Here is a 72,089-nt window from a genome sequence, read left to right on the forward strand (position 1 = left end):
AACCCTTCATACCCTTCACTGCATTAAACGTGCAAGACAATTGGCGTCATCACTTGATAGATGAAACTTAACGATATCCACTTCCTTCACACGGCGTAGGTGTCTCAACCGACACTTCTCATCAAAGCGCGATTCCTTACCAATTAGTAAGTGTAGCCTCAATTGATCACAAAGCCTCACATCCATCCCTTCAAGTGTTTCTATTAGAATCTGTATCTCCTCGTTCCCGCGTTCACCCATGGTATACCAGACCTGCATTGACCAGTCTGAAACGTGTCCATCAGCTGGAAGAATCTTACCACTCAGCAGTAATTCCATCAACGCCGTCAAGTCTTCACAGGAATTGCAGTATACTTGAAACCCTTTGTTTCCCAACTGCAGAGGAGGCACAAACTGTAAATAATATTGCAGTGTTATCAGATCCTCTTGATTCCGGCATTGTAGCGGTTGTTCCTGGCAAACTGCCGGTCTCTGTAGCTCATCAGCCCATTTACCAGACCCAGATTCATACAAAAACAACCGCGTCAAACGCTGAGAGTCTCTTGGTCCGCCCATCTTGTACCATTTACGCTCCAGCTCTTGGACGTGCTTCAGGATGAGTCCAGTAGCATCAGACTCCGATGCTATGCCGCATGTAAACCGAAGCAGATAAACCATTGAATCAACATGACCAATTGCATTAATCTGCTTCAACTTCTCTAGGAAACCAGCTACATTGTTGCGATACAAACTGGCGAAGTAGCACGCTGCACTGTATTCTTGGAAGGTCCTGTGGAGGAAAGTGACAATGACCTCCTCGCCAAAAATACTATCGAAACTTTCTTGTTGTATGAAACCACTTCCTTCACATTCATCATCCAAGATAGATGCACATTTTTTAAAATCATCTTTCATCAATTTGACCTGATGCCCTCGCAGTAACCCGTCCAATGCGACCTCCCCAAGCGTTTCGAGTGCCGTCTCCAAACGCTGCTTCCAATCTGAATCGTCTCCACAGCGGCGCCGGGCAAGAACCTCCGTAAAATCCTTGTACAGCCCCGTCATTCGATCAGACAATTTAGACTGACTCATTTTTGAAATTCTGCAAATCATCTGACAAATCACTGGAATTTCCGCCAAGTTCTGGAGCAATGGGTTTCCCTTCAAGAATGAAATTAACTCTTTACCTTTACCCTCGTCACCAGAGAAGCACTTCATGATAAATTTGTCTACGTTTGCTGATGTGAAGCCTAATGTTTCAATGCGTGAACACAATGGGTTGTCTTCAAGAATGTACTTGACCATATGTTGCCGTGTTGATACAAATACGCGGCTGTCTTCGAAGACCTTGTTATGCAACACATTATCGACACAATATACATCATCAACAGGTTTACAAAACTCGGAGCTAAGTTCGTCTAAACCATCCAGTAAAAACACAGTGTGTTTTTGGTTTTCTTTAATCATTGTTATCAAATCATCGCGCAATGGTTTTTCGTCTTGTGGAAAACATTGGTTCAAGATAGCATCAATGACGCTCGATGTTTTCATTTCTTTCAATTTGATCAAAAACAAAAGCTTCACCTCGGCAAGTTGATCAACTTTTGTCCAAGAATTCGCAATTATCTTGAAAAGAGTTGACTTGCCAAATCCAGCCCCACCTGAGAGAATAATCAACGAATTCTTTACAATTTTGGTATCAAAAAAATCTGTCCATGCGTGTAAAGGTATGGTTGTATGTTTTTCCAATACAGTTTCCCTCTTTGGTAACGTTTCAGAGAAAGTCTCTTCGGTCTCCAGACAGAGTTTTATCTCTGTAAAAAGCTCGTCAACATCTGCTACATTTGTTGAAGTATTACTCGTATCAGTACGGATGTAAAGTTTCTCGTAAAGACGATGTAGCTGTTCCTGCCAATATTTCAGATCTGTAAATCAAAGAACATGGTTATGATTAGTGCTAGGACGGATGGCCGGGTACCCGATACTCGACCAAAAATGATGGTAACCTATTTCCACTTTTGCGATTTTATTACCCTGAACCATCCTCGCATATACAACCATAGCCTTTCCGAACGGAAGACAAGTTGTTTTTGTCAATAAGGTGCCAAAATAATTAGAGGAGTTATGTGTCTCTTCGTGAAAACGGTGACGGTTTGTTCAGGCATATTATGTCTGATTGATACCATTATGTCCGACAACTGATTTTGACGGACGATGGCCGATTATGCCTTAGCCATAATGTCCGCAGCCGATTATGTCCAACGACCGATTATCAATCGACGGCCGATTATGTCCGACCCACTATGTCCGACGACCAATTATGTCCGACCCATTTATGTCCAACCCATTTTATGTCCGACCCATTATGTCCGACGGCCGTTTTATGTCCGACCCATTATATCCGACGGCCGGTTTATGTCCGACCCATTATGTCCGACCCATTATGGATTGCTATTGTGCCTTGATTCAGGCATTCTTGCATAATAGCAAGACTTTGAGCGGAGGGAACTCCCCTTTTATGTTTTTGTTATTATTCCCGGAATCTCGAGAATAAGATATCTAGAAGGACGCAATATTTAGGTAACAATAGTCTAGAGACATGGATACAGGGGGAGGGGGGGGGTACCCACTGCCCCAAATCATGCGTGGTATACCGACCTACCGGTATCCTCTGGTTCGGCACTGATGCGCTTTAAACCAGGCTAGGGCCCTGTCACACTTCTGCGTATCCTAATTCCTTATGAGTTGCGCATTGACATTTTTTCCATACGCAGTCGTACGCACAATACGCACCTCATATGCATCTCTATCGTTTTGCGTAGGTTTTATGTACGCAGATATACGCATGGTACGGCCCAGTACGCAGAATAGTTTTGGGCATGCACAAAACTACGCTGCGTACGCTGTTGCGCAGGTCATAAGTTATAAATACGCAGCGCATCGGTCCCGCATCGGTCAAGTGCGTTACGAGTACGCTATGTGTTCGTGACGTACCCCGTCAGCATATGAGCCGCCTGTATTGGACGTATACATAGCGTACTTGCAGCGCAGATGCAACGCACGCTGAACGGCGAGCGGCGGAAATGCGGCGGGAATATGCTCAGAAGTGCGTCAAGTATGCAGTCAGCATAAGTCGGGTGCGTCCGGAATACGCTCGGCATGCGCACTGCATTGACCTATTCACAGCCCGAAAAATAATATTGTGCACTGCATACGCAACTCATACGCATCTCATGATGCGCAATTGATGCGCTGAATTCGTTACTTGTACGCTAGATGTGCGTCGCACATAAGTCAAAGTGATCAAAACATTTCGACGTTAATTGAGCGTACGGCTGCGTATTGAAAACTTTTGATAAGGAACTCATAAGGAATTAGGATACGCAAAGGTGTGACAGGGGCTTTATATAGCCATGTGGTTCCCGATTTCTAAAGGTTACGTATGAAACAACATGCACACAGACATGTTCACGTTCGCGGGCGACATTTTTGAAAATTAACGTCGCCCGTTTGGAAGAACGTATCTTCATGCAACTTTCAGGGTTTGTTTCCCTTATACTATAATGATCAAACTCATTCTAAAAATCGTTTTGATATGTTTAGTATACTTTTCGTTGAAATTGGAAAAATAGGCCTGACTTCGTGCATGGTTCCTATTCATTATGGTGTGCAGTAAAACTTAGCAGATTAGCCTCCTCCACGATTTTGCCGGCTTCCATTGGTCGATACTGAGACCCACGCAAAGTCACGCCGAGTCACGTTAATGAATATGCTAATATGTGCTTGTAATTGTTGCCCCAAAATCGGCCAACCTGAAAACCATGCACGTGATTTATTTTGGTCGGAAAAAAATCCTCGTCGAAATTTACCATGGAGAAAGTTCAAGGTGTAAGACAATCGTTGCAAAAACATATTAAGCTGAAATTCGGGCTATCCTTAAATGATATCAGTGTTCAACTGCTCCTGAAAAAGGGATTCCTAGCAATCGAGATAAATACATAGATTTGGGGACATTTTCGAACGTTTTCGGACGTTTTCGAATTTCTTCCCGACTTTAAAGTCAGCTTTACCAGTAACCAGTATTGACGTTTCGGCATCGATGACGGCGATTTGTTTTCACTGACATGAAGTTTAGAATTTGTTCGTCCGTTATATTTTAACATTTCAATCATACTGAGAACATTTTTTGAGAAACACAACGTTTAAAGAGCCATATTTTTTGGGGTGCATGAATTTCACTGCTCTGTTATTGCGTCTAAGTACGTAATTGGATTAACTTACTTTGTTTAACGACAACGACGTTTAGGCCTTTGCAACCACATGGCCATGTCTAAGGCTCTATGATGTCATGCCACCATATTTGCCTCACTAAGGTTGCAGTCCAGTAAATAGGCCCCGAATTGCCTACGCGGGCCAAATCCGTTATTTTTCCGCTATGTTGTTGGCCATGAACTTGAGGGTTTGTCGCTGTGAACGTCGGACATAATGGGTCGGATAAAATCGGCAACCGATGATATATACATGATATATACATACATATGTATACATATACACACTATCAAACAACCGCATCTTTAAACCTACTAAATGGGCGGAACTTACCTTTGATCACGAAGGGAGGATCGGTTACCGTATCACCTGGATCCTGTCCGTCATGTCCTGCATACAGAGATAAAACAAGACACATAATCACCCCACAATACTACATGACTCATTATATGGATAAAGTATAGTTCAGTTGAAAAGTTTGATGCAGAAGACTCGAGCTTCTCGTCTTTAAAAAGATACAAATTGAAAGGTCATCTCATCATCAGCATAACTCTTTCCTGATAAGACAGAACATTACGTTTTTGTCTTCACAAACTTTCTAGGATGCTAAAGTGAACATGGAGGTTCTGACAATCTGTTTCTCAAAAGAAGAGCTTACGTTAAAAAACAATAGTTTTCTTTCTGTGTATGTTGGATGGACGTAAAGTGGTTCTAAGTATGTGCTTATATCTAAGAGAATGCTTCCTCTTGGTGGGCGCCACATAATCGGAATGTCGAGTTGATTATTAAACGCAAACCTATTAAACAGTGGGGCATGCAGGATTCTGCTGAATGCAAAAATGTCCTTCTTCGGTTGTACATTTCATAATTGTAATTGTCTTTCCGTTTGTTCTTACCCTTGTGCTTACATAGGCCGTGAGTGCAGCAAAAGCCCACTGTAATAAAACCACAAAACAATCTTTTAGTTTTACTTTTCACTTTTCAGTACATTTTAACAGGCTTCTTTAATCTTTGACTTTAAAGAAATAAAACCGTACAGTGAAGAATGGAGACCAATTCAGTCGACTACTTGATTCGTGACGTAACGTACGCCTGCGCACTAATATCAACGTTTGAATGCATCTAGTCATAAGCTAATCAAAACGTCATATCGACATAAATAACTTCTTGGTTCTGGCTCCCCTTTGTGCTTATGGTGATAACGCACGGCTATTGGTTACCAGCGATGGAACCGTTCCCGTGTACAGGTTCCAAATAGGCGACTAGAGTAGTCCAACTATCCTTCATTCGAGCAAAGTGTTTCGATCTATATGGTTAACTACCAGCATAGATCACGTGCAAACATGCTCTGACATGGAATGACAAGGTGAAATGGCAATTATGTCCACTCCTGAAAATATGCTTAAAGCTATAGTCCATCATTTGCAGCCATCCGAAAAGTAACTGGCGTAATTATTGTTGAAAAACAAACTTGGTTGAAAGATAGTAAGGGAACTAAACTCCCTGTGAAATTATTCTTTCTGGGAAGCTGTCATTTTGAAGTAATCAACGAAGGAAGGCATTTCCAACGGTGATTCTTAAGAAGCACCGTAGGAAAATTTAAATTAGTAGTTCGTTTGTTATTCAGTGCAGCGCGCACAAGTATTGGAACGACGCGTTTGTTATAATTCGTCGGATCAGTGCGCTACGTCGCGTATAGCTGCAATTCAAAACAATTCAAAACATGATTCAGTAACTTTTGATTTGAAATTGAGATCTTAGAATGCTGTTTTTTTCGGAATGTACAGCTGAAACTTAGCTGAAACTTCATCAGGTTAGTTGTTCAGTATCCTTCATTAGATTTTGAACTCATTTGTTGCTTCAAACGAACAAAATGCACAAATTACAAATGATGGACTATAGCTTTAATAGGAACACCAAACACCAGCCCTTACATATTGTAAAGCATACGCTAACTGCTGATACAAGTCCGGCGACGAGTGCAATGATTTCTCTGGCACTCAAGCCAGATCCCTCAGTTGCAGTTGTAGGCTGAGCTACTGTAAGAGTGAGGTTCACTTCGCCAAACTCTGCCATTGCTGTGAATAGTAACTCCCCTAAAGTATATAGCAAATAAAGAAAGGAAATACAGTCAACCAAAACAGGAAGTTCCCCCCTTCCAGTAATTTTTTTTGTCTAACTCAAAAACTACTGAGCACCTCTCGCTCAAATAACGATTAATCAGTACAGAAATTCCTTAGCAATCCAGCCATACTCTTTATTTGGCCAAAAACAGTGATAATGTGTACGAAAGTATGCAATTTAGGACAAATGATACCGAAAAAGGGTGCACGTTTGTATAAGTGCAAGTTGTGGGTCACACTCAACTTGCACGTAAACAAAATTAAACGGAAAATGAAAAACGACATGTTGATCATCATTTTTCTGTGCAGCCCGAACACCTGCAGTATGGTCCTCCTGCTAAAATTCACAGGAAGATGTATTATGGGGGAAACCCCAACAAGGAACAAGGAATGTGAGAGTTTTATAGTATTTTTTAAAAGAATGTACAACATTTGCTTTTGCTGCAATATTTAGAAATAAATGGATTTGGAGGATGAGTATGTATGGCAAATGTTGATAAAACTGAGTTGTTTCACTTTTTGGGCTTGAAGATGCAGGAAAAACCAAGAAAACCAATCGTGTTCTTGTAGTCTGGTTCCCTGACCCCACTTATGATGAAACGGAACAATTTATAGTCTTTGGAGAATTGTAAGATCAGAGAATCAGTTAAGCAGGCTTGTTATCCTTTACAGGTGTGTAATCAATCGCAACAAAATGTGCAATAACAAAATATGAAAAATTAGGAGCAGCTTTTGAAAAAAAAGCCAGTTTTCTCCAACGCTGGTCGGCCGACCAGTGTTGGAAAAACACACGTTTTCTTGAAAATGTCAGTACACCAGGAGCCCCGATTTTACAGGATGCTTTAGAATGTCATTTCCTAGCAATCCAGCAAGATTTCTCGTGGTAATTTGATAATTTCTTTTTTTGATGTTTGCAAATGTTGTATATTCCCTTTAAAAGAATGTGGAAGTATGGGGATTCATCACTGGTCTCTATGGGAATTTATTTATTTGGTTGCACCCCTATAGTCTGACATTGTCCATATTAGTCTGCTTTGAACGGCGCCCCAATGCTCATGATGATGTACAGCTCCCCCCCCCCATCCCCCATTCCCCCGCCCCTCCCCCTCCTCCTGAAGCGGTTGGGCGACCGTAAAATAAAACATATGGCAACATTCTCCTGGTGAGGATTGTCTTTGGGCAATTTGGTCAATTGTGTCCCTTTACCAACCCAAACCTTTGATACGCTACTGCAAGTGCAACTTAGGTCCCTTGTTGAAACCAAACAGCCCCTCTTATTAGGTCTCGAACCAAGACTACACATCGCTTTGAACAGCTGGACATCGCCACGCAGACCTAGCTGTACATAGGTGTGGTACTTTTGGAATGATTTGTATACTAAGTTGTTTACTCTATGCAAAGTTACTTCCTTTTGATCGGTTGTCTATACCTCTAATGGCCAAAGAAGTCATGGGCGTTGCCATTTCATCATAGTGCAAGTTCACACACTATCACTAAAAATTGGGCTCAATAGAAAGTCAAGTTACGCAATTTGAAGATGATCGTAACTTGTTCCCCATCTAGTGGATGTCAAAGAATCAGGGTGGCATCGCCATGGGTTTCAACATAGGTCAATTCGCAAGCAAAGTCTCCACTTGTGTTTCACGTGGGCGCTAATGCGCATAAGACTGTTCCCGATCGACGTGCATTTTGAATGTGGTGCTGGAGTTCCTCGACGTGTTGTGGAAAAATTACACGTAAAAAACTTGATGAGATTTACACAGGATTTTTAACAGATTCTCTCCTTTAGTTTTACACAAGTTCAGGGTGGCATCGCAATCGGTTTAAAAATAAGTGGCATTTTCCTGGCATTACCCCGCCCACAACATCGACGAAGTCCATTGTTTTCACAAGTAACTTTAATCATTGTCTGTTTATTCACCGTCTGTTTATTAGTTATCATTCTCTGCCCTACAAATTCAACAATAAGAAACAACAGTTTTATTCATGAATTACTTTTGGGCCTACCTCTCATTTAGAGCTTAATTTTCCTTACAAAGAATTCCAAATCAAATATCAATGTGAACAAATATTTTTTTCAAAATTGATAGGTTCATCTAGGCCTATGTATCGAAGTGCATTTAGTCGGTGCTATTCTATTTTCCAGCATAGTTTGCATTTCGTTATTGACTTTACTGAGTAGAAAAGCTTGGGATTTTTTGATTGGGCCAGGGAGCACCATCGGGACAACTGCATGGGGCAGTAAACAGTGTTCATATTCAACATTATGTTGACTACTCTGATATTGTTACTGTTGTTTCTGCGCCTTTTATACATGAAAAATACACCACCACTTGAATTAGTGTTGCAACATATTGGGGGCAAAAATCTCTACATTTGCAGAGAGATTATTCCATAAATTCTCTTCTTTAGTTTTACAAAAGTTCAGGGTGGCATCGCAATCGGTTTAAAATGAGAGGCATTTTCCCCGGCATACTCCGTCCAGCTGGTATTTGCAAGTTCAGAGTGGCATCGCAATTTTCTCGGCATTACCCTGTCCCACTTGGTGAAGCATTATCTGCAGTTATCATTTAGCCTATATACAAAGACCGATTTGATTTGACGTTATGAGTTAGCGTGAATAGAATTAGAAGGGTTCTTGTTTTACAACTGTACAATAATTGTCCTCACCTTTCGATCTTTAATATGGTCCCGGTTGCAGTCAGATCTAGCGCTGATATACCATGTGATGATGTGGGCTCACTTGTGAGACAAAGCTTTGGTATGTATCGCAGCCTCTCCACAAACTTGGCGTTGGAAGGGATTCCTAAAGAGGGTTCAGATGTACAAATGGCGTCTACACGTACATTACTGTGTAGCTGTAGCTATAGAGCATAGGTCGATCGAAACATCGCATAGCTCAGGTAGTGGGACTGGGAGTGTCGAACAAAAGTGAACTTGTTTTGACAGTGGTCTCTTCTTTATAGTTTTGACTTCTAATGTGTAGCACTACCAACTAGGGAGGTCGGAAACCAGTCCACTTCGGTAAACGGACACGGAGGCCATGTAGAACGACGTGCGTCTCACATCATAATAAACATAATGCAAATCATGTACACAATGCAAAATGTACTTTGTTTTACCGGGCGAATCAAGTGTCGCAATCGCGCGCACTTTGCATAAATTATGGCAGCAACTACGTGCTTGTGTGCACCGTTGTATTAGGTTTGGTAGACCAGAGATATATGCACATCATTTCAAAAAATGTGTGAAGTCATTATGAAGTCATCAAAAACGTGATTTTCTGAAACACATATAAGGGAATGTTTGATCGTTATGAAACTTGGTGGGTCGATCGGTAGGTATTAATTGAATAGTATTTAAAATCTGAAGTGACGTCATGATGACGTCATGAACTGATTTGTTTATTATTTTGTTTAATTTTAATATTTTTTTCTAAATGCAAAAATTTACACGAAATGCAATTAGATAAGCTTCAAACAAGGCAAAGACCAAGAACCTAAGCTAATGTTGTTCCAAAACAAGTGACGTCGTAATTACGTCATCATTTGTCATGTGACGTCATCTTAAGGGTGCATTATTTAAATTTCTATTTTCAGAGTTCTAGAAAGCCCATTGGGTTGAAACTGTGTAAATACATAGTCAGGTATGTGTCTTACATAAAAAATGAAACTGACGTCATGATAACGTCATCATTTCAGTTTTTATTCTAATTTTTCTTAATTTATAACACCAAATTCGCTTACCATACACATGTACATGTAGATCCGACTTGGATGAAGGTCCTACATGACAGATGTCACTAAAACAGTCGTCAAAACAGCTATGTGATTGCCCACAAACACAATTCTAGTATTTTTTAAAATATTTTTTCCTTACTCGTTCACTTTTTTTATTCACTGTGTTCTATAGCCATGTTTTCATTTATACAATTTCTCGTAATGTTTCTTAGCATTATTCTAATACCGTTGCAAAGAAACAGCCAACACTTATAACCGATTTTAAGACTGGTGTCGTGTCCAATTCGTGTGAAGGAGGCAGGAATGGTCCTAAGTTCTTAGAAAGTTCTCCAATGTGAATGAGTATTTTATTTCTCGAAATCAATTAACCAAAGAATGCGGATAAAAGGTGTGATAACTGGAAAGAAATTTTATTTTCTAGAGAAGAAAAAAAAAACTGCCACATCACTCTTTGCTCGTAAGCAAATACCCATCTGTACTAGCATGTAACAGGAACTATGTACATGTACATGTAGACCAACAGGGAAATCCGTGCGCAAGAACAAACAACCTACTTTTTTTCACCAAACATTAAGAGTGTCAGTTTACATTCAACGTAATGATGCAGTCAAGTTCAAATGCGGACACAGACTCCCCTCATCAAAAAAATGACAGCCTTTGAGGGAACTTCAATAATTTGTACCCTTTTTTAATGTCAACAAAAAAAAGAAGCAAATGGAGCGGACTTTTGTTCGCTTGTGACTGTAAACGGGATCACGACAAAATCTGCAAACTTGCAAGAATGGCTTCGAGAATCAATCAGATTAATGAAACCTATCAACATTAGCAAATTTTGTAAACCTATTTAAGAGGGGGGGGGGGAGACACCAATTTAACTTGGGAAATCCGAAAAGTGGAAAAGTAAAATGGGCGCTTGAACATCAGTGTCTTAGCAGTATTTTATTTTGGAAACATTGAAGAATAAGGCAATTTTGGAGAAAATCTATATGCACTAATTTCTTTGTGCAACTTCTAGCGGAAGACAAGTTTCCAATGATGGGAGACGCTCATGGCGTCGTTTTTCCAATAAGACAAATCCTGGTGCTTAATGATTTTCTAACATTATATTAATCTTAAAACTATCCACAATGCAATACTGCTCAGGCATTGATCTTCGAACACCCATTGTCCGTACTGCGATTCGGATCGTCCAAGTAGTTGCTGTCCCCTTCCCATTCAAACAAGTTGAGACAGCTGCCGCTGATATGTTTCTTTAATAATCTGATTGATCCTCGAAGTGTACAGGCGAGCAAAGTCCGTTCCCAGTTGCTGCTTATTATTTTGTTCACCAAAAAAGGAGGAGGTATGTGAATGCAATTTAACCTGACCGCACGATTTCGTTGAATGTAAACGGACTCTATACGGTTCGGTCAATGAAAGTAGATCATAGGTTGTTTTTTCCTGCTAACAGATTTACATGTAGGCCTATACAGGTACATATTTCCTGTGTCACAGGCTAGTACGGAAAAAGGGCTAAGAGACAAAACATTTTTAATAAATTGATTGTACTTACAAGTTATCACACCTTTCATTCGCATTCTAAAATACCATTTTAAATAGCCACACAGCGCTCTGATTATATAGGGTTGTATAGTAAGACAAGCCAAGCGCGGATCCGGGGGGGGGGGTCAAACCCCCACCCCCAGCTCTGTCCCCCCCCCCCCTCCCAAAAAAAATTTCATACAAATTCCTGACAAATAAGTCGAACCCCCCCCCCCCCCTGCAGTGTCACCCAAAGAAAATTATTCTGGTATAATGTGTGCCTGTTCAAAATACGGTACACCGTTCTGTAATCTAGTGTTAATAATTGTTGGATTTGAACAGCGCTCCCTATTGAAATATAGTACCAGAGGTGCCCCCCCCCCCCAAGTTAAGTGTCCGGAGAAAAAAAAACCTGTGTACAGTTTCAGATTTTTTTGCTGATGAAACCCCCCCCCCCCTGCGAAAATTCCTGGGTCCGCCCCTGCAACCTCTATGTAATCAAACCCCCCCCCCATGCCCTAGATAACCCCAATGTTTGACTGTCTTATAACACCCCCCCCCCCCCCCCTTTAAGAGAACCCTATGCAATCAGTGTAGTGTGGGCTGAGCTGCTCTAAACTGTACCCCCGGGATGCTCCAAGAGAACCCCAATGATTCAACATTTCGTTGACTGTAAACTGACACTACACTGTATAAAGTTGGGTCCAGGAAAGTAGATCATATGTAGTTTATTTTCCTGCCTACGGAAATCCATGTAGGCCTACCTGTTATTGGCTTGTACAGCCGGAAATCCGCTAACGAGAAAGAAATAGGTTTTTTTAACAAATGGTTATTTCTTACAAGTTATCATATCTTTCATCCGCATTCTTAAATACCACTTTAAATAGCCACATAAAGTGCTCTGTTTGCATAGGTTTCCTCTAAGAGAACTTCTATGAAATAAATGCAGTGTGGACTGGGATTCTCTAAGAACCCACCCACCCCCTTCCCAATGCTCTAAGAGAGTCCTGTGCAATCAGTGTATGATGGGCTGGGATGCTGTAAAAGTATCCCTGGGGTGCTCCACGAGAACCCCTGTGATGCTCTATAAGAGCGCCCTATGCAACAAGTGAAGTGTCAGCCGGGGTGCTCTAGATTAACCACTGAGATGCTCTTAGAGAACTCCATGTATGCTCCAAGAGAACCCCTGTGATGCTCTATAAGAGCGCCCTACGCAACAAGTGAAGTGTCAGCCGGGGTGCTCTAAACGAACCACTGGGATGCTCTAAGAGAACCCCAGGGATGGTCTGAGAGAACCCATGAGATGCTCTATAAGAGCATCCTATGCAACAAGTGTAGTGTCAGCCGGGGTGCTCTAGACGAAGCACCGAGATGCTCTTAGAGAACTCCATGTATGCTCCAAGAGAACCCCTGTGATGCTCTATAAGAGCAATCTATGCAACCAGTGTTATTTTCTTAGGAATAAACATCGATGTGTGTTGCAAAAATAAAAACACCGCAGCCGGCGTGCTCTAAACGAATCACTGGGATGCTCCGAGAGAACTACTGAGATGCTCTATTGAGAACAAAAAGGCTGTTACTACCTTTTTTCGTTACGATTTTTTGTTTCATGAATTTTTGACACTGGAAATATGCTTTTGTTTGTTTGTAGGCCCTATATATAGTTTGGTTTTATTTGTATTGTTTAATGTTTGATTTTATTGTTTTCGAGGAGTGGGTGGTGTTGTTTGGTTCTATATCCGTTCAACCATGTACCGTGCGGTCCTTCACCCAATGCACCCTGTAGGTGGGGGGCATGGCCCCCGTTGCCCCCCCCCTCCCCCCCCCCCCCCCGGATCCGCAGTTGGGGGAGGTCAGTTTTCGGGAGCTAACGTTTTGTCATCCGTTATTCTAAACCAACAGAAATGTTATATTTCTAATTCATTGGTTTATTTATTTTGCTTTTTTGGTGTGAAAGCAGTTTCAAAAGGTTTCTGTATTTTTCAGACTTCGTTAATTTAGACCTATATTACCAACATGCCCGGGTTGCACTAAAACGTGTACTTAAATGAAATACATGTAAAAACAAATCAATTTCTCAATGGACACGATCGGGAATAGCCTTGGTCAAGGCGCTAGTTGTTATTCATCCGGCCGTAATAACGCCGTAAACGATATCTTCGCTAGCGCTATGCGTGCAGTCATTATGTCTATGCATGCTGTGCATTAAAAATACAGCGCGAACAGCGACCTCACGCGGCCACTATTTTTATGCAAATCAGTTGGACCCAATCTAGCGCCTTGGTTCAATCGTCCATGTGAGGTTTTGGGGGTGGTGCTCATTATGTTAATAGCCTTAGCTGACCTTAAATGTCGTTTTCTTATTGGTCGATCGTTGCGTGGAAACTTGCAGAGTGAAACGTGGCACCGTACATAATCCATACACGTACACGGTGTGTGTCTCTGCACACGGCACCAATGCACAAAAACAGTGGTTCCTGTCACGTCCGCAAAAGGCGAATGGCTGCAAATAATTTGATGACGTCCGGATTTACCAAGGTGTGATTGGACACTCCACATATTAGCCCCGCCTACACGTATCTGTATTCGCATACGAGGTCGTGCGCTAGAATTCCAGCACAAAATAAAGAAAAACATAAGCTTTTGCCGACGGTTGAACCAAGGCGCTAGATTGGGTCCAACTGATTTGCATAGAAATGGTGGCCGCGTGAGGTCGCTGTTCGCGCTGTACTTAGCACCGCATGCATAGCGCTAGCGAGGATATCGTTTACCGCGCTACGGCCGGGATTAATAACAACTAGCGCCTTGACCAAGGCTAGATCGGGAACGGGGGTCTTGTGGGGCATGGGGGAGGGAGAATCATGGGGGAAAGGGGGAAGGGTCAAGTTTCGCCCCCCCCCCCCCCCCCAAAAAAAAAAAAACACACACACATACACACACAAAACAAATAAATAAATAAATAAATTTCCCAGTGCGTAGGCTTTTAGCAAATGTATCTAAATGTGCTCTGTATTTTCCCATAACATACTTCCACCCATGTGTACATAATATACATCAATGTGTATGTATATTAGGAATGTGCAATGAATAGCCCCCCAACCCCCACCCCCTCCAACTGTTAACCAGCTCGTCCCTCGGCAAGCCATGTTAACAAGAAATCACCATCGATGCATTTTGCACGGTGGCTGCTCTACAGCGTATCCCAATAAACATTGTGCATGAAGAAGTCGCTGATTTGCTCAAACGGTGGTCATACTAGCTAATCAAATATTAAATTATTTTAAAGCCTATGGTCTTGGTTATAATTGGTGAAAGTACCAAGAAAATCCATCAATGCAAACCAGAGATATCGTTGATTTACGGAGGCCAAGTGTCCGGAGAAAAAACCCACCGTGTCTACATTTCACCACGGATGTGCAAGAGCCATTTTCAATAAATATGGCCGTGCTACGCCACTGGTATCGGTCTCCAAGGTCCAGTTGCACGAGGTTAAAGAAGAATGCCCCTTCCCTTAAGATTTTTTTTAAGGGATTCCATTATTTTGTGTCACGACACCCGACAAAGACATAATAACCTCTTTCCCCTGATTTGTTTGTAGACGAGGACAATTATTGTAACTCACCGTATCAATAATTCTCCACCTCTTAAAGATGTAGGCCTACACCCGGCTCTTCAAACAATTGACTTTCTTCTCTTATAACGAAGTTTCAATTTTTTTCAACAACAAGTAGGCTACCCTCTATTCCGATTTATGGCAACTACGAACCTCTGAAAAGGGGCTTTCATTTTGTGCATAAATAACCCAAGCAGCGACAGCCAAATCATTGTCTGGCAGCCAATAATTCGATGTTTGTGGCGAACTAATTCAATTACCAAACGTTGGTGTGTGAGTTTTTTTTAATGTCATATGCAAAAGTGACTACATATTTTGTATTTTATAGGAAAATAGCAATAAGGCCTAAAATAATAATATCTAGGGTTTTTTAAGTAAAACTCGAAAATTGTGCAGGGAGTGCATCTTCAAATTTTGGGGGAAAAGGGTGCATAGGACGTACCAGTGAGGATATGTCAGGATATACTTTTCTCAAGTAACCTGCGGTAATGGAGATATGGTTTTTCAACAGTCACTGATATCGTGCGTCCTAAAGTGCGCCCCCATCCTTCCACCGCAGTGCCGTATAAATGATGGCTGTGTCCCTAATTATTTCGAATTTCACCCGAAAAAATTCTATGAAATTGCCGGTTTTTCCATATCAAATCAACGTTATTCAGTTGCGATTGCGACACTGAGCGACAAAATCTGCCCACTTTTACTAGTTATATATGGCCTATTGAACTTTGGAATTATACTTCAGTTCTCGCAGGGTCACAATCGACAATGTTTGGACCGGGAATCGGTCTACTCACAGGGCAGATCAGTGTTTGTGTGCTAAAACAAAACGAAAACCCTTGCTCAGAGGGTGAAAGAAGACTTAATCCCTATCCCCTTCCCCCGTCCTCCTAACCCCGCCCTCGTTTGCAGAAAAAATACCATCGGATTTGTTTTACAATTTACACGGACTAGATAGGCGTGTGATCGTTCGATTAGCTTGGCTCTCTGGCTAACCCGCATGCCTCACAAATGTCTTATTATTTTCCGCCCCAGAATAATTGATTAGCCAGAATCACGCGTTATGCGTTGAAGGCTCAAAAACAACCCAAAAAAATTGTAAAGCTGACGCATCTGTTGTCATTAGCATTTCAATTTGATTTTCGATTTTATTCAGATGAAATACAAAATATACATTCAGATATGCTGCACTTAACATTACAAAGACAACGAAACAAAGGGACAAAATGGTCCCATTAATTGGTTTGTTTGCTTTTGTGTCTGTGCATATTTTTGAAGCAACATAATTGCTCAAAATAACAGGTAACTTGTTCAAGCTTCAGCTCAGCAGATTATACCATTAATTTTGAGAAGACAGAGAAAACGTATTATTTACAAATTATTAATGACAACAATCAGCAAAATATTAATGTCTCAGTCGCTGACATTCAGTACAAAATTTTTGAAAAGAATATTCCTTTTTTTAAATATGTCCTTCTTACGAAGAAGCCACACAATGCGGATGTGTGTTTACTTTTCCTGTACACTTAAAGCAACGAAATATTGTTTTTCAAACACTGAAGTTTTTTTCGTCAGCAGTTTCATTAACACTTACAAAACTTAAAGACACCTAATTTGCTTTAGGATTCCCAATTTTTTTTTAGACAAAGTCGTCAGATTTGGGAAATTATGACCTTGTAAGAATCATGAAAATCATAGTTACATATTGTTTATTTTATATTTTTTTAACGGATTGGCAAAAATCTCAACTTTCAGATGTTAATCTGATAAAATATACGGTGGTGGTTTTATTCCCTTAAGCCCAGGTAGAAAAACAAATTTAAGAAGGTTATCCCACTGACATAATCCACTGAAGGGATTTAATTTGATTCATTTGAACGTAAATGCGGCCACACATATTGACGGCTCCTCGTTAGATTTACTTCTCACTAATGCCTCAAAACAACTCCTGTAAGAGGGCCTTTAGGAATGCCTGATGACCAAAAGTGGAGGTTTTGTTTACATACCAGCTGTTATATACAATGTTTAACATACGCATTTATCATATTTACATTAATCGGCCACACGAGATACAAAACTAGTTGGTCTTTTGTTTTCTCTGTGGATGCTTTGTCAATTATTAGTACACAGATATTTCTTTCTTTCTATATACATCGATTCTTTCCCTTTTGTTTTCTTTTCGTTAACGCAACACAGTGTCATTATACACGGTTGCTTTTTGACAAAAACTGATTTGTTTTAAACGCATTTGCATCAGCTGTTAAATTAGAATTACAACCATTAGTAGTACAAAAGAATACGTAAAAAGTCGTGCGCCAAAACACGTGGTATTTCGTTTTCTGTTTAAATAAAACAAAGATTGGTTCCAGCCTACTATCTTATTTTACTATGCAATGCCGCGTCCAATAAGATGACGACCATAACATGACGTCCTTTTTTTCGTGAATGAGGAACCATTCCAAGGAGTGTAAAAACTAAAGGTTTTTGTTTTGCACTCCAGGCTGAAATGACCGTAGAATGTTCTTCATATCACGAAATGTTTCAAGCCTATTTTTATGCAGAAAACTAAATATTCTTAGGACCTATTGCTTATTTTTACACACTTTACAGAGTATAATGGGTCATGATGATTGCATTAAAATCTTATCAAAACAGACCCTGATTTTGTTTATATACATGTAGAATAGACCTTATACGCGTGTAGCGGCCATCTTAGAGGGCAATGCCTTTGTTTTGCTGGGATATGCATGAGTTAATCTTATGTGCATTCATTGTTACTGAATAAAACAACAAAAGATGCCCTCTATGATATGAACCATGTCCCAAAGGACAGGGGAAATTGAAAAAAAAAACACGCTTTGCCAGTCTCATATCGTCGAAATAATATGCACTCATTTGTTTATTAGTTCAATATTTTCAATGTCAAAGCTTGAAATTCTGTATAACACCTGTCTGGGGAAATTTCGGTTTTTTCTACTTAACTCGTATCAACTTCATCTAGGAGCTTGTGGCAAAAAGCTTTAGATTTTAGATATATATGTTTGTGTTTATGATTGGATGGATTAGTTTGAATAAAGAGCATTTAAGTGTACTGAGCCAGCTACCGGCAATGTGTTATGAGCTTAATTTACATTTGGAAGGTTTTCCTTGATTACCTGATAGACAACATATCTATCGAGACCTTTATCAGAAATAAACACCCGGCGTAGATCAGGGAGACACTGGAGACCGGCAGTAAGATTCTTCACTCCATCCAAACTGAATGCACAGTCACGAATTACAAGGTGCTCCAAACCATGCTCGGAAGAGAAGATGCTGAGTAGGTCTGCGACGTCTTTATCATTCAGTCCACACATGCCTGCCTTCAAAGAACCCAGGGAAGGGGGAATAAGAGGAGCCAAACAGCTCACACGGCCATGCAAATTGGTTGCAAAAAGCTTTACATCAGACCACCATAACCTACACCCTTTCACTGCATTTGCAAGACAGTTGATGTCATCAAATGATAGAAGAGACAGAGTGACCTCCACTCTCCGCACACGAGGTAGGTGTCCCAACCGACACTTCTCATCAAATCGCGCTCCCTCCTTAATAAACAAATTTAGACACAATTGATAACGAAGCTCTTCATCAATCCCGTCAAGTGCTTTCATTAGAATCTCAGTCTCCTCGTTCCCGCCGAAGACACCCCCGACCTTCATTGACCAGTCTGAAACGTGTCCCCTAGCTGGACGAATTTTACCGCTCAGTAGTAATTCCTTCAACGCCGTAAAGTCTTCACAGGTATAGCAACCGACTTCAAGCCCTTTGTTTCCTAACTCCAGAGGAGGCACAAACTGTAAATAATATTGCAGTGTTCTCAGATCCTCTTGATTCTGGCAATGTAGCGGTTGTTTCTCGCAAACTGCCGGTCGCTTTAGCTCATCAGCCCATTTACGAGACCGAGACTCGAACAACAGCGCCCGCGCCAAAAAATGAGTGTCTTTTGATCTGCTCCCGCTGTACCATCTACACTCCAGCTCGTCGACGTGTTTGAGGATGAGTCTAGTAGCCTCAGACTCCGATGCTATGCCGCATGTAAACCGAAGCAGATATTCTATCGATTCAACATTACTTGCATTAATCTGCTTCAACTTCTCACGGAAATCAGCTACATTGTTGCGATACAAACTGGCGAAGTAGCACGCTGCACTGTATTCTTGGAAGGTCTTGTGGAGGAAAGTGACAATAACCTCCTCGGAAAAAATACTATCAACACTTTCTTTTTGTATGAAACCACTTCCTTCACATTCGTCATCCAAGATACATGCACAATCCTGAAAATCATCTTTCGTCAGTTGGACCGTCGTCTGCCCTCCAAGTAACCTGTCCAATGCGACCCTCCCAAGCGTTTTGAGTGCATACTCCAAATGCTGCTTCCAATCTGAATCGTCTCCACAGCGGCGCCGGGCAAGAACCTCCGTAAAATCCTTGTACAGCCCCGTCATTCGGTCAGACAGTTTAGACTGACTCATTTTTGAAATTCTGCAAATCATCTGACAAATAACTGGAATTTGCGCCAAATTCTGGAGCAATGGGTTTGCCTTCAAGAATAAAATTAACTTTTGACCTTTACATTCGTCATTGGAGAAGTATTTCATGATGAATGTTTCTACGTTTCCTGAGGTGAAACCTAAACTTTGAATGCGTGAACACCTTGGGTTGTCTTCAAGAATGTATTTAACCATATGTTGCCGTGTTGCTACTAACACGCGGCTGTCTTCGAAGACCTTGTTATGCAACACATTATCGATACAGTATACATCGTCACAAGGTTTTAAAAAATCGGGGCTGAGTTCGTCTAAACCATCCAGTAAAAACACGGTTTGTTTTTGATTTTCAGTGATCATCTTAATCAAATCATTGCGAAGTGGTTGTCTGTCTGGTGGAAAACATTGTTTCAAAATAGCATCAATGATGCTCGGGGTTTTCACTTTTTTCAATTCGATCAAGAACAAAAGCTTGAAGTCGGCAAGTTGATTACTTTTAGGCCAAGTATTCGCAATTATCTTGAAAAGAGTTGTCTTGCCAAATCCAGCCCCACCTGAGAGAATAATCAATGAATTCTTCACTATTTCCGTATCAAAAAAATCTGCCCATGAGTGTAAAGGTATGGTTGTATGTTTTTCCAATACAGTTTCCCTGTCTGGTAACGTTTCAGAGAAAGTCTCTTCGGTCTCCAGACAGAGTTTTAACTCTGTAGAAAGCTCGTCAACATCTGCTACGTTTGTTGAAGTATTACTTGTACCAGTACGGATATAAAGTTTCTCGTAAAGACGATGTAGCTGTTCCTGCCAATATTTCAGATCTGTAACAACAAGAACATGGTTATGATAAGTGCTAGGACGGATGGCCGGCACCTGATACTCGACCAAAAAAAAACTGGTAACCAATTTCCACTTTTGCGGCTTTACTACCCAAACCCCTCCTTGTAGATACAAACAGAGCCTTTCCTAACGGGAAGACAAAAGGTTTTTATGTCAATATGGTGCCAAAAATTATTAGAGAAAGGGGCCACTGAATCCAAGGAATACATTTTTATTCGCTGATAATTTCTGACGGTAAACTATATAACTTGCGGCGGTCAGACGTTTGTTTGGGCACATTAATGATGTCCGATTGTTCCATTTTGTCCGACAACTGATTTTGATGGACGATTATGTCCGACCCAAAGGCGAATCCAAGGGGCAACGGGGCCACCCCCCCCCCCCCCCCCCCATCGCAATAAAGGGAGGCACTGCGTACACCACCATCTATTCCTTCAAAAAAATGGTTAAAGTGGTCAGAAATTGCCTCAGATCGTACCATAGAGCATCTACAATCCAAAGAGATTTCGGGGACCTTAAGCAGGCTCCAAACCCCATGCCGTAATATTTTTAACGCACTTTTGGGGGGACCAATTTTTTTTTGCCCTCTCCAACAGTGTTCTGGATCCACCCTTGGCCCGATCCATAATGTCTGACGGCCGAATATGTCTAACGACCGATTATGTCCGAACCATTATTTCCGACGCCCGATTATGTCAGACGCAGTATGGCCGACGGCCGATTGCAGCATTGTCCATTATTTCAGGACTCGACTACTTTTCGGGTTGATTATCATTGGATGGAGTTTTCTTCCCCACAACATTGGTTTTGTTTCGCCGACATAGACATGAATTTTTGCACTGCCTGGAGTCAGGATCTGTGGTTCCACAGAGGTCTAGCATCGACGAGGACAATTTCGGCAATACTTCACTGTCTAATGTGTTATAATTGGTCTATTTAAATGAAATGGCAGTTTTAGAACGTTCTAGTGCTCACATGTCGGCCATTCGACATAATGGGTAGGACAATGGGTCGGATATAATCACCGGAACGTCGGACATAATGGTCGGACATAGGTCTTAGTGGCATATGGTGAAATTGGCAATGACAATAAAGGCTCAATTAAGAAATCACCTTCATTTACAGAGAAACTGTCAAAAACCAGTTTGTCCACATGCAACTCTAGAAACTTGGTCAAATGAACAACAGCACTGCGTGCACAAAGAACTGCCATAAGGACGACCACATGTATAATATACACGCGTGTGGACAAACTGGTTTTTGAAAATGGCCGTCATTTCTTAATGTAGGCCATATTTTCAATGCCATTTTCATCATATGCCACTAAGAAATCTGCGTCTGGAAAAGTGTACACTTAGGTGGCTATACCTTGAACATGTATAACAGACACCAAGTAAAGATGTGAAACACCGTTTTTAAGCTCTGGTTAGAGCTTCTACAAGTCACTTTGGTGTCGGGCGGTCGGTCGGTATGTTGGTCCCAAAAAATTGACCAAAAACGAACCCCCCTAAGTTTCCCATCAAATACCAAATTTTAATTTTCAAAACAAAATCAAACAAAATCAAATGAAATACTTCACAAACATCGTGTGTAACAATTCGTGAAGCCCTTTATGAAAATTTTGTCAATGGAGGAAAGATATATGTGCAGTAATGTTATAGTCACGTGGTATGTCACGTGGTATATAGCGCGCTATATTTTATGGGAAACTTAGGGGTCTATTTTGGTCATTTACAGGTGCGGAAAGGAGGTCGGTGCCCAATTCGACATTCAACGTTGAATAAGTAGCCAGTTACTTATTCACATACATGTAGCCTTGGTCAATGCTCTCGTCGTTATTCCTCCCGCACGCGGTCAATCGTCGGCATATATCCTCACGCGCTATGCACATGCATGTAAAAATGCAGCGCGAACAGCGACCTAACGCGGCCACTATTTTTTTATGCAAATCAGTTGGTGACGATCCACAGCCTTGGTTCAATCGTCCATGTGAGGTTTCGGGGGTTGTGCTCATGTTAATGGCCTTAGCTGACCTTAAATGTCGTTTTCTTATTGGTCGATCGTTGCGTGGAAACTTGCATAGTGAAACGTGGCCCCGTACATAATCCATACACGTACACAGTGCGTCTCTGCACACGGCACCAATGCACAAAAACTGAGGTTCCTGTCACGTCCGCAAAAGGCGAATAGCTGCAAATAATTTGATGATGTCCGGATTTACCAAGGTGTGATTGGACACTCCACATATTAGCCCCGCCTACACTAATCTGCATTCGCATACGAGGTCGTGCGCTAGAAATCCAGCGCAAAATAAAGAAAAACATAAGCTTTTGCCGACGATTGAACGAAGGCTCTCGATCGTCCCCAACTGATTTGCATATAGAAATAGTGGCAGCGTGAGGTCGCTGTTCACGCTGTATTTTTACATGCATGTGCATTGCGCGTGAGGATATATGCCGACGATTGACCGCGTACGGGACGAATCATGGACGAATAACGACGACAGCCTTGACCAAGGCTATTATTCACACTACTTGTACATGTACATATTAGACCGCGTTAGGCAAGGATAGATTTCAGGCAAGACTTTCATGGCAGACGGTCAGAGCTTATTGTGCACTTCCAATTTTTTTTTAATTATTTGGCAAAATGACCCAATCACCTAAATACGCCAATCACTTTAGGCGATTTCACAAATGCCATCAGACTATACATGTATATCGAGCAATTGTGTGTAACTTACCTCTGATTCCGGAGGGAGGATTGGTAGCACCGTGATCCTGTCCGTCAATTTCTGTATGCAGAGATACAATACATAGTATTTACTCGAAAAGACTATGTCACTCATAATTATAGGAAACCAAATAATGAGAAAACCAAATGGTCTCATTTTTAAAATGAAGAAAATTGAAGTCATTTTATCAGCAAAGTTCATTCATGATAGGACAGAACATTAAGTCGATGCATCTATCTTGTATGATGCGTAATCACATCATGTTAGTTTTGACAGACACAGAAGAAACAACAGAAGAAAGGCTTACCTACAGGCTCCGAGGGTATAGGCTGATAGCCTTGAGGTGATGACTGAGAACCTTGAGCATTTCCTATAGAAACAGATGTGAACATTTATGTGAACATTCAGAGGGGTGATATTTCATCCATCAATATTGCTTTGATTCATTCATTCAATATTGTACATCGGCTATATCAATGTTAACAGTACGGTTGAAGCAATACACTTGCTAAACAAAAATATTTTAGGTTGGGTGCAAAACCTCCCAGTACTAGATAAGCTTGTTAAAATCAGTCAAGTGACTGATTTACAATTGGAGAAAAGAGGGAAACATAATATACATAATTATGTTTGGGTCTTGCAACTGCGCTCTCTTGATACGGCCCAGTGTTGTCGTCAAGACTGTTTACATGGGGGTAGTTCCCCTTGAAAAAATCATGAGCTTTAAGGCCTTTTCACACTATGAACGTTCGATCCGTGTCGAAATCTACACGGTTCTAACCCGGCTCGTGTTTACTTTTTAAAATTTCAACACAGTTCAATTCCGCTCCGTTTTCACACTACTCAACACAGCGCCGGCATTTTTGCAACACGTCTGGGTGTTTGGACCCGTGTATTGCGCGATCGTTTCACACACTACACACGGCTGCGATTCCAGACACATCAACATGTCTCCGCACATCGCTCCTAAGATTTTGATATTTTTAACGCTTCTTTCATAAAAAATGAAGTTTCAGCTAGTTACAATCGCTTATTCTCACTACAAGGTCTTAACTGGTTGGATTTTCCTGGCGTTTTGATCCCTGTACTTCGTATTTTCTGCCACTGGAATTTCTACAATGTGACTGTGAGTGACGCACTTGGGTGAGTTGGACTCCCGCTGCAGCTGGCGTGTACTGACAAACATGAGATTGAACATTCTAAACGTCAGCAAGTTATGATCGCTTATTCACTGCAAGGGTTTCATAGTTTTGGATTTTGCAGGAGTTTTGTCTGTGTTAGAGTTTTGTCTGTGCTTCATATCTTTTTGATGGAATTTTTCTACAATTTTTCTACAATGTAACTGTGACGCACTTAACTTGGGACCTGTGTTGGGTGAGTTTGATCCAAGATGGCGGACTCGCACTCCCGCCGCAGCAAGTTTTGGGTACTGACAAACATGAGAATTCTAAACATCTCCCACATGATTTTTGCTACATGTATGATATTGCTGATGCACATTCTCCTCGTGCTTAGCGGAGATATCCATGATAACCCCGGCCCAGTGAAATATCCTTGTGGCTTATGTGAAAAACCGGTTGCTACAAAAACAACAGAGGCCTAGAGTGTGATAGCTGTGTACAGTGGTACCACATTAAATGTGGAGGTATTTCTGGTAAGCAGTATAGTGAGTTCCTGGGTAAAGAGCAAGGATTTACTTGGATTTGTCCACAATGTGCAATGCCGAAGTTCAGTAGCAGCTTCTTTGAAGATCTGTTAGTGCATTCATCAGATAACTCATTTAGCATTATCTCTGACTCTGGCTGCGATAGTCTGCCAGATAATGATGATGCTCCAAAAACTTTCCACCCAGAAGGTCTGCCTGCTGTATGACGGAAACAAAAATAGATCTCATGCTACACGTAAACAGCCAAGACGCAAACTTAAATTGATGACAGTGAACTGTAATGGTTTGAAAAGTAAGAGGAGCAGACAGAACTGGCTGCTTTGATTGATCTGGAACAACCAGACATAGTGATGGGCACTGAATCTCATCTTGATGCCACCATCAAAAATGCTGAAGTGTTCCCCGATACATTTAAAGCCCAGCCTAGAGATAGGAACATGCACGGAGGCGGTGTCTTCATCGCCTATAAAGATGACATTGTCACCAGTGAAGTGAACGTGGGGACAAATTGTGAGCTGACAATGATCAAAGTCAAAACCAGTAGGGCACTACCAGTTTACATTGGTAGCTACTACAGGCCTCCCGGAAATGACCCTAGTGATACCAAAATTTGCAAAGGAATCTTGAGATGCTGTTTGATGGCAAGACTGTTCCCAGAGTTATCCTTATGGGTGACTTCAATCTCCCATCATCACCACAAGTAATCTATGGCAAGTAAGTAAATGAGAGTATGGTCAACCTTGTCAGCAATTTCTACCTACATCAACTCGTCCTTGAAGCCACAAGGAAGGGAAATGTGTTCGACCTGATCCTAACCAACGCTCCTGACAGCCTACAAAATGTAAATGTCGTTCCCGGTATGAGTGACCATGAGGCCGTGACTGCCGACTACAACATAACTATACAAATAAACAGGAAGAAACCCAGAACTGTTTATTTAGACAACAAGGCAGACAACGAAGGGCTCGAAGAAGATCTTGCATCTTTTGCCACTGACTTTAGTACAACATGGGAATCACGTACTGCATCTTCAAATTGGACCCATTTCAAGCTGCAGATAACAAGCATCATGGACAAGAATGTGCCAACTAATGTCTGAAAGGTGGATGGGATCTACCATGGATGACACCAGAAATAAAACGCCTAATGAGACGCAGAAAACGGAGATACGCAACATACAAGAAATTCAAGACACAGAAGAACTGGACCAAGTACACAACACTTCATACACAAATCAAGCAGAAGCTCAATGAGTCACACACCAACTACATCAATGGCATGTTTGAGAATGAGGAGAGTGCTCCCAAAATACTGTGGAAGTATGTCAAATCACTGAAGAGGGATGTAATGGGTATCTCTTCCTTGGTTTCAGGAAACTGAGTTGTGACCTCACCTAAAGACAAACCTGAAGTATTGTCCAAACAATACAGCTCAGTCTTTACAAAGGAAGATGTTGACACCATGCCATCCAAGGGTTCCAGCCCCTTTCCGGTCATGCCTGACATTACAATCACTACTACGGGAGTTGAGAAGCTGCTTACCTCGCTTAATCCTAGGAAAGCTGCCGGTCCAGATCAAATACCGACTAAGATATTGAAAGACCATGCTTCTATCTTAGCACCTAGGTGTCCTACGGATTGTATACCAGCAGTCACTTGATACAGGTGACATACCAGATGACTGGAAAAAGGCCAATGTAACAGCAGTCTTCAAGAAGGGTGATAGAAGCCAGCCGTCAAATTACAGACCTGTCTCCTTAACCAGTATTGCATGTAAAGTACTGGAGCATATCATCGCTAGTAACATCAGAGCTCATCTTGACCACCATCACATATTAAATGACTTCAAACATGGATTTCGTAAACATCACAGTTGTGAAACCCAACTACTAGCGACCTTGGACGACCTAACTGGTGCCATTGATCAGAAACAACAGACGACTGCCTTATCCTAAACTTCTCCAAAGCATTTGATGTTCTGGCCCCCGGGAGACTTCTATATAAGTTGGGATGGTATATGGCATCAATGGTCCTACCAATAAATGGATTGGAAGCTGGCTGACAAATCGTACTCAAGCTGTAGTTGTGGACGGTGAGAGATCTTGCCAAGTGCTCCTTGCTCCGCATCACCAAGCGACGCAGCAGAATCAACTCAACCTATGACATGTTAGGAGCTGATCTGCACCAGGTTGAAAACCACCCTTATCTTGGTGTGGAATTCACCTCAAACTTAGATTGGGGCCTACATGTAAACAACATCACTGGTAAAGCTCAGAAATCCCTCAACTTCCTGCAACGAAACCTGTCAAAGTGCCCAGAAAAAGAAAAAAAACAACAAGCATACCGGTACTTCTCCATAGTCAGACCAATCTTGGAATATTCAAACACAACTTGGGATCCCCATCATCAGAAGCACATTTCAACCCTCGAAGCAGTCCAGAGAAAGGCAGCCCGTTTTTTAACAGGGAACCATCAGCGTACGGCTAGCATTACTCAAATGCTTCATGCATGTCATGAGTTGAATTGGCCATCACTCCAAGATAGAAGGACTGCAGCTCGTCTCACAATGCTCTACAAGATTAACACAGGAAAAACCCCACTGACAGTCCCAGATAACTTCTTCCCAGTCAATCCCATGCACAATTCCAACAGACAAGTAACCAGAAGCCATCGACCACATCAATTCATCAACTTCCCAGCCAGAACAGAGATCTTCAAAAACAGTTTTTACCCCCGGACCATCAGTCAATGGAATCTTCTAACATCCACCATCATCACTAAATCTACTTCGGCTATTGTCATTCAACACCAATCTATGGAGCTACATGAATGACCACAAGGCACAGCTGTACATGGGCAGGCCAGCTTGACGTTCCATCGTCTCAAGCAACTAGACCCCAAGTTGTTCCAGTCACTGTATATATGCAGACTTCTTTTTGTTGTTAAATTTTGCACTCTTAGTTGTGATGTGCAAGGAGATGTTGACATGTCCTTGGAGGTCTGGACGAAGATACCAGCTGGTCCTGTCCAGTATCCACTTAGATGTAGATGTAGACGGCCACCGTCCGACACGCAATCAGCATTGTCCGCGTATTCCTAACAGTCTTGTCAGTCTTTTATTCTATATCTATGCACGCAATCAGCGTTGTGCGTATTTGCGCAGCCAAAGCATGGTGCCGGTGAGGAATAGATGGTGTTGCATACATAGATATAGAACTTAAAAGTTTTTAAAGTTCTATATCTATGGTTGCATACGCATCGGTGAATACAGGTGCGTGCACGCGAGGGGGGGTGCCGATGGCAGATAGATCAAGTCGGAATTGCTAACTTTTGCACCACATATGCACATGTTCTGCAATACATGCACACACATGTACGTGAAATGCGCGTGTTGTACAATGTACGTACATTGTGTGCGCATTGTGTGGCACTGAAGCAGAACGCGCGCGCTGAAGTGTACCTTGTCGGGCATCTGGAAAGAAGTAAACTAAGTGATTTTTGCTACATTTTTTAAGATACCGACAGCCAGGAGGGGCGGGATTCTAAAAAGTAACAAAATGGCGTTTATTGCGTTTTGGAAATAAACTCTTCATGTGCTTTGCGCCCTGTAAGTCCACTTGACACCTCAGTAACAGACCAGCGGTAGAGAAGAGAGAACTGCATTTTGAGTTTCCTTTCCAATAGTTCTTGGGTGTGCGCTGCCCTGTGCATACTTTCTGCAAGTATTTATAGTGAGTAGAGTCTTTTATTTTGTTCCTCTATGTACCCACGCCAAATAATGAAAACAAACTGAAAACAAAGGCTGAGTCGCACATTAATTTGGCATCTGCATGAATAAATTGAATAATGGGCTGATGAGGGAAAAAAATCGAATATTCATAGATTATACGTGAGCTTTCGGGCAAGGTTGATTTTTTTTTGGGGGGGGGGTAGACATTGTGATTAACTTAAGCTAATCCTGACCTAATCCTAAGTCAGAATTTAAGGAACGATACAGATTTGACTTATTTGGCATAAAGTGATTAACACAAGAACATAATTACTATTATCGTAGTCAGTCTTAGAGTAATGATGTCCAATACATTTGTGTTCACCTGCAGGCTATTTATTCCGTTTTAGAAACAGTGAATGCAACCTGCAAAAAAAAACACGACACACTATGGGGAAAATCCAATAACCTCGGGATAGTTGAAGGGAAAGACGCTAAGAATTGAAATAAAAGAGAAAATAGACACCAAGTTCTCAGCTTCAAACAAAAAAGGACCACCCCAATCTATTCACGAAAACTTCACGGCTAAAAAGAATATGGCCAAGACCAGGATTGAACCAAGAACAATGCAAACCAAAATCAAAGTTCAAACTTCAACTTAAAATAATTATGAAGAAATCTAAACCCAGGACAAAACCTAAAACCAAGTTAACCAACAATAAAAAAATAATTCTAAATCCAGCACAGTGTGTAAAATGAATCTTCCAAAATACTTTGGCAGAAAATCAATGACTTAGCGGCTACCATAGTGTCCACCATTATATCAAACTAGCTTATAGTTGTACTAACGAAAATTAGTGACACTAGCTCGCGGAACTGACAATCCATCTTTTGTGTCCATGTTTATGTAGTATACCATTAATAGTACAGGCATTATGTGAAAAATTAAGGGGTAACCTCAAACAAATTGCAACAGAAACCATTTAAAAAGGTTATTAATCAGCAAAATCTCCTCTATAACATATTAAAAGTCTTAAGAGTGGTGGAAAGTAGTTTTCTAATGTGTTTCTTAACCACACCCAATACCACTTTTTTGCTACTTTATAATGGAATATTTAGTGATGCTGCAACAATATATTTAATACTAAACACAGAGAGTTGATCTTGTTTTATTATTGAGATGCCCATTGACTTCAGAAAAGATCTGTAGATGATTTATATTCATTTATTATGCTGTAATATCTGCAATCAATCACTAATTTTTTACGGCCGTAAAGTGTTATGTTACTTCGGAGGTGGGTGCAAGGTGAATTATGCAAATCGTAATTCCTTTTTCCTTTGTTGCATACCAATTCCGTTACTTTGAAGGACCACAAGGAGAACTTCGATAACAAACCATCATGTCGACTAATCAGCACAACCAAATCATAGATAGGACATATAAGTAAAGTGATCCTCGACAGAATCGTCTGTAAAGTCATAAGCGCGACGGGATTCAACCTGTGGAAAAGCACGGACGCCGTACTGGACTGGTAAAAGGAAATCCCAAACAAGCAAGAGTCGAGCTTCATAAATTTCGACATTGTGGAGTTCTACCCTTCAATAACGGAAAAGCTTCTCCTGAAGGCCCTAGGGTTCGCGGAAAACTACGAGAACATTAGCAGCAAGGAGACAGATATCATCATCCACACGAAACAGACAGTGGTATTCAACGACCAGGTACCGTGGAAAAAGCGTAATGCAGACAGCAAATTCGATGTCACGATGGGCAGTATCGACGGCGCGGAGTCATGCGAGCTGGTCGTAGCATATATGCTGTCGATCCTGAAACCAAAGTACGGAAATAGAGTGGGACTATACAGGGACGACGGTCTGGCAGTATTCAAAGAGACCCCCAAGAAAATAGAAAACATCAAGAAGGAAATATGGCAAGTATTCCGGGAAAATGACTTAAAGGTAACGATCGAAGCCAACAAGGCAACAGTAAACTTCCTTGACATCACATTAGACCTGCGAACGGGAGGCTACAAGCCATACATGAAACCAGGTAATGTACCTCTCTATGTACATGTCCAGTCAAACCATCCACCCGCCGTCATCAAACAGATACCAGAGGGAATCAACAAGCGACTCTCCAAAATCTCATCGACCAAAGAGGCATTCGAGAAAGCTGCCCCGGCCTACCAAGAGGCTCTGCAAAAAAGCGGGCACAAGTATCGGTTGACATACACACCGAGCAATAACACAAGGAAAAGGACTAGAAAAAGGGAGGTGACATGGTACAACCCGCCATACAACAAGAACGTACGTACCAACATTGGAAAGAAATTCCTTCAGATAATAGACAAATGCTTCCCCAGGGAACATAAGCTTCACAAAGTGCTCAACCGGAACACAGTAAAGTTATCGTACAGCTGCATGCCGAACATGAAGGCAACGATCCAGTCAATCAACAAACAGAAGGTAAAACAAGACGACGACGTCGGTGGTAGAACATGCAGTTGCCCCCGCAATGCCGAATGCCCGCTGAACGGGGAGTGCCTCAGCAAGAACATCGTGTACCAGGCCACCGTCACGAGCGAAGACAGGAAGGAGGCATACGTCGGGCTGACATCCATAACCTTCAAGGCGAGACTGGCGAACCACAGGCAGTCATTCAGATCCGAGAGCAAGAGGGCGCAAACAGAGCTAAGTAAACATATATGGGACTTAAAGGACGAGGGGAAAGACTATGAAATCAAATGGGACATTGTTCTGAAAGCACTGCCATACTCTAACGTAAACAAGAGATGCAATGTGTGTATAGCAGAGAAGTACATAATCATATGTAGGCCAGCCAGATCTAGGTACACTGAATAAGAGAAGCGAAATCGTCTCCAAGTGCAGGCATCGAGACAGGTGTGTTCTTACTTCAGCGACGTAAACGCGTACTAACTTCAATGACGTAACGCGCGTAACGCGTGCGCGCGCTTGATTCGAAATAAGGTAAGATGCTACTTGTCTTCTATTTTTCGTCATTCTGCTGATAAGTGCCTTATGGTACGAAACAGTCTGTCCAGAAGAGAGATATGCCAAAGTTTGTTTAACTCATATTCTGATTTTATTGCATGTTTATAGCTCTACAGAGATGTATCGAGCACTGTGAATTGTGAAAGAAGACGATTTCATTGGATATGAATCTATATATATATATATGTATACAATTAAATGTCAAAATAGCGCGTTTACATCACTTTTAAAATTACATGGCAAGTTGTGTGACTATCTAATTAGACTAATCGATGTTAGCACTGATGAACATCAACTTAAACATAATCAAATTACTTAACATATATATGTCACTTCCAATTATTACAAGTGAAATGTTACTTTAACAGTGACGAAGACACAGTAAAGCCCGTAATTGGTATGCAACAAAGGAAAAAGGAATTACGATTTGCATAATTCATCTAGCACCCACCTCCGAAGTTACATAACACTTTACGGCCGTAAAAAAATTAGTGATTGATAAATCAATTCAGAAAATAAAAGGAATAATTTTAACAGTCTTGTGACACCCTGTACATAAACACATTTCAGGGACAAAAAATCACTAGTACACTGCATAGGGATATCACATTTTGCAACACATACGTGTATGCCAACTTTGAGATGAGCCAAAAACCGAACAAAAAAATATTGTTCCCAATTGTTTGATATTTTGAAGCGAACATCTTGGGGTTTAATTTTCATCCAAGTTTGTCTCAATGTCGGATGATCCACTAGGTCAAATTCAAGGTCAAATTAAAGGTCAAAATGTCATTATACTTCAAATAACCCCGACATGAAAAAACAATGGTAAATTTGTATTTCTCATGATGTAACCTTTCAAAAGAAATTAAGATTAACAAATTTGGCTCAAAGATTATAGAAATATGGTCATTTAAAAATGGCAGCAATGTCCATTTTAACCAAAATTGCCTGGGCGGTAGCACGAAAACTGTTTGTCCGATGGTGCTAAAACTTAAAATTTCGGCTTTTCAGCCGAAATTACCCCATAAACTAAATATGATCCAATATGAAGAGGTTAGGGTTTCAAATTTAAAAGTTTTGGGGGTGATTTGACACTGAGTGACCCCAATGTCAAATGACAACATGTTGTTTGAAGTACCCCGAAAAGCAACTTAGGACGAGAGTTATTACTAGATAGCATATTATGTCGTATTTTTGGCCACTGCATTTTTCTTTGCTAGACTTTACCTTCCTAAGCTGGAAATCCATTGGTAACATTTTTTCTATCTACCATGTGGCAGTCATTTTGGAATTCAAATTGGCCGCCATTTCGGGCCTAATTTGTATCTAACTTCGGACCTGATTGTCATATGAAGTTCACTTTGGTGGCAAACCCCATGTTTTTGATACCAAGGAACCCAAGAAAATCATTGTTGATGGGGTATACTCCCAGTGGAGTACCCCATCAACAATGATTAACTTGGGTTCCTTGGTATCAAGAACGTATGCAGTTTGCCACCAAAATGGACTTCATACGACATTCAGGTGCCACCTTATTATTTAAATGAAATCCAAGACGGCCGCTATTTTTGAATATCCAATATGGCTGCCATCCATTTGGGATGCCTAAATGTGCTACTTGCATTCCTTGGTATCAAATTTATGGGGTTTGCCACCAAAAGTGACTTCATACGACATTCAAGTCCAAATTTAATATACAAATAGTTCAGAATGGCGGCAATTATGAAATATCCAAGATGGCTGCCATCAACTGTAAGTACCCCGTCCACAGTGATTTACTTGAGTTCATTCAAATACATGGACTTCATAGGACATTCAGGTGCAATGTTATTATAAATGAAATCCAGGATGGCGGCTATTTTGAAAAAAAATCCAAGATGGCTGCCATCCATCTGGGACAGATCATCAGCAATGGGTCATTAAAATTAATTGGTATCAAATGTATGGGGTTTGCCACCGACATTGAATTCGTACGCCATTCGAGTCCAAATTTATTATGCAAATAAGCCGAAAATGGCGGCCATATATTTGAAATATCCAAGATGGCTGCCAGCCATTTGGAGTACACCATAAAAAATAATGTACTCAGGTTCCTTGGTATCAAAAACATGGGGTTGCCATCAAAATAAACTTCATGTGACAATCAAGTCCGAAGTTATGATACAAATTAGGCTCGAAATGGCGGCCATTTTGAAATCCAAGATGGCCGCCACATGGTAGCTGGGAAAAAATGTCTCCAATGCATTTCCAGCTTAGGGAGGTAAACTCTTTCCAAATATGGCAAAAATTCCTTCTTAAACAAAAACAAGAAAAAGTACATAACGGCCTATATACTATTATGGCCAAATCATATGAAAATCATGTAAATAGCGGCCTTTTGAATTTATGCAAATTAGGCATATTTCCACCACTTGGATTTTTAACAACTTTTAGGGACCTTATAGCAATGCACTGTGGTGTGAAATTTGACTTGGATTATCAGGGAAAATTCAATTGGTACATGTCCACAAATAGCATCCATTATTTTAACTTTAATGAGGCAAATTGATATACGGCATTTATGCAAATTATACGGCATTTGGAAAATTTCGGAAACATAGGGATCTTGGAATTTACCTAGGACTAGAATAATGAGTAAATCAATGTAAAAGGACTAAAACTGTTGTTTAAAGTACCTCAGAAATCCACCTAGTATGAAAAATATGACCCAATCAATGCGAAAGTCCTAACATATGCAGCCATTTTGGATTTATGCAAATTAGGCATATTTCCACCACCTTGATTTTTTAAGACTTTTAGTATGTCATTTTAGGGACCTTATAGAAATGCACTACACATGGTGAAAAAATTCTGCTGCAATTTGTTTTGAGGTCAAACCTTATATTGCCTGTACTATAAAGAAAAACAATACATTTACAAGTGATTTGATATAAAAAAAGATTATATTTACCTGGTCTACCGTAGACATTTACGGTAACTGGTTGTGATGCATTAATGTTTTGGGAGAAGGTACCACTGCCTATGTTTGTGGTTCCAGTTCCTAGCGGGGTATCTACAACCACAAGCACGAAATAAAATCTCCTTAAAGATGGGCTGAAAAATGATGCAGCTCAAGACCACCATGCGACCAGACACAAGACCAATTGCAGATCAAGCACAAGACCAGCCACAAGTAACAGGGCACAAATAATGACAAAGGAATGTGTTTGTCGCAGTTCACTTTGAATAGCCTGTGACTTGAATTGAGGCAGGAGGTCTTGTGATGGTCGTTTAAGGTCTTGACTTAACTTCAACACTGGGTCAGTCATGAAAACAAAATAATAACTTGATCTCTTCAATGCGATACCGTTTTTGACGGATAATTTCTCAAGGAATTTGCTATTAATAAGCCTCTGTACTGATGACATTTAATAAGCGCTTTTCTATAGGGCTTCGAAACCGCCGTCCCCACCAGGCTCCCATAAGAAAGCACACATGTAAACAAAGCGTGAGTTTCTTAACTCTACAGGTAATTTTGAACGTTTTGAAGGACTTGGTATTAGAAAACAATTATAATAATGAAAAGAAAAAAACTGTAGATAAGGCATGTTTTGTCTTAGTTTTCTATCCGCCTGGAACAATCCCTTACAGAAATGTCCCTTGAGCATCCCATGGGATTCCCAAAATGGACCAAAAACGAACTCCCTAAGTTTCCCATCAAAATACCAAATTTTAATTTCCAAAAACAGGCAAACAAAATAAAATGATATACTTCACAAACATTTTTTTGTAACAATTCTGAAGCTGTCAATAAAGGCAAGATATGTGCAGTAATGTTATAGTCACGTGGTATGTCATGTGGTATATAGCGCGCTACATTTCATGGGAAACAAGGGGAGTCTATTTTGGTCATTCACAGGTGCGGAAAGGAGGCCAGTGCCCCGTTCGACATTCAACGTTGAGTAAGTAGCCAGTTACTTATTCACACTACTTTTATATGAACCTGCTAGACTGCGTTAGGCAAGGATAGATTTCAGGTAAGACTTTCATGGCAGACGGTCAGAGCTTATTGCGCACTTCCAATTGTTTTTAATTATTAGGCAAAATGACCCAATCACCTTAATACGCCAATTACTTTAGACGATTTCACAAATACCATCAGACTATACATGTATGTCAAGCAATTGTGTGTAAGGGGCCATTCAGAATGTTCAGTGTTTTAAAATTTCGACTTTTTTTCCAAATTAGTTTGACCCACCCACCCAACCTCTAATTTCGATTAATAAAAAACTGAACATGTACATGTACATGCACTTGCATGTACATATACTTGAACATGAACATGTATACCCATGTACATGTGTGTGTCTAGTTCAGTGACGGCGTGAAGTTGTCGGTCTTCCTCTTTTGCACTGGTGACCTTCAGTTTTCGTGTGTTTTGCCAGCTGATATGCTGTTGGGAATGACAGGTTGCAGTTTTTTTTGGAAGCCACAAAGATGACCGTGGTTTAGTCGTTTTCTGGATGAGGTGGATGACATGTGACATACGAGGTTGTGCCTGTCACGCGAGGTAGCTGAGAAAAACATTCACTCGTACCCCCCTCCCCCCTGTTTGCAGGGCGGGGGGTACGAGCGAAAGAAAAACATCAGGTTTGGGCAGACATCACATCACAGGCTGCGGTCCTCGTAGTCTTGGAGTCCAGTGGTTGAATAGTCCAGTTTTTATAGCGATTGGTAATCGACGCCCGCGGCATGTTATAGAGCCGATCAAGTACACCTGGTACCCTGCTGCCTCTGCACGGCCTAACCGCTACAAACGCCCTGCGTCCAAGTCTACTGAAAAACCACCTCCCTCTCTTGCCACAGTGGGTCTAACAGTCCTGAATCCTCCAATTTCAATATGATTTTGCACACCCCCTAGGGAGTTAGGCCTATACACGTACATGACGTACATGTACAGTTTATGCAGGGGACGAAGTTGGAAAAAAAACACGCATCGCGATATCGGAACGCTTGCGCGTAGTTCAGGCAAGTCAAGAGATCTATCTTTCTTTGTTTTTTTAAATCTTTTTTCCATGGTAAGTGAATTTCGATTTTCAATTATTTAGCTTGACCCACCCACCCACAATTTGGAAAAAAGATCGAAATTTTAAAACATTGAAAATTCTGAATGGCCCCTAACTTACCTCTGATTCCGGAGGGAGGATCGGTAGCACCGTGATCCTGTCCGTCACTTTCTGTATGCAGAGATGAAGACAATACATAGTATTTACTCGAAAAGACTATGTCACTCATAATTATAGGAAACCAAATTAATGAGAAATCCAAATGGTCTCATTTTTAAAATGAAGAAAATTGAAGTCATTTTATCAGCAAAGTTCAATCATGAAAGGACAGAACATTAAGTCGATGCATCTAACTTGTATGATGCGCAATCACATCATGTTAGTTTTGACAGCAGTGGCGTAGCCACCGGTGGGCGGGGGGCCCCCCATGAAACCTTGTCCCCCCCCCCCCAGTCCCCCCCCCCCCCCCCCCCCACTGAGATTTTTAGTTTTTAAAAAAATTATCAGTGATCTAAATCTAAATAGTTGCGAATGATCCACATGATGACCACTGAGAAACGACCCTTCGACCGGCGACCGCGGACCAGTGAGCTGACAACCGGCGTGACATAGCGCATAACGATAATCTAAAATGCATATTAACACCCACTGCTTTGTACAGTGTTTTTCTATTTTCAATGACACACATGGGAGGTCAATAAAGAGAAAATCAGCTGATCCGAAAAAAAGTTGCATGCCTGAAAACAATGTTCAAAATTTTTTCGTATGCCTTTAACTGAGAAAACTTCGAAAATTACGTCTAAATTATTATCTTTTGTGCTAAGATAATTATTGGTTAAAGTGGTAAGAAATTGCCTCAGATCACACCACAGAGCATCGAGAATCCATTTTTTCGGGGCCCTTAAGCGGGCCCCGAACCCCACGCCTATAGCTCAGAATACCGATGGCTGATTCAATGACTCTAACCTCGAAAACGATGTTCAAATAATTATCTTTTGCTAAGAAAATATTAGTTAAAGCATGGAGGAAAGTGGTAAGAAATTGCTTCAGATCACACCACAGATCATCTAGAATCCAATTTTTTTCGGGGCCCGTAAGCGAACCCCCACGCCGTAAGGGCTTCGCGCTTCGCGCTCGCATCAGTTCTGATCAAGGTATGTCCCCCCCCCCCCTCCCACTTTTTAGAAGCGATTGACGCCCCTACATGACGCCCCCCCCCCCCATGAAATGTTCCAGCGCCCCCCCCCCCCCCCTGAAAAATTCCTGGCTACGCCACTGTTTGACAGACACGGAAGAAACAACAAAAGAAAGGCTTACCTGCAGGCTCCGAGGGTATAGGCTGAAAGGCTTGAGGTGATGACTGAGAACCTTGAGCATTTCCTAGAAACAGATGTGAACATTAGAAGGTGTAAACATTTCAAACGGGTGATATAATTCATCCATCAATATTGCTTTGATTCATTCATTCAATATTGTACATTGCCTATTTTAATGTTAACAGTTCGGGTCAAGCAATAGAATTGCTAAAACAAATCTTAGATTGGGTGCAAGTCAACCAGATAAACCTTTTAAATCAGTGGTTCGTTTACAATTGAAGAAAAGAGGGAAAACATAATGCACATAATTATGTTTGGGTCTTGCAACTGCGCTCTGTTGATACGACCCAGTGTTGTAGTCGAGTGCATACATTGGAAAAATAGAGAGGTTTAGATAGATGTCCCCTTCCCTTTCTTGTATTGTGTACCCCTGATAAACATTTCCCTATTCCCAGTATAAATGACCCCAACAATGTATAGTCCCATTTGATAAGACCCTCATGTCCATTTATTTCCAAAAAGCAATAAAGCCATTTGGAAAGCTGGTAAAAATGTCTTTAAAAAAATGTTGAAGCTCAAAATGGTAAATCACAGCACAACAGCTGTTTCTTGCTTTATTGTGTTCTTAAACTTTGTATCGAACCAGGTACAATATACACTGAGCAGCCAGGAGGAGGGGGATTGTAAAAAAAAAAAAAAAAAAAAATGTTGTTTATCACATTTTGTAAATACTCTCTTCATGTGCTTTGCACCCTGTAAGTCAACAGACACCTCAGTTAACAGACCAGCGGTAGAGAAGAGAGCACTGCATTTTGAGTTTCCTCTCTTTCCCATTGTTTTTGGGTGTGCGCTGCCCTGTGCATATATTTTCTGCTACATGTACTAAGGCCAAAAAAAAAGTCTCCGGTTTCTGGTATGGAGCTTGCCCAAAAAGTGGTGCGGCGACGCGGCTTTTTTTTTTCCCCCCCTGACTTTTTTGCTTCAAATGTCGGCTGATGACTTCAAATGGTGCCCGACTAAACTTAGTGCAAATATTTGGGAGTCCAGAGAGGACACATAAATCTTATTCTCGATCATAACCCCATTAACATCTAAAAACACGTTACAATTGTGCAGCAGCAGGATTCCAGTCAAACCAGTGAGTTTGGCGGTTTTGAGACATCATCTTTCATTGAAAAAAAACTTTTTCATTTTGCCGACGCGCATGGCTACGGCAACGCGCGCGCATACCAGAAACCGGAGACTTTTTTTTTTGGCCTAAGTTATTGATTTTCTGTCAAAGTGTCTTGGAAGATTCATTTTACACACTGTGCTGGCTTTAGAGCTGTTTGTTTTTTATTGTTGATTTTAGGTTTTGTCTTGGGTTTCGAGTTCTTTATAATTATTTTGAGTTTAAGTTGAACTATGGTTTTGATCTTCATTGTTTTTGGTTCTGTCCTGGTCTTGGGGCTTCAATGCGATACCGTTTTTGACGGAATAATTTCTCAAGAAATTTGCTACTAATAAGCCTCTGTACTGATGACATCACACTTTGTTTACTTAACCGCTTTTCTATAGGGCTACGAAATCGTCGTACCCACCAGGCTCTCATAAAAAAGCACACATGTACACAAAGCGTGAGTTTCTTCGCTCTACAGGTAATTTCGAACGTTTAAGGATCGTTTTAGAAAAAAAAGTTATAATGAAATGAGAAAAACTGTATCATAAGACATGTTTTGTCTTATTTTTCTATCCGCCTGGAACAATCCCTTTCAGAAATGTCCCATGAGCATCTAGTGGGATTCCCATGGGGTCCCATGGAAACCCATGGAGTCATCAAGAACCGTGTAAGTTAAAATGATCACCATGGGAGATTTTATGCTCATCACGGGAAACCCATGGGAACACCATGGAGATTGCATGGACAACATGGAAACACCATTGGGATTTTATGAGCTCCATGGGAGCACCATGGGGATTGTATGGAAACCATGGGAACACCATGTGGAATTGATGAACACCATGGGAACACCATGGGGATCATATGGACACAATGGGAACACCGCGGGGATTATTTCACCATGGGAACACCATGGAGATTTACTGGACACCATGGGAACATCATGGCTGTTTTAGACACATGGGTACACCATGAGGATTCGGACGCCGTGGGAACACCATAATGTGGGTGATACAAATTATGGACACAATGGGAACACCACGGAGATTTAAAAGGCAGCACGGCCACGGGGACACTGCCGGGTTATACTGGAGAACATGCATATGGGAACCATGATAGACCCAATTGCAAGTTATAGGCAACCTTTTCTTTGATTTAATTACTTATTCGCCTATAAATTTGAATTCAATTAAAAATATTTCCCTGATGGTCATAAAGGTTATCAAGAATTCCATTTTTATGCTGACCATGGGAAACTCCTGTGGATTTTCAACAATTGAACACAATGGGATAAACACCATGGGAACACCATGGAACATTTTATGATAAGTGAAGTCAAATGAAGCATACAGTATTTTTTGGAAAATGTGTCATTCAAAAACCTTTGGATAATATTGATTCATTTGTTATTATGTTTGAAAATGTTCATGAGAAAATAAATTGGGTACACTCTGATGATATGGTACGTACAACTTGACATAGGAGTAATAATGTGTTGACATGGAGTCAGTGGTTCTGTGGTTCCGAAGAGGTCTAAGATCTACGAGGACAAGTTAGGCGATACTTCACCACTGTTTAATGTGTTATTCTCAAAAATTTGGGAGGCTAATCATCCTTACTCGCAGCTGGCATGCTGAATTGCGAAGGACGCGGCTACAACGCGGTCGGGTCACTGGCACGTAAAGGCGCCTATGGCTGCCGGCCACATCGACCCATATGACTACGGAGCACAGCCTGAGATCGAAAGTGTTTGATTTTTCCGGGAGGAAAACCGGAGGGCCCGGAGGAAAACCGGAGGGGCCGGAGGAAAACCCTCGTGGCACAGGAGAGAACCAACGCACAACTCTACTCACTTGCGATCCGCGGCCGGGATTCGAACCGTGGTCACCTTGGTGAGAGGCGAGCGCTTTATGCACAAGCCACCCATACCACCAGATAATTGGTCTATTTAAATAAAATGGCAGTTTAGAACGTTCTGGTGCGCACATGTCGGCCGTTCGACATAATGAGTCGGACATAATCGGCCGTCGGATAGAATCGCCAGACCGTCGGACATAATGGTCGGACATAGGTCTTAGTGGCATATGGTGAAATTGGCAATGACAATAAAGCCTAAATTAAGAAATCACCTTCATTTACAGAGAAACTGTCAAAAACCAGTTTGTCCACATGCAACTCTAGAAACTTGGTCAAATGAACAACAGCACTGCGTGCACAAAGAACTGCCATAAGGACGACCACATGTATACACCAGTGTTGTAGGTCTCGAGGCCGGTCTCGGTCTCTGTCTCGGTCTCGAGACCACTTTTTGCTGGTCTCGGTCTCGGTCTCGGGAACTGTGGTCTCGATCTTGGTCTTGGTCTCGGTCTCGGTCCCCTTTGGTCTTGATATTTTGGCTGGTCTCAAGTCGAGACCAGCCAAAATGTCGACATTTGAGTCGCGCACATAAATCAAAGCCAGTACCAATTTATGCAATAACGGCCAACCATTTTCGGGGATTGTATAGTTTATTAGCCCACCCCTGTGGGCGTTAAGTATTTTCTTATTTTTTAAATAAATGAGGTGCTCAAAAGTAGTAACATTTTCGACCCCAATCTTCTCTTTAATTTAGGATAGTATCTTGGAGAAAGAGTACATTTTTCTACCTGATTTTCCAGCAATGAATTCACACACTCTTACCAATTACCACTCACTGTTGCCAGAGTGCATGATGAGACTCCATTTTCCGGTTGCTCATTTGAAGGAAGTACCCAATTATTCCTCAAAAAGCAAAATACCAGTCAGAAAAAAAAATCCATTTCTGGCTACCATCTCTCAACTTTTGGGTCTACATGTACAAGTCTATATTCCATGACGGAAATTTTTAAAAATAAATCAATATTTTCTTGCTCCAATTTGTTTGAAATCAGGTTTACTAGGAGGCCCAATGTAAAATTAAAGTTGCATTTAAATAACTGTTAGTAGTCATAGCTGAAACTCAGGGGTGGCTGTGGAGTTTAGCGTCCGAGTTCCTATAACAGAATGAAACATCCACCTTTAGCATTTTACTTTTGTCAAGTTTCAACATTGCAAAAAGTTAGTAAAAATTGTCGTACTCCTAAGTTAGAGTTTCTTCATCAGATTTACACTTTATAGTAGTTAAAAATTAATTTAAAAAACCATATTTTTAAAAAAGTGGCAACGATATATGAAATTAGGTTTTGCTCTTCTTTAAATTAGGTTGTTTCCAATTTTTTTAATTGATTGTGACAATAACAAATTCTGTTACCATGTTGTAATTTATGGTGTGAAGCAAACATGAAGAGCACTCGCATGACACAAGCAGGTACAAGTGATTCCTAGCTTTCAATTCCTTTCTTCACATCCCCATCAACATCATTCATCTCAAGGACAGACTGTTCAGCCGTAATTAGTGTCTTGTTTTCATTTAGATTAATGTTATTTATTATCCTCGGTCTCGGTCTCGGTCTCGGACCATTTCGGTTTCGGTCTCGGTCCGCCTTGAAGGGGCTGGTCTCGGTCTTGGTCTCGGTCCGCCTTGAAGGGGTTGGTCTGGGTCTCGGTCTCGGTCTCGAAACTTCAGGTCTCGGTCTTGGTCTCGGGCGGACTATCCGGTCTCGACTACAACACTGGTATACACGCGTGTAGACAAACTGGTTTTTGAAAATGGCCGTGATCATTTCTTAATGTAGGCCATATTTTCAATGCCATTTTCATCATATGCCACTAAGAAATCTGCGTCTGGAAAAGTGTACACTTTAAGTGGCTATACCTTGAACATGTATAACAGACACCAAGTAAAGATGTGAAACACCGTTTTTAAGCTCTGGCTGGAGGTTCTACAAGTCACTTTGGTGTCGGGCGGTCGGTCGGTATGTTGGTCCCAAAAAATTGACCAAAAACGAACCCCCCTAAGTTTCCCATCAAATACCAAATTTTAATTTTCAAAAAAAAATCAAACAAAATCAAATGAAATACTTCACAAACATCGTATGTAACAATTCGTGAAGATCTTTGTGAAAGTTTTGTCAATGGAGGCAAGATATATGTGCAGTAATGTTATAGTCACGTGGTATGTCACGTGGAATATAGCGCGCTACATTTCATGGGAAACAAGGGGAGTCTATTTTGGTCATTCACAGGTGCGGAAAGGAGGCCAGTGCCCCGTTCGACATTCAACGTTGAGCAAGTAGCCAGTTACTTATTCACACTACTTGTATATGAACATGCTAGACCGCGTTAGGCAAGGATAGATTTCAGGTAAGACTTTCATGGCAGACGGTCAGAGCTTATTGCGCACTTCCAATTGTTTTTAATTATAAGGCAAAATGACCCAATCACCTTAATACGCCAATTACTTTAGACGATTTCACAAATACCATCAGACTATACATGTATATCAAGCAATTGTGTGGAACTTACCTCTGATTCCGGAGGGAGGATCGGTAGCACCGTGATCCTGTCCGTCAATTTCTGTATGCAGAGATGAAGACAATACATCCTGTAGTATTTACTCGAAAAGATTATGTCACTCATTATAGGAAACCAAATTAATAAGAAAACCAAATGGTCTCATTTTTAAAATGAAGAAAATTGAAGTCATTTTATCAGCAAAGTTCATTCATGATAGGACAGAACATTTAGTCGTTGCATCTATCTTGTATGATGCGCAATCACATCATGTTAGTTTTGACAGACACGGAAGAAACAACAGAAGAAAGGCTTACCTACAGGCTCCAATGGTATAGGCTGATAGCCTTGACGTGATGACAGAGAACCTTGAGCATTTCCTATAGAAACAGATGTGAACATTTATGTGAACATTCAGATGGGTGATATTTCATCCATCAATATTGCTTTGATTCATTCATTCAATATTGTACATCGGCTATATCAATGTTAACAGCACGGTTGAAGCAATACACTTGCTAAACAGAAATATCTTAGGTTGGGTGCAAAACCTCCCGGTACTAGATAAGCTTGTTAAAATCAGTCAAGTGGCTCGTTTACAATTGGAGAAAAGAGGGAAACATAATACACATAATAATGTTTGAGTTTTGCAACTGCGCTCTCTTGATACGGCCCAGTGTTGTCGTCAAGACTGTTTACATGGGGGTAGTTCCCCTTGGAAAAATCATGAGCTTTAAGGCCTTTTCACACTATGAACGTTCGATCTGTGTCGAAATCTACACGGTTCTAACCCGGCCCGTGTTTACTTTTTAAAATTTCAACACAGTTCAATTCCGCTCCGTTTTCACACTACTCAACACAGCGCCGGCATTTTTGCTACACGTGTAAATGTTTGGACCCGTGTATTGCGCGATCGTTTCACACACTACACACGGCTGCGATTCCAGACACGTCAACATGTCTCCGCACATCGCTCCGAAGTTTTTGATATTTTTAACGCTTCTTTCATAAAAAAAAATGAAGTTTCAGCTAGTTACAATCGCTTATTCTCACTACAAGGTCCTAACTGGTTGGATTTTCCTGGAGTTTTGATCCCTGTATTTCGTATTTTTTGCCACTGGAATTTTCTACAATGTGACTGTGAGTGACGCACTTGGGTGAGTTGGACTCCCGCTGCAGCTGGCGTGTACTGACAAACATGAGATTGAAAATTCTAAACGTCAACAAGTTATGATCACTTATTCACTGCGAGGGTTTCATGGTTTGGGTTTTGCTGGAGTTTTGTCTGTGTTAGAGTTTTGTCTGTGTTTCATATATTTGTTGATGGAATTTTTCTACAATTTTTCTACAATGTAACTGTCACGCACTTAACTTGGGACCTGTGTTGGGTGAGTTTGATCCAAGATGGCGGACTCGCACTCCCGCCGCAGCAAGTTTTGGGTACTGACAATTCTAAACATCTCCCACATGATTTTTGCTACATGTATGATATTGCTGATGCAAGTTCTCCTCGTGCTTAGCGGGGATATCCATGAAAACCCCGGCCCAGTGAAATATCCTTGTGGCTTATGTGAAAAACCGGTTGCTACAAAAACAACAGAGGCCTAGAGTGTGATAGCTGTGTACAGTGGTACCACATTAAATGTGGAGGTATTTTTGGTAAGCAGTATAGTGAGTTCCTGGGTAAAGAGCAAGGATTTACTTGGATTTGTCCACAATGTGCAATGCCGAAGTTCAGTAGCAGCTTCTTTGAAGATCTGTTAGTGCATTCATCAGATAACTCATTTAGCATTATCTCTGACTCTGACTGCGATAGTCTGCCAGATAATGATGATGCTCCAAAAACTTTCCACCCAGAAGGTCTGCCTGCTGTATGACGGAAACAAAAATAGATCTCATGCTACACGTAAACAGCCAAGACGCAAACTTAAATTGATGACATTGAACTGTGATGGTTTGAAAAGTAAGAGGAAACAGACAGAACTGGCTGCTTTGATTGATCTGGAACAACCAGACATAGTGATGGGCACTGAATCTCATCTTGATGCCACCATCAAAAATGCTGAAGTGTTCCCCGATACATTTAAAGCCCAGCGTAGAGATAGGAACATGCACGGAGGCGGTGTCTTCATCGCCTATAAAGATGACATTGTCACCAGTGAAGTGAACGTGGGGACAGATTGTGAGCTGACCATGATCAATGTCAAAACCAGTAGGGCACCACCAGTTTCCATTGGTAGCTACTACAGGCCTCCAGGAAATGACCCTAGTGATACCAAAATTTGCAAAGGAATCTTGAGATGCTGTTTGATGGCAAGACTGTTCCCAGAGTTATCCTTATGGGTGACTTTAATCTCCCATCAACTGATTGGAATACCATGGCAGTGCATCCATCACCACAGTATGGCAAGTAAGTAAATGAGAGTATGGTCAACCTTGTCAGCAATTTCTACCTAGATCAACTCGTCCTTGAAGCCACAAGGAAGGGAAATGTGCTCGACCTGATCCTAACCAACGCTCTTGACAGCCTACAAAAATAATGTAAATGTCGTTCCCGGTATGAGTGACCATGAGGCCGTGACTGCCGACTGCAACATAACTATACAAATAAACAGGAAGAAACCCAGAACTGTTTATTTACACAACAATTAAGGCAGACAACGAAGGGCTCAAAGAAGATCTTGCATCTTTTGCCACTGACTTTAGTACAACATGGGAATCACGTACTGCATCTTCAAATTGGACCCATTTCAAGCTGCAGATAACAAGCATCATGGACAAGAATGTGCCAACTAACTGTCTGAAAGGCAGATGGGATCTACCATGGATGACACCAGAAATAAAACGCCTAATGAGACGCAGAAAACGGAGATACGCAACATACAAGAAATTCAAGACACAGAAGAACTGGACCAAGTACACAACACTTCATACACAAATCAAGCAGAAGCTCAATGAGTCACACACCAACTACATCAATGGCATGTTTGAGAATGAGGAGAGTGCTCCAAAAGACTGTGGAAGTATGTCAAATCACTGAAGAGGGATGGAATGGGTATCTTTTCCTTGGTTTCAGGAAACTGAGTTGTGACCTCACCTAAAGACAAAGCTGAAGTAGGGTTCCAGCCCCTTTCCGGTCATGCCTGACATTACAATCACTACTACGGGAGTTCAGAAGCTGCTTACCTCGCTTAATCCTAAGAAAGCTACCAGTCCAGATCAAATACCACTAAGATATTGAAAGACCATGCTTCTATCTTAGCACCTGTCCTACGGATTGTATACCAGCAGTCACTTGATACAGGTGACATACCAGATGACTGGAAACAGGCCAATGTAACAGCAGTCTTCAAGAAGGGTGATAGAAGCCAGCCGTCAAATTGCAGACCTGTCTCCTTAACCAGTATTGCATGTAAAGTACTGGAGCATATCATCGCTAGTAACATCAGAGCTCATCTTGACCACCATCACATATTAAATGACTTCCAACATGGATTTCGTAAACATCACAGTTGTGAAACCCAACTACTAACGACCTTGGACGACCTAACTGGTGCCATTGATCAGAAACAACAGATCGACTGCCTTATCCTAGACTTCTCCAAAGCATTTGATGTTCTGGCCCATGGGAGACTTCTATATAAGTTGGGATGGTATGGCATCAATGGTCCTACCAATAAATGGATTGGAAGCTGGCTGACAAATCGTACTCAAGCTGTAGTTGTGGACGGTGAGAGATCTTGCCAAGTGCTCCTTGCTCCGCATCACCAAGCGACGCAACAGAATCAACTCAACCTATGACATGTTAGGAACTGATCTGCACCAGGTTGAAAACCACCCTTATCTTGGTGTGGAATTCACCTCAAACTTAGATTGGGGCCTACATGTAAACAACATCACTGGTAAAGCTCAGAAATCCCTCAACTTCCTGCAACGAAACCTGTCAAAGTGCCCACAAAAAAAACACAAAAAAAACAAGCATACTTCTCCATAGTCAGACCAATCTTGGAATATTTAAACACAACTTGGGATCCCCATCATCAGAAGCACATTTCAACCCTCGAAGCAGTCCAGAGAAAGGCAGCCCGTTTTGTTACAGGGAACCATCAGCGTACGGCTAGCGTTACTCAAATGCTTCAAGAGTTGAATTGGCCATCACTTCAAGATAGAAGAACTGCAGCTCGTCTCACAATGCTCTACAAGATCAACAAAGGGAAAACCCCGCTAACAGTCCCAGACAAATTCATCCCAGTCAACCCCATGCACAATCCCAACAGACCAGTAACCAGAAGCCATCGACCACATCAATTCATCAACTTCCCAGCCAGAACAGAGATCTACAAAAACAGTTTCTACCCCGGACCATCAGTCAATGGAATCTTCTACCATCCATCATCATCACTTAATCTACTTCTGCTAAGTCATTCAACACCAATATATGGAGCTACATGAACGACCACAAGGCACAGTTGTACATGGGCAGGCCAGCTGGACGTTCCATCGTCTCAAGCAACTAGTCCCCAAGTTGTTCCAGTCACTGTATATATGCACACTTCTTTTTGTTGTTAAATTTTGCACTCTTAGTTGTGATGTGCAAGGAGATGCTGACATGTCCTTGGAGGTCTGGACGAAGATACCAGCTGGTCCTGTCCAGTATCCACTTAGATGTAGATGTAGACGGCCACCGTCCGACACGCAATCAGCGTTGTCCGCGTATTCCTAGCAGTCTTTTCAGTCTTTTTATTCTATTTCTATGCACGCAATCAGCGTTGTGCGTAGCCAAAGCATGGTGAGGAGTAGATGGTGTTGCATATGCATCGGTGAATGCAGGTGCGTGCCGCGAGGGGGGGGGGGTGTGCCGATGGCAGATAGATCAAGTAGGAATTGCTAACTTTTGCACCACATATGCACATGTTCTGCAATACATGCACACACATGTACGTGAAATGCGCGTGTTGTACAATGTACGTACATTGTGTGCGCATTGTGTGGCACTGAAGCAGAACGCGCGCGCTGAAGTGTACCTTGTCGGGCATCTGGAAAGAAGTAAACTAAGTGATTTTTGCTACATTTTTTAAGATACCGACAGCCAGGAGGGGCGGGATTCTAAAAAGTAACAAAATGGCGTTCATCGCGTTTTGGAAATAAACTCTTCATGTGCTTTGTGCCCTGTAAGTCCACTTGACACGTCAGTTAACAGACCAGCGGTAGAGAAGAGAGAACTGCATTTTGAGTTTCCTTTCCAATAGTTCTTGGGTGTGCGCTCCCCTTTGCATACTTTCTGCAAGTATTTATAGTGAGTAGAGTCTTTTATTTTGTTCCTTTATGTACCCACCCCCAAATAACGAAAACAAACTGAAAACAAAGGCTGAGTCGCACATTAAGTTGGCATCTGCATGAATGAATTGAATAATGGGCTGATAATCGAATATTCATGGATTATACGTGAGCTTTCGGGCAAGGTTGGTTTTTTTTGGGGGGGGGTAGACATTGTGATTAACTTAAGCTAATCCTGACCTAATCCTAAGTCAGAATTTAAGGAACGATACAGATTTGACTTATTTGGCAAAAAGTGATTAACACAAGAACATAATTACTATTATCGTAGTCAGTCTTATAAGAGTAATGATGTCCAATACATTTGTGTACACCTGCAGGCTATTTATTCCGTTTTAGAAACAGTGAATGCAACCTGCAAAAAAAACCACGACACACTATGGGAAAAATCCAATAAACTCGGGATAGTTGAAGGGAAAGACGCTAAGAATTGAAATAAAAGAGAAAATAGACACCAAGTTCTCAGCTTTAAACAAAAAAGGACCACCCCAATCTATTCACGAAAACTTCACGGCTAAAAAGAAAATGGCCAAGACCAGGACTGAACCAAGAACAATGCAAATCAAAATCAAAGTTCAAACTTCAACTTAAAATAATTATGAAGAACTCTAAACCCAGGACAAAGCCTAAAACCAACAATAAAAAAAAGAAAAATCTAAATCCAGCACAGTGTGTAAAATGAATCTTCCACGACACTTTGACAGAAAATCAATGATTTAGCGGCTACCATAGTGTCCACCATTATATCAAACTAGCTTATAGTTGTACTAACGAAAATTAGTGACACTAGCTCGCGAAACTGACAATCCATCTTTTGTGTCCATGTTTATGTAGCATACCACTAATAGTACAGGCACTATGTGAAAAATTAAGGGGTAACCTCAAACAAATTGCAACAGAAACCATTTAAAAAGGTTATTACTCAGAAAAAATCTCCTCTATAACATATTAAAAGTCTTAAGAAATCCGAGTGGTGGAAAGTAGTTTTCTAATGTGTTTCTTAACCACACCCAATACCACTTTTTTGCTACTTTAAAATGGAATATTTAGTGATGCTGCAACAATATATTTAATACTAAACACAGAGAGTTGATCTTGTTTTATTATTAAGATGTCCATTGACTTCAGAACAGATCTGTAGATGATTTATATTCATTTATTTTGCTGTAATATATATATACTATCTGCAATATGATATATATATATATATGAATCTATATATCCAATGAAATCGTCTTCTATCCAATTCACAGTGCTCGATACATCTCTATAGAGCTATAAACATGCAATAAATTCAGAATATGAGTTAAACAAACTTTGGCATATCTCTCTTCTGGACAGACTCTTTCGTACCATAAGGCACTCATCAGCAGAATATGGCTGCCATCCATTTGGGATGCCTATTGTGCTACTTGCATTCCTTGGTCTCAAATTTATGGGGTTTGCCACCAAAAGTGACTTCATACGACATTCAAGTCCAAATTTAATATACAAATAGTTTAGAATGGCGGCAATTATGAAATATCCAAGATGGCTGCCATCAACCCCGTCCAGAGTGATTTACTTGAGTTCATTCAAATACATGGACTACAAAGGACATTCAGGTGTAATGTTATTATAAATGAAATCCAGGATGGCGGCTATTTTGAAAAAAAATCCAAGATGGCTGCCATCCATCTGGGACATCAGCAATGGGTCATTAAGATTACTTGGAATCAAATGTATATGGTTTGCCACCGAAATTGACTTCGCACGCCATTCGAGTCCAAATTTATTATGCTAATAAGCCGAAAATGGCGGCCATTTATTTGAAATATCCAAGATGGCTGCCAGCCATTTGGAGTACACCATAAACAATAATGTACTCAGGTTCCTTGGTATCAAAAACATGGGGTTGCCATCAAAATAAACTTCATGGACAATCAAGTCCGAAGTTATGATACAAATTGACTCAAAATGGCGGCCATTTTGAAATCCAAGATGGCCGCCACATGGTAGCTGGGAAAAAATGTCTGCTTAGGGAGGTAAACTCTTTCCAAATATGACAAAAATTCCTTCTTAAACAAAAACAAGCAAAAGTTCATAACGGCTAGGCCTATATACTATTATGGCCAAATCATATGAAAATCATGTAATTAGCGGCCTTTTGAATTTATGCAAATTAGGCATATTTCCACCACTTGGATTTTTAACAACTTTTTTAGGGACCTTATAGCAATGCACTGCGGTGTGAAATTTGACTTGGATTATCAGGGAAAATTCAATTGATACATGTCCACAAATAGCATCCATTATTTTAACTTTAATTAGGCAAATTGATATATACGGCATTTATGCAAATTATACGGCATTTGGAAAATTTCGGAAACATAGGGATCTTGGAATTTACCTAGGACTAGAATAATGAGTAAATCAATGTAAAAGGACTAAAACTGTTGTTTAAAGTACCTCAGAAATCCACCTAGTATGAAAAATATGACCAAATCAATGCGAAAGTCCTAACATATGCAGCCATTTTGGATTTATGCAAATTAGGCATATTTCCACCACCTTGATTTTTTAGGACTTTCAATATGTCAATTTAGGGACCTTATAGAAATGCACTGTGGGGAAAAAATTATGTTGCAATTTGTTTGAGGTCAAACCTTATATTGCCTGTACTATAAAGAAAAACAATACATTTACAAGTGATTTGATATAAAAAAGATTATATTTACCTGGTCTACCGTAGACATTTACGGTAACTGGTTGTGATGCATTAATGTTTTGGGAGAAGGTACCGCTGCCTATGTTTGTGGTTCCAGTTCCTAGCGGGGTATCTACAATTACAAGCACGAAATAAAATCTCCTTAAAGACAGTCTGAAAAATGATGCAGCTCAAGACCACCATGCGACCAGACACAAGACCAATTGCAGATCAAGCACAAGACCAGCCACAAGACCAGCCACAAGTAACAGGGCACAAATAATGACAAAGGAATGTGTTTGTCGCAGTTCACTTTGAATAGCCTGTGACTTGAATTGAGGCAGGAGGTCTTGTGATGGTCTTTTAAGGTCTTGACTTAACTTCAACACTGGGTCAGTCATGAAAACAAAATAATAATGTGATCTCTTCAATGCGATACCGTTTTTGACGAATAATTTCTCAAGGAATTTGCTATTAATAAACCTCTGTACTGATGACATTAAGCGCGTTTCTATAAGGGCTACGAAACCACCCTCCCCACCAGGCTCCCATAAGAAAGCACACATGTAAACAAAGCGTGAGTTTCTTCACTCTACAGGTAATTTTGAACGTTTTGAAGGAATTGGTATTAGAAAAAAATTATAATGAAATGAAAAAAACTGTAGATAAGGCATGTTTTGTCTTATTTTTCTATCCGCCTGGAACAATCCCTTACAGAAATGTCCCTTGAGCATCCCATGGGATTCCCAAAATGGACCAAAAACGAACTCCCTAAGTTTCCCATCCAAATACCAAATTTTAATTTCCAAAAACAGGCAAACAAAATAAAATGATATACTTCACAAACATTGTTTGTAACAATTCTGAAGCTGTTTATGAAAATGTTGTCAATAAAGGCAAGATATGTGCAGGAATGTTATAGTCACGTGGTATGTCACGTGGTATATAGCGCGCTACATTTCATGGGAAACAAGCCAAGGGGACTCTATTTTGGTCATTCACAGGTGCGGAAAGGAGGCCAGTGCCCCGTTCGACATTCAACGTTGAGTATTAGTAGCCAGTTACTTAGTCACACTACTTGTATATGAACCTGCTAGACCGCGTTAGGCAAGGATAGATTTCAGGCAAGACTTTCATGGCAGACGGTCAGAGCTTATTGCGCACTTCCAATTGTTTTTAATTATTTGGCAAAATGACTCAATCACCTTAATACGCCAATTACTTTAGACGATTTCACAAATGCCATCAGACTATACATGTATATCAAACAATTGTGTGTAACTTACCTCTGATTCCGGAGGGAGGATCGGTAGCACCGTGATCCTGTCCGTCACTTTCTGTATGCAGAGATGAAGACAATACATAGTATTTACTCGAAAAGACTATGTCACTCATAATTATAGGAAACCAAATTAATGAGAAAACCAAATGGTCTCATTTTTAAAATGAAGAAAATTGAAGTCATTTTATCAGCAAAGTTCAATCATGATAGGACAGAACATTAAATCGATGCATCTATCTTGGGTAATCCTCACTTTTAGGATACCTCTATTTTTTATAAGTTCTGTTCATACTTTTGCAGATGACTGCCCAGTGATGACTGCCCAAGTGACTTTTTTCTTCACATAAACTCATGCTAGTTGTAGTTTTGAAAGCACTTTCGAAGAAAATGTGACTTTCCTACTTTTTTTCGCAGTCAGACGTGCATGTTGTAGTTCTCACACACGTGAAAGCCCTACATAATGAAAGCCCGATGCTGATTGGCTGCTAAAAAAATTAATTAGTCTGGTTCCCAGACCAAAAGATTCTGACTACTCCTGAATCTTTTGGTCTGGGAACCAGACTAAAAATAAATAAGTAGTCTGGTTCTCAGACCAAAAGGTTCTGACTATTCCTGAATCTTTTGGTCTGGGAACCAGACTAAAAATAAATAAGATGTTTATTTTTTATCAGCCAATCAGCATCGAGCTTTCATCGCATCAAGCTTTCACGTTTGCCATCTTGGTTTTTGAGTCTGCTTTCTGGTTGTCATCGTCGTCTTTTACCCCTGAATATCCCTCAATAAATCAAAGCCCTGCCCTCTTTCCACAAAATTAAACCTGCTGATATTCAAGAAGGTGTCATTGCCAATTGTTCAGATGTGCCAAGAAGTATCAGAATGTCAATTTTGAGTGTCATTTAGTCAACTGTTTTGGTGAGTCTTTCCCTTCCTATATAGGAACGGGGTCCTAAAAGTAAGGATTACCCTATCTTGTATGATGCGCAATCACATCAAGACTGGGACCGTGACTAGTGCATTAAAAACGTGCAAAATTACTACTGACGTTTTTTAAATCACCATTTGGCTAATTAATGCCCACACAACACATACATCAAAATGCTTTAGTTGCAAGCATGTCACCTGCAAAATTTGAGACCTTAAATCCAATTTTAAGGCAAGGTTTTGGCAGTTCAAAAACCGCATGCTCTGGAAATATATGTGTGATTCCCAATGTATTCTGGGTAGGTGTAGGAAGAGCCTTGCAGCTTACTTGTTTTTTAATCAATGGCCAAATGAACATAGCGCCCTCTGCTAAAAAATTAAACATTTTGCATTCACTCAGATCAGCAAGAGGGCGCTGTTTTATCTACACGATGAAAATGTTATAGCTGAGGAGTCTTTTTGCACAATGCATTGCAGTACACATCAACGTGATGTTTCACGTATGGATTTCGATAACTCTGCAAAATTAGAATTAAAAGCTGAATTTTTGGTGATGCAATGCTCACAACAGCAACTTTGCTAGGCAGAAGTTTCGGGGATTATTGAAGAAACTGTAGTGAGTAAGAAGCTTGCAAATTTGATTCACACTGGTTTTATCATGCAGGACAAAGGTTTGCACGATATGGATACCTTAAGTTATTGGACTGTCATACACTAGTATTGAGAGTCCCAAATTTTCGGACTAAATCACATCATGTTGGTTTTGACAGACACGGAAGAAACAACAGAAGAAAGGCTTACCTGCAGGCTCCGAGGGTATAGACTGAAAGGCTTGAGGTGATGACTGAGAACCTTGAGCATTTCCTAGAAACAGATGTGAAAATTAGAAGATGTAAACATTTCAGAGGGGTGATATAATTCATCCATCAATATTGCTTTGATTCATTCATTCAATATTGTACATTGGCTATTTTATTGTTAACAGTTCGGGTCAAGCAATAGACCGCTTGCAGACGCGTTCGATAATCGACGCGCGAAGGCGCGCGACGCCATGTTGTGGGACAGGCGTATATCTATCCACGCACATTTTGTCACATAACATGGCGTCGCTCACCTTAGCGCGTCAATTATCGAACGCGTCTGCAAGCGGTCTATAGAATTGCTAAAACAAATCTCAGATTGGGTGCAAGTCAACCAGAGAAACCTTTTAAATCAGTGGTTCGTTTACAATTGAAGAAAAGATGGAAAACATAATGCACATAATTATGTTTGGGTCTTGCAACTGCGCTCTCTTGATACGACCCAGTGTTGTAGTCGAGTGCATACATATGGGAGTGCTCCCCTTTGAAAAATAGAGAGGTTTAGATAGTTTTCCCCTTCCCTTTCTTGTATTGTGTACCCCTGATAAACATTTCCCTATTCCCAGTATAAGTAAGATTTGAGGCTTTGCATGGTGGAGATACTAAATAATGAAAAGTTTGCGGTAACACCATGTGCAAATAATTTCGCACATGTTCCGCAAGACATCGGTTTTCACCTCAACGACATCTGGCTCCCACTTCTCCAGACTGATGGGTCTCCTATACCCTAGGTCCTCAGCTACCACCTTAGACTTGATGGGTCTCCTATACCCAAGGTCCTCCCTCTACTGACAACACTGCAACCCTACTGTTCCACTTCAGTGGGCACTAAGCTTGTTCTAGGATCCTGTATACTTGGCATCCTCACAGGATGCAACTTCTCACTTCATTGACTTCGCCTTTGCTACTTTAGTATTCACTTTCTTAGAGTTTAGGCGCTCTCCTGAAGACGGTCAGAGCATACTGACCGGAACGTCGAGTATATACCTCTGGTTCTTTTCAGATCTATTCTCTTAGTTGAGAAATTATTCGCACATGGTGTTTCCGCAAACTTTTCATTATCTATTCCCAGTATAAATGACCCCAACAATGTACAGTCCCAATTGATAAGACCCTCATGTCCATTTATTTCCAAAACGCAATAAAGCCATTTGGAAAGCTGGTAAAAATGTCTTTAAAAAATGTTGAAGCTCAAAATGGTAAATAACAGCACAAAAGCTATTTCTCGCTTTATTGTGTTCTTAAACTTTGTATCAAACCAGGTACAATTTACACTGAGCAGCCAGGAGGGGTAGGATTGTAAAAAAAAATATAATAATAATAAATTGGTTTTAAAATAATTTTAGATTTAATTGATATGCAGAAGATGTTCTTTATTGCCTTTTCTTCCATATAAAGCTGTTTTTAGTGTTCCAAAGCCTATACGAAATTTGTTGACGACCGTTGAGGCTTGTTGACGCTTGTTGACGCGCTTAGTAGGACCGGTTTTATTATATTAACAAGATTATAATACCGAGGCATACTCCTAGAACTATGTAGCTCCACGTAGTGGAGCCTGATAGAGTCAGAACCTCGCACTAATTAAGTACAAAAACGTCCATCCCAACCAAGCTTTTTCCCACAGAACCGCTGCACAGTTTGCCCCTAAACTCCGTACAATACCTCATGACACACTCACGTTATGTGCACCGAACAAACATCGGTGGATTCTGTCGGTTTTTCGGCAAAAATGATGAAAAATATGCCCTATCCGCACTGAGCCAACCTGACACTTGAAACGTGCACGCGCGCAGAATGATCGCAGTCATTTTCGGGTTCGATATCGCTCGGAGCGCGCCACGGGAGGTACGTACTTGCACTTGTACGCATGCGCATACTATCGTTCCGCTCCTACACCATACCCCCGCGGCGCGCTCCGAGCGATCGAACCGAAAATGACTGCGATCATTCTGCGCGCGTGCACGTTTCAAGTGACAGGTTGGCTCAGTGCGGAAAGGGCATATTTTTCATCATTTTTACCGAAAAACCGACAGAATCCACCGATGATTGTGTGATCGTAACCCCTTTAAAATGTTAAAAGTTGTGATTTTGAAGAATCAATCCTTTCAAACACAACGTTGGACGTTGTGTTAATTAGCAAAGATTTGTATTAAATGTACGTACCCCTTTCGTGCCTTTACAACCACAGATACAGGGATTTTTTTTAGCGAAAAACGCAGCTGACATAATCCATGTCGTACAGGCATCGCGACTTTTGAATCATAATTTTTTTTGTACGTGACGTTTACGTGCAATGCTAAGCACGCGAGCGCATTGGGCGCGCCCGGCGTGCAATCTTCGAAATGCCCGCGCAGTACGCTGTGAATAGCCATTCAGCGTCATTTATACGTCATCATCACAGCCAGGGGTTAGTGTAAGGAACGAGCACGCGCCCCTGGAGTCGAGGCTGACTTTTGCCGCGCAACCCCAGAGGGCGCCATTCCACAGAATCACGGGCTACATACACTGATCTCTATAGGCCTTTCTTTTGATACGTCACGCATCACGTGACAAAACAAACCCGCCATTTTGGTTGGCAAACTACCGATGTTGACAAATCTAGCTCGGGGCGTCGTTTCCCGCGCAGTGTCGCAGCAGCGCAGCTGAAAAGTCCGCTGATGTAACGTTCGTAAGTGAGTCTCTCGAAAATACGAAAGGTGAAAGCGGCCGGCGGCGTCACAATTAGGGGTTGTTACTTGTTGTTGCAACAAGCGGCACATGAAAGACTCGGGAATAAAATGTTTCCGTTTTCCCGATTTTGAGGCCTTGCCAGTGCAACGGCAGGCTTGGATTTGTGCCGTACGGCAACACAGCGACTGGAGTCTGGACAGATGTCTTTGAATTTGATGAGCAGTGGCAACCATCACTACATGATATTTGATAGGATCTGCCATGTCTGCAGTCGACACTTTGTTTCTGGTCAGTAAACAGGTAAAGGTCTATTACTAGGCCTACATGATCTATGGGCATTGTTTGAGGTTTTTATAAATCATGAAAGCCTCAACCGGTTAAGATTATTTATGTTTTTATTTCAACAAACCATGGAGGAATAAATTAAAATGCAGTGGCAATTGTTACGGCAGCCGTAACGCATTTCCCATTTTCTATCGTTACGGTAGACTGCAAATTTTATAAAAACATGAGAAGAAAATATAAAATTAGAAGGAAAAAAGTGAATTTGAACGTTATGAAATTCGGACTTTATTTCCCTTTTTAAAAAAATCCTCCAAAGCCTCAGGTTAGAAAAGAAAAAAATTTGAGTGCAAAACTGTCACACTGTGCACATGTCACCTGCAAAATTTGAGACCTTAAATCCAATTTTAAGGCAAGGTTTTGGCAGTTCAAAAACCGCATGCTCTGGAAATATATGTGTGATTCCCAATGTATTCTGGGTAGGTGTAGGAAGAGCCTTGCAGCTTACTTGTTTTTTAATCAATGGCCAAATGAACATAGCGCCCTCTGCTAAAAAATTAAACATTTTGCATTCACTCAGATCAGCAAGAGGGCGCTGTTTTATCTACACGATGAAAATGTTATAGCTGAGGAGTCTTTTTGCACAATGCATTGCAGTTCACATCAACGTGATGTTTCACGTATGGATTTCGATAACTCTCTGCAAAATTAGAATTAAAAGCTGAATTTTTGGTGATGCAATGCTCACAACAGCAACTTTGCTAGGCAGAAGTTTCGGGGATTATTGAAGAAACTGTAGTGAGTAAGAAGCTTGCAAATTTGATTCACACTGGTTTTATCATGCAGGACAAAGGTTTGCACGATATGGATACCTTAAGTTATTGGACTGTCATACACTAGTATTGAGAGTCCCAAATTTTCGGACTAAATCACATCATGTTGGTTTTGACAGACACGGAAGAAACAACAGAAGAAAGGCTTACCTGCAGGCTCCGAGGGTATAGACTGAAAGGCTTGAGGTGATGACTGAGAACCTTGAGCATTTCCTAGAAACAGATGTGAAAATTAGAAGATGTAAACATTTCAGAGGGGTGATATAATTCATCCATCAATATTGCTTTGATTCATTCATTCAATATTGTACATTGGCTATTTTATTGTTAACAGTTCGGGTCAAGCAATAGACCGCTTGCAGACGCGTTCGATAATCGACGCGCGAAGGCGCGCGACGCCATGTTGTGGGACAGGCGTATATCTATCCACGCACATTTTGTCACATAACATGGCGTCGCTCACCTTAGCGCGTCAATTATCGAACGCGTCTGCAAGCGGTCTATAGAATTGCTAAAACAAATCTCAGATTGGGTGCAAGTCAACCAGAGAAACCTTTTAAATCAGTGGTTCGTTTACAATTGAAGAAAAGATGGAAAACATAATGCACATAATTATGTTTGGGTCTTGCAACTGCGCTCTCTTGATACGACCCAGTGTTGTAGTCGAGTGCATACATATGGGAGTGCTCCCCTTTGAAAAATAGAGAGGTTTAGATAGTTTTCCCCTTCCCTTTCTTGTATTGTGTACCCCTGATAAACATTTCCCTATTCCCAGTATAAGTAAGATTTGAGGCTTTGCATGGTGGAGATACTAAATAATGAAAAGTTTGCGGTAACACCATGTGCAAATAATTTCGCACATGTTCCGCAAGACATCGGTTTTCACCTCAACGACATCTGGCTCCCACTTCTCCAGACTGATGGGTCTCCTATACCCTAGGTCCTCAGCTACCACCTTAGACTTGATGGGTCTCCTATACCCAAGGTCCTCCCTCTACTGACAACACTGCAACCCTACTGTTCCACTTCAGTGGGCACTAAGCTTGTTCTAGGATCCTGTATACTTGGCATCCTCACAGGATGCAACTTCTCACTTCATTGACTTCGCCTTTGCTACTTTAGTATTCACTTTCTTAGAGTTTAGGCGCTCTCCTGAAGACGGTCAGAGCATACTGACCGGAACGTCGAGTATATACCTCTGGTTCTTTTCAGATCTATTCTCTTAGTTGAGAAATTATTCGCACATGGTGTTTCCGCAAACTTTTCATTATCTATTCCCAGTATAAATGACCCCAACAATGTACAGTCCCAATTGATAAGACCCTCATGTCCATTTATTTCCAAAACGCAATAAAGCCATTTGGAAAGCTGGTAAAAATGTCTTTAAAAAATGTTGAAGCTCAAAATGGTAAATAACAGCACAAAAGCTATTTCTCGCTTTATTGTGTTCTTAAACTTTGTATCAAACCAGGTACAATTTACACTGAGCAGCCAGGAGGGGTAGGATTGTAAAAAAAAATATAATAATAATAAATTGGTTTTAAAATAATTTTAGATTTAATTGATATGCAGAAGATGTTCTTTATTGCCTTTTCTTCCATATAAAGCTGTTTTTAGTGTTCCAAAGCCTATACGAAATTTGTTGACGACCGTTGAGGCTTGTTGACGCTTGTTGACGCGCTTAGTAGGACCGGTTTTATTATATTAACAAGATTATAATACCGAGGCATACTCCTAGAACTATGTAGCTCCACGTAGTGGAGCCTGATAGAGTCAGAACCTCGCACTAATTAAGTACAAAAACGTCCATCCCAACCAAGCTTTTTCCCACAGAACCGCTGCACAGTTTGCCCCTAAACTCCGTACAATACCTCATGACACACTCACGTTATGTGCACCGAACAAACATCGGTGGATTCTGTCGGTTTTTCGGCAAAAATGATGAAAAATATGCCCTATCCGCACTGAGCCAACCTGACACTTGAAACGTGCACGCGCGCAGAATGATCGCAGTCATTTTCGGGTTCGATATCGCTCGGAGCGCGCCACGGGAGGTACGTACTTGCACTTGTACGCATGCGCATACTATCGTTCCGCTCCTACACCATACCCCCGCGACGCGCTCCGAGCGATCGAACCGAAAATGACTGCGATCATTCTGCGCGCGTGCACGTTTCAAGTAACAGGTTGGCTCAGTGCGGAAAGGGCATATTTTTCATCATTTTTACCGAAAAACCGACAGAATCCACCGATGATTGTGCGATCGTAACCCCTTTAAAATGTTAAAAGTTGTGATTTTGAAGAATCAATCCTTTCAAACACAACGTTGGACGTTGTGTTAATTAGCAAAGATTTGTATTAAATGTACGTACCCCTTTCGTGCCTTTACAACCACAGATACAGGGATTTTTTTTAGCGAAAAACGCAGCTGACATAATCCATGTCGTACAGGCATCGCGACTTTTGAATCATAATTTTTTTTGTACGTGACGTTTACGTGCAATGCTAAGCACGCGAGCGCATTGGGCGCGCCCGGCGTGCAATCTTCGAAATGCCCGCGCAGTACGCTGTGAATAGCCATTCAGCGTCATTTATACGTCATCATCACAGCCAGGGGTTAGTGTAAGGAACGAGCACGCGCCCCTGGAGTCGAGGCTGACTTTTGCCGCGCAACCCCAGAGGGCGCCATTCCACAGAATCACGGGCTACATACACTGATCTCTATAGGCCTTTCTTTTGATACGTCACGCATCACGTGACAAAACAAACCCGCCATTTTGGTTGGCAAACTACCGATGTTGACAAATCTAGCTCGGGGCGTCGTTTCCCGCGCAGTGTCGCAGCAGCGCAGCTGAAAAGTCCGCTGATGTAACGTTCGTAAGTGAGTCTCTCGAAAATACGAAAGGTGAAAGCGGCCGGCGGCGTCACAATTAGGGGTTGTTACTTGTTGTTGCAACAAGCGGCACATGAAAGACTCGGGAATAAAATGTTTCCGTTTTCCCGATTTTGAGGCCTTGCCAGTGCAACGGCAGGCTTGGATTTGTGCCGTACGGCAACACAGCGACTGGAGTCTGGACAGATGTCTTTGAATTTGATGAGCAGTGGCAACCATCACTACATGATATTTGATAGGATCTGCCATGTCTGCAGTCGACACTTTGTTTCTGGTCAGTAAACAGGTAAAGGTCTATTACTAGGCCTACATGATCTATGGGCATTGTTTGAGGTTTTTATAAATCATGAAAGCCTCAACCGGTTAAGATTATTTATGTTTTTATTTCAACAAACCATGGAGGAATAAATTAAAATGCAGTGGCAATTGTTACGGCAGCCGTAACGCATTTCCCATTTTCTATCGTTACGGTAGACTGCAAATTTTATAAAAACATGAGAAGAAAATATAAAATTAGAAGGAAAAAAGTGAATTTGAACGTTATGAAATTCGGACTTTATTTCCCTTTTTAAAAAAATCCTCCAAAGCCTCAGGTTAGAAAAGAAAAAAATTTGAGTGCAAAACTGAGTTGCGAACCCGCAACCTTGCGGTGCAAAATCCTACTCTCTTAGTCTATCGACTGAGCTGTCGCACTGCTCGCTTAATCGTGGGGAAACAAATAATTATATACCTGCGTTCGTATCAAAAAAGTATCGTAGAGGGCGCTTAACAATGGCTGCCGTAACGATAGCCACTTCGAAATTAAAAACATAAGAATCGTGAATGATTAGGTCTAGGCCAAGGGGACCTAGGCCTAGCCTAGGCCTCCAGGACCAGGCCTATGATAAAAAAGGGTATATTCTTAGGCCATTGACGAGGCAGACCATCATGACCATGCTAACCAGCATGACAAGTCAAGTGCTAGCCTTGACATGGCCCACACTGGAGTAGGATAGACTTCAGGACTCTGCATCATCATGCATGCAATAAAATATTTTGGGTATTTATTATTATTATTGATAAATGGATACTATTATGCAAAGAAATATGGGGAAAAATGTAGCTGAACTCATATTGCAATTTCATCATAACCTTGATTTTATTTTAATTATTCTTTATCTTTTCTGTTTTGGGATTTTGCAGGAAAGTACTCCAGAGATGACAATCATGTGGACTTCATTCCAACTGTATTTAGCGGAACTACAGCTGACCAACTCATGGCTACGGTGACGTGCGCATACCAGAAACCGGAGACTTTTATTTGTTGGCCTAGCACAAATAAATAACTTTAAAACATCAATAGTTTTTTTTAATATTTTGCCTTCAAGCTGACCATACCACTCACAAAAATATTATTTAAATTACATTTGAATTTGAAATACATGTATATGATAAAATATGTGATATTCCAATTCTTCTGCAATATATTAATATTTAGGCCAAACAAAATAATTTGTGGTAACAGTCTGGCCGGGGGAAAAAATCCAGGTAGATAGGTAGGGAAATGATTTTATGTAGTGATTTTTTTTTCTTCTTTCATTCCAGTTTGAATGTTCTTTTGCAATGTTTGAGAGTCATTAACAATATAGGTGTACTGTATTATTTTGCAAAATGACACAGTTTTAGGATGGCAATTTGGCCACAAAATTTTCAGGTACTGTAAACATGACATTTTTTTTTTAGCCTATGGGAATAAATATGTAATTGGTTGGTTTAAAACATGTACACTTAAAACCAAATTGGTTTGTGAACAAAAAGTTGCCAGAATTTTAGATTACAGTGTACATACATGTAGAAAAATTGCCTTTTAGTGATTTGTTGTTGTGTCAGTTCATGACAGAAAGCCAATGAGCAAACTTTCCTCACAAACGTCAAAATGAAAGATGGCAATTGTTTTTCCATAAAAAATCTTAATTACACAGTTTATTTTATACAGTATATTTAACAAATGTCTAGTGCACTTATAAAAGATTATACATAAATAAATCTGAAGATTGGAGGAAGCAAATCCCCATTCTGTATTGTTTGTAACTTTTGTTTTTGCATCATTTTACCTTTACTTCAATGTACTTTTGCTCAGTTCTGTTTCATTTTGCCAGGGTGGGGGTGCTGATAGCAGTTGATCAAGTCGGAATTGCCAACTTAAAAAAAAAAAAAAAGATATACATGGTGCTTGATGCATGCACAACATGTAGACGTACAATATGTGCAAGCACTGTTTTAATTGTTATACATGTACTTAAGTGAAATGGGCGTTTAGTGTAACTTGTCGTGCTTCTGGAAAGATGTAAACTAAGTGTGTTTGGTAATTTGAGACACCGAATTAGTGCAATTCCGACTTGAGTCACGTCTTTCCAAAACTACAACTCTGGCTTTTGTGCAATCTTTACAATTGAAGGCTGGAGATATTGTTTAAAAAACAATTCACTGTATTCATTAATTGCTTTCCACTGGTCTGCATTATGATTGATCTTCTGCACAAACATTCCCTTGGATGTCCAAACAACAAACAACCCAGATGATACATTTTTCAATTTGTTTAGAACACCAATTTGACACAACACTTGGTAAAAGTAGTCATGTTTTTCCTTCACAGAGATTGTACAATTTTGTTAATTCCCTGTCACATTCAAACAGTCAATGGCTTTGGCTCCAGCAAATCTTTGTGGATCTAGGTTGTGAGCATTTATGTTGTTGTGTGGACATTTGACCTCCACACACTGCACCCCACATGTGCAACTGACCATGGCATCAGGAGATGCTCCAAGAAATGGTGAATCCGGGTCTATGTAGAGCCCAACATTCCACAGTGTAACATTTTGATGGCCCTCTAACTCTAAACACTGTTTCAGAGAAGCCAAGGCCACTGACTCATGATCAATCCCCCATTTCATGGCCCTGGTTGGAAAGAACGAGGTAAGTCCAAGCATTTTGGAGCAGAGTGAAGAGACATCCCTCTTTGGCGATCCATTCATGAATTTGACCACAGACCCCGGTACTGATGCAGCAATTCTACCATAACGATAGAGGTGCCACAAGTTCGATTTTCTCTGTCCAGATGTGCTTGATGCAATGAGTTCTGCTTGCTCTTCAGAGATTTGCTGACGGTCCAGAACTTCAGTTGCTTTAAGGTGACAATAGGGTGTTGGTAGTTCTGTCTGCAACTCTAGTTTTACATTATTTTCATTTTCTGATGCTGTGTCAGTGTCTTCATCTTGCTTAGGGAGGAGTGAAAAAATGCATGCCTCTGGGCTTACCCTTTTCAATGCATCTAAATCAAGATCTCCTAAAGTGGCTGTTGATGTAGGGTTGAGTGGGCGACCGTACTGACCTATTTTCTTGCCGGCCTTGACTTGACTGATGTTTAGGCTTTGTGAAGCTAAGATCTTTAAGGGTACATGGGTCTAAGTCCCTCCCATTCATGCAGTCTTTGTTCCAACTACAGGCCTTTTCAGTACATGCCTGTGAAGTGTAACCTAGGTAGTTCGCTGCCTCCAACTTGAACATTACTGCTGCAATATGGCTGCATGCCTCTCCAAGCCTGGAAATAAAATATATGTAACACAAAATCATGTTAATGGAAGACAATCTTCTTATCACCCCCAATCCAAGAACGGAAATGTGTAGGGCCCCTGTTTAGTTTCGATCAAATTGCAGTCAAGGTGTTTTCTTATTTAAATATGACCTTTTTAACCTGAAGCAGGTTTCTCTCAATATGATGACACATTTCTATTGTAATTGTTAAAGTTCCTTGGGGTAGAAATTCAAATGTTCTTATGCTATTTATGGTTGGTGTTATGTGATTCAGCACACATTACGTGTTCACAGTACTCCCAAATTTACCTTAAAAAAATCAGCACCCCATACATGAATGTTCCTACTGTCGCCGACTAGTTTCAATGGTTAGTCAAATAATTAAAAGTGGATTTTGTTCCCTCATAGGAACCAGGCCCGTAGATACACAACCACCTTGTGAGTCGGCACTAAACCTAGACCTGTTAAGCTAGCGTCAATAACATAGCCAAGTTCACGGGTCTTAAAACATAATATTTTTGTCAGATTTTAAAGTAATATTCCAAATGATTTTTGATGCACTTCTAATGACGTAAGCGATTAATTTTGTAAAGCGCACTTTTTTTTTTCCTGATGATGTAATGAGCTATGTAGGAATAAATTATTTTGCTGTGCCAACGACTACTACTAGCATTCAGTAGTTGGCTACTGTTACTATTGTAAAGTTGGTACTTGGAGCCTATGGAGGTACATGTGACTAAGTACAATTTACCCTGAAAAAATATTTGCACTTAAAATCCTTCAACTTGGCTAAAGTTTAAAAAGAAATCTTGGAATGATTTTTTACAAAACATAAAGTAGGCCCCTAGTCATAAAATATTTATATGCTGCTTCTGAAAAGCATGTTGTCCTTTTCGGAATGAACGTTGCAACCTGACGCTGCTTTTTTCTTCTTCAAAATTAGGCGAAGTAAAAAAAAAAACATGTTTAGCGTCCCCGCCCGCTTCCTTTTTAGAGGCCGCCTCCTTTTTTTTCTTTTCTTTTTTTTTTTTTAAAGTCAAAAATTGATAAATTTTAACGATCTCTGACGAAAGAAATCGTATTTTTAGACTTTTATACCGTGTATAAAGCTGTGGAAATAGTCAATGAGTCCAAGTGGCGGCCATCTTGAAAAAAGCTGGTAACCATCTTGAAAAATAGCCCGGCCGCGTTGTCTTGAAAAATGTGTCGGGCGGCCATTTTGAAAAGAAAAAAAAAAAAGGGGCCTCCTCCTTCCTTTTTGTCAAAGAGGCTGGACGCTAAACATGTTTTTTTTTATTTTGCCTTATATCATCTCATCATAATGATGATTGGACATGACTCTGGGACTGAGAAACACTTCCAATTTTGTTACTGTTAGGAAATACTTCAAAAATTCTCTCGACTGTCCATAGACTTTGTACACAACCGCTGAAGTGGCGTCAGGTTGCAACACTTTTTCCTTGTCACAAAACTAATCGAAGTAAAGCTCTTCTCTTACCCTGCCATGCACATGCAGTGAGCAGCAACTACTGATCCTGTGGCTTTGTTGATCATAATCCAGGTACTCACAGGGTGTTTGGTCAAGCTCTGTGAATGAGTGACTCTGCTTCGCAATTCGAAGTACACACACAGGGCTATTTAGAAAGTGCGCTGAAAGCAGACGTTTGCCAACCAGCAAATGCGCATGCGTTGGTTTCCGGTCAATGTTTACAAACAATGGAAAGGCCTATTATATCGGACTGGCCGGATACACTGATCTCTATATAAAGACTTGATAGCGGTTGTGCATACAACATTCACACAGTAGACTTTGCATATGACCAATTCGCCCCCGGTCTCACGAAGATGGCCGCGTATAATACGAATGTTCTACGCGTAAATACGCGCGCGTTGTATCAACAGTTGACGCGCATGTTGGTCACGTACACTATATGATGTTCTAAAAGGGACACATTTCCGTAGTGATTATTATTTCAAAACGCCGTAAAAGTGATATTTGCGGCATTTTAGTAACCACGACGTTAAAAAAATTGTAGTTAACCTTGGTCAGTGGTGGTGGTCAAAATATAAGTCAAGTGAACCGCGACGTTACAAAAGAAATCGTGCTGTCTATAAAAACGGCAACTTGTCCTTTGTAGATCACCAGCCGGTCTCACCAATATGGCGTCAAATTCATTCATTGTGCGGCTCTTTATTAGCTATCCAGTCTTTATATAGAGTTCAGTGGCTACATATTGATTCATTTGTTATTATGTTTGGAAACATTTATGGGAAAATTAATTGGGTACACTGTGATGATAAGGTACGTACAACTTGACAAGTGGTATGGGAGCAATAATGTGGACATTGGTCATAGAGTGCATAAGGCCTAAAAAAAAAAAAAGAAGTTATGTTGGCGTAACGGGCCAGAAAAAATAGGGTAGGTAGGTCGGGTTTTTTTTGTTTTGTTTTTTTGTTTTTTGTAATCCCAGCAACGAAAATGACATTCGGCCGGTAGTACACGATAACAAAAGAAAACAAGGCTACACACAATAGTTGTATACTTTTAAACTCTGAGTGACATATCAAAAAGCGGAATCCAAAATCAGAAAAAATGTTAGCCGTTTCATCTGCATCGACATCTTTATATGGACCCGATTCTTCCTTTGAAGTTTGTATTTTTAGCACGGTGTAACCCGCTTTTACACAATCGGCACAGCTCTGGGCGATTACCACCAGCTCTAGACTCAAATTTATCCGCATTAAACGGTCGAAAATGACCGAAGATCCCCATTTGCCCTTGATGGAAACACTACGCTTCGGTACCGGGCGCCATGATGCGACGGCGTACGCGCGTTAACCACGGGCCGGGGGCCGGCTGGGTCGCGTCCACTGATCTCTATATAAAGACTGGATAGCGGATATGCATACAACATTCACACAGTAGACTTTGCATATTGACCAATTCGCCCCCGGTCTCACGAAGATGGCCGCGTATAATACGAACGTTCTACGCGTAAATACGCGCGCGTTGTATCAACAGTTGACGCGCATTTTGGTCACGTACACATATTATGATGTTCTAAAAGGAACACATTTCCGTAGTGATTATTATTTCAAAAACGCCGAAAAAGTGATTTGCGGCATTATAAAAGTATAACCACTACGTTAGAAAAATTGTTGTAAACCTTGGTCAGTTGGTCAGTGGTGGTGGCCAAAATATAAGTCAAGTGAGCCGCGACGTTACAAAAGAAATCAAGCTGTCTAAAAAAGACGGCAACTTGTCCTTTGTAGATCACCAGCCGGTCTCACCAATATGGCGTCAAATTCGTACATTGTGCGGCTCTTTATTAGGCCGTGTCCGAAACGGGCTTCCAGAGCTACGGCTACGTCTATTGTCAGCGCGTCCCAGCGTATTTTCAATGGGCGCAGACCTAGACCTAGCTCTAGACAGCTGATTCGGATGCAGCCTTAGCTATCCAGTCTTTATATAGAGATCAGTGGTCGCGTCGGCCGCCGGGGTTACAGAATAGTTTACCATTTTTAGAATAAATATATATCAATTGTTATCGTGTAAAATAGTGGAAAATTAATTAAAATAATTTATATTATAATGAACTATTTTTTTTAACATGGAATAAATAGCGAAGTATTTTCAATAGTGTATGTAGCAGTTCGCGCCGTGCAACAGTCTAGGACGAGGCTATACATGTACTGTACATGTACATGTGCATCTATCATGCATGCATGGTGCATCGATCTCCGCACGCGCACTGCCTGTAGGCCTGCGCGTATGCATATGCGCGATCTTCTGCATGTTCGTTGTGTCATGGAGAAGAAGGTGCAAAACATTGTGCACTCCAAAGTTCCACGCGCGCTATCGTCATACAATTGAGGAGAAACGGTCAGAAATGGTTTGAAAACGTATTGAAAATTAATTTCTATAGATTTTAATTATATGTCTTCCCTTCCAAAAAAAAAAAAATATCCAGGGTCGGCCGCAATTTTAGGGTCGGTCGGGTTACGCCAACATAACACTTTTTTTTTTTTGGCCTAAGCTGCACTCCTAATACGTGGAACAACCCCCATCGGAGTGCGTGATGTGCTTATATTCGGTGAGTTCAAAACACACAGGGAAAAAAATATTGAAAAATACCATGGGAACAATTTGGAATCTTTTGACATATATTAATTTTGATAACATTTAATTTTCAAGACTTCTCAATGTCCTTCTTCAGTTACATTTCATAATTGCAATTGTCTTCCCGTTTGTTCTTACCGTAGTGCTTGCATGGGCCGTAAGCGCAGCAAAAGGTCACTGTAATAAAACCACAAAATAATGTTTTTGTTTAACTTGTCACGTCTACAATACATGTGAAAATTGATTCAAGGTGTGAATTGATCTAAAGAGATAAAACCGTACAGTGAATAATAGAGACCGCTTTAGTCGACTAGTTGGTTCGCTGACATAACCTACGCCTGCACATTATACGAACGCATCTAGTCATACGCTGGTACATCATTGAATGTGTAACTTCTTGGTCTTGGTCCTTTTGGCTCATGGTGATAACGCATGGCTATCGGTTACCAGCAATAGAAATGTTCCTGTGGACAGGTTCCAAATAGTCGGCTTCGACTAGTCCAACTATCTTTCTTTCGAGCGAAGTTGCCTCTATCTATTGGTTAACTACCAGATCACGCCCGTACTTGCTCTGATATGGAATGACAAGGTGAAATGGCATTTATGTCCACTCCTGCAAATATGCTGCATAAGAACACCAAACACTAGACACTTACATATTGCAACGAGTACGCCAACTGCTACTATAGAACCGAAGACGATTGCAATGATATTTCCAACACTCAAGCCAGGTCCCTCAGTTGCAGTTGTAGTCGGTGCTACATTAGTTAGGTTATCGCTAGCAAAATCTTCCATTGCTGTTCAAAGTGACTCCCTTAAAGTATAACAAGTAAAAAGGGAATATATACATGTACTGATGTACGAACGACACCAGCTGTTATGTTATACTATAAAGATTTACTATCAGTAGTATCTTTGAGTTTATCCCCCCAAAAAATATTGCCATTTTCCCAGCAACACAAGAGGTGGATTTTTTTTCAACTTTTGAACCAGAAGCCAAACGATATATTCAACTCACGTGTAATTATGGAATAATCTTTCTACAAATCATGTACAGATGTTTGCACCCCGACAATAATTCAGAAGTGGTGGCGCAGTTTTTAGGCGCAAAGGCAACAGTAACAAAATCACAGTAGTCCACATAATATTGACTAATATGAACAGTGATTACTGCCCCATGCAGTTTCACCCATGGGCTCTCAGGCCCAATCATAAAATTTCAAGCTTTTCTGCTCCAGTCAATAAATTAAAACACACAAACTGTGCTAGAAACTAGAATAACACCGACTGAATATAATACAATATATAGATGAACCTCTCAATTTTGGAAGAGAAATTTGATTAATGTTGAAATTAGATTTGGACTTTTTTTAATCTTTGAATGAGAGGTAGGTCTTAAACTAATTTATGAATAAAACTGCTGCAAACTGCTTGCTGACAGAATTGACCTGAAATATACAAATCCAACAAAAGTAACCTAACATTCCAGCCTAGCAGAATCTTTTTCCAAGGCAAAATTTCAGGGGCACAGAAACAGACAAGTGCAGGACTCAAAGGAGGGAGGGGGATTCTGAGTTGAAGGGAGAGGAGAACCAATTGAATGCAAAGGGTAGAATGAAATGAAATGGATTAGGAGGTGGGATAGGGAGTGCGGCAGTAGTAATGGGGAGGTGGAGAAGTGAAAAGACTGGGCAGGGAAAGGAATGCGGGGTGTCGTGGTGGGTGAAGATCAAGGTCGTGAAAGTATGGCCCGTTTTCCCCAAATTACTTACATATATATCAGTAAATAATTAATTCAACGATCAGTTTATATTTTTTTGTGTTTTAACTGTTAAGCCCTGCGTACTAATGGTTAAATTCAAGAATGCGTAGTAAACCAGGGCTCCATGACAAAATAGCATCGTGTTTAAAACTACATGTATTTTTGATCAACATAAGATCAGCGTAAATACTGTAGATTGCCACGGTCTCTGTTCTAAACAGAACAAAAACTACTTAGCAAGTTGATAATAAGCAGGACAAGTTCTTCTCAGAACTAATATCTTTTAAGCAGTAGTTATTACCACATGGTGTTACCGCAAAACCGAAACGATGCCACGGTCTCATTTTCTATAAAAGGCCATTTTCAATTATCGAAAACCTAAACAAATTGTTAACAGCAGTTGGCGCGTGTAGATCATATTTTATAGAAGCCTTAAATGACTTGTTGACGCTATAAGTTAGCAGGAATGGAACATTCTCGGTTGACTTGAATTGTCCTCACCTAATTGGTGTTTAAAACCGTCCCGAATGCAGACAGAGTGAGCGCTGATATCGTGTGATGTCAAGGGCGGATCCAGGGGGCCAAAGGGGGCCATGCACCCCCCCCCAAAAAAAAAAACAATTCTTTTTTATGTGACATCGCAATAAAGGCAGGCAATGAGTACACCACCATCTTTTCCTCAAAAAAAACATTGGTTAAAGTGGTCAGAAATTGCCTCAGATCGCACCACAGAGCATCGAGAATCCAAAAAAAATTCGGGGCCCATAAGCGGACCGCAAACCACACGCCGTAATTTTTTTGACCCACTTTTTTGGGGACCAAATTGTTTTTTGGGCCCCCAAAAAATTGTGTTCTGGATCCGCCCTTGTGTGATGTAGGCCTAGACCTAAATGTGCGACAAGACGATCGAACGTGTGGATTCAGTTGTCAAAATGGCGTCTATATATTTTTTAAGTGGCAATGGGTGTAGTGCATCAGTACAAAGTCACGGTATGGCTTTTTCACAATCAGCCTTGAACTTGTTTGGTCTATTCGTACGAAAGCCCGTTAGTGACATCGAATGTATACATTGCTCTTTTGCAAGTATATGTTTGGTAAATCTTGTTTTTCGGAAGTATATGTTTGGTGAATCTTGTTTTTGGATGTATATGTTTGGTGAATCTTGTTTTTCGGATGTATATGATTGGTGAATCTTGTTTTTCGGATGTATAT

General features: G+C 40.9%; 1 protein-coding gene and 1 long non-coding RNA gene across 2 annotated transcripts; one reads left to right on the plus strand and one right to left on the minus strand.

Annotated features, from left to right (window-relative positions):
- Positions 1-34,691: 34,691 nt before the first annotated feature.
- On the minus strand, positions 34,692-38,155 carry LOC119744249. The gene is made up of 3 exons (XR_005273552.1): positions 38,091-38,155; positions 36,894-36,944; positions 34,692-34,780 (listed from the first exon to the last, which is right to left on the minus strand). It is a non-coding gene; the product is annotated as an uncharacterized LOC119744249 (long non-coding RNA).
- An 8,276-nt stretch (positions 38,156-46,431) lies between these two features.
- Positions 46,432-47,459, plus strand: LOC119745157. The gene is made up of 2 exons (XM_038221382.1): positions 46,432-46,681; positions 46,921-47,459. The coding sequence occupies exons 1-2, from the start codon at positions 46,432-46,434 to the stop codon at positions 47,457-47,459; spliced, it is 789 nt and encodes a 262-aa protein (XP_038077310.1).
- The last annotated feature ends 24,630 nt before the right edge of the window (positions 47,460-72,089 follow it).

Source organism: Patiria miniata, unplaced genomic scaffold, assembly GCF_015706575.1.
Source record: "Patiria miniata isolate m_02_andy unplaced genomic scaffold, ASM1570657v1 HiC_scaffold_7, whole genome shotgun sequence".
NCBI lineage: Eukaryota > Metazoa > Echinodermata > Asteroidea > Valvatida > Asterinidae > Patiria > Patiria miniata.

What these genes read in the sequence shown, in the direction of transcription:
- LOC119745157 (XM_038221382.1), top strand. Translation starts at nt 46,432, where the DNA reads ATGGACAAGAATGTGCCAACTAACTGTCTGAAAGGCAGATGGGATCTA. An exon ending in TGCTCCAAAAGACTGTGGAA is followed by an intron (nt 46,682 to 46,920) that starts GTATGTCAAATC and finishes CTTCTATCTTAG; the next exon opens with CACCTGTCCTACGGATTGTA.